A 72,089-nucleotide genomic window follows, 5' to 3' on the forward strand; every position below is an offset into this window, starting at 1 on the left:
AACGGAGCAATAAAAATAAAAGCGCGTGGATTTTTGTAGTGACGTTGGGTCACCACAAAATCCCTAATCTATTTTTTTTTGTATTTTTTGATATATATAAAGCGGTAAAGAAATAAAAGACACACACACACACACACACACTTTTCTCATTTATATTTACATTGGACCTAAATACATTCTAATTGCTGGAAAATAAATGACAATAATTAAAATGCTAAATAGAAATAAAATAAAATGCTAAAAAGAATAAAATGCAAGAAAATAAAAGAAAGGGACAACCGGAGGGACAAAAATTACCGAAGGGACAAAATTCCGAAGGGACAGAAAAAAGAGGGAGAAGAAAAGAATAGCTCGTCAACACAAGCTAAATGAGGGAGAAGACAGAAAAGTTCTTTGACAACTCAAGAGAACTTTTGGTGTGTGAAATTGTGAAGGATGAGAGCTCTATTTATAGGTTCTAAGGTTGATGAAAAATGGAAAATTGGTTTAATGCACTTTGATGGGGATTTGAATGAGATTGATGGTTTTGGAATGTGATTTGAATGAATTTTCAAATGGGAGAGTTGACATGTAAAAATGGCATGATTGGTGGCACACTTGAGAAAGGAAGAAAAAAAAAAAATTGGACCTTGAGACTATATTTTTTGACAATTTTTGGACTCATTAAAAAAGTTAATAAAAACCTAAAGAAGTAATTAAACGAAAAAATAAAAATAAAATGGCAAAATGGAAAATAAAAAAAAATATATAAAAATCAAGACTGAATAAAAATGAAAGATAAAAATAAAAACTAAAAGTTTAAAAAAATAAGACTAATAAATAAAAAAAGTGAGAAGAGGTATTGATGATGAAACGCGTTCCTGATGAAAAATGGGAAGAAAGTTTTGACTATGCACTGATTATGGCATGACTTGGAGGAAAACATATTTTGGACCCCTGGACACTTAATTCTGGACTCATTGACACTTTGGTTTTTTTTTACTTGGACAATAAAATAAAAGTGACTAAAATAAAATATGAAAAAATGACTAATTAAAAGATAAAATAAAAATTGAAAATAAAAATAAAAATTATAAAATTAAATAAAAGATAGAAATAATAAAAAAACTAATAATAAAAATAAAGTGAGAAAAGGGCCCGAATCGGAACAAAAATGAGGTATTTTAAAATACCTTTCTGCCAAAATTTTCACTGAAAAGACAGAATATTCCGGGTCAGAGGACATGTGTCAGTGGGACCTTAGGTCAAAAATTGGGGTAAGACAAATGTAAATCGGCCACATTATGGCCTTCCTACTTAAAAAGGGTCGAAAACGAGTAATGTCCCAAATTAACGAGGATATTTTCTTAACCCCCATTTTGGCTGAATTTTTAGAGAATGCAAAAATATCCCATGGAAGTCATATTTATGTTGTTTACCTATCCAACGAATTGTCACACGCTAAGATTCAATGCAAATCGGCCACATTATGGCCTTCCTAGTAAAAAAGGGTCGAAAACGAGTAATGTCTCAAATTAACGAGGAGATTTTCTTAACCTCCATTTTGGCTGAATTTTTAAAAAATGCAAAAATATCCCATGGAAGTCGTAGCTATGTTGTTTACCTATCCAACGAATTGTCCCATGCTAAGATTCAATACAAACCGGCCACTTTATGGCCTTCCTTATAAAAAAGGGTCGAAAACGAGTAATGTCCCAAATTAACGAGGATATTTTCTTAACCCCCATTTTGGCTGAATTTTTAGAGAATGCAAAAATATCCCATGGAAGTCGTAGTTATGTTGTTTACCTATCCAACGAATTGTCACACGCTAAGATTCAATGCTGTCGCGTCATTTTTCGGAGATCAAGGCTATTTGATTAGCTTTTTGACTCACTAGTTATTTCACGACTGAACATTTAATTTTATTAAGAAAAAAGGGAAAAAAGTTCTAACACCCCATTTTGAAAAGATTTTAGGTTCGGGGGTTGGTTATATTTAGGGAAGGTATTAGCACCCTAAATATTCGTAGTACTCTACGAGAACCTCTTGATTTTATTTAACTTTTTGTACTATAAACTTGCTTGCTTTTTTTTTTAAAAAAAAAAAAAGAAACTTTGAAATGATTAAAAAAGGAAGACCTAATTGTCTACATTTTATTGATTTGGAAGGACGAGTGTCCTCTGCCTACGTACCCGTGAGGGATCAAAACCTCGTAGTTCGGGGTTAAAAAAAATGACGTTTGATTTGTTTTGTGTTTTTTATTGGTTTTGAAAAAAGGTTTTAAAATAAAAAGTCAAGTGGCAAATGAGAATTGGTTTGTATTTTTTATATTGAAAGAAAAATGGACTCAAGGTATGATTAAATTGATTGAAGTTTGCTTAAGAAATAAAATAAAAAAGAACGATCACTGGATTGAAAATCAAGGTTTATTATGAAAATATTTTTGTGATTTTTGTTATTTGAATGTTTTTGTTGTTTTGGAATATTAAATGAAAATTAAACTAACGGAGCAATAAAAATAAAAGCGCGTGGATTTTTGTAGTGACGTTGGGTCACCACAAAATCCCTAATCTATTTTGTTTTGTATTTTTTGATATATATAAAGCGGTAAAGAAATAAAAGACACACACACACACACACACACACACACACACACACACACTTTTCTCATTTATATTTACATTGGACCTAAATACATTCTAATTGCTGGAAAATAAATGACAATAATTAAAATGCTAAATAGAAATAAAATAAAATGCTAAAAAGAATAAAATGCAAGAAAATAAAAGAAAGGGACAACCGGAGGGACAAAAATTACCGAAGGGACAAAATTCCGAAGGGACAGAAAAAAGAGGGAGAAGAAAAGAATAGCTCGTCAACACAAGCTAAATGAGGGAGAAGAGAGAAAAGTTCTTTGAAAACTCAAGAGAACTTTTGGTGTGTGAAATTGTGAAGGATGAGAGCTCTATTTATAGGTTCTAAGGTTGATGAAAAATGGAAAATTGGTTTAATGCACTTTGATGGGGATTTGAATGAGATTGATGGTTTTGGAATGTGATTTGAATGCATTTTCAAATGGGAGAGTTGACATGTAAAAATGGCATGATTGGTGGCACACTTGAGAAAGGAAGAAAAAAAAAAATTGGACCTTGAGACTATATTTTTTGACAATTTTTGGACTCATTAAAAAAGTTAATAAAAACCTAAAGAAGTAATTAAACGAAAAAATAAAAATAAAATGGCAAAATGGAAAATAAAAAAAATATATAAAAATCAAGACTGAATAAAAATGAAAGATAAAAATAAAAACTAAAAGTTTAAAAAAATAAGACTAATAAATAAAAAAAGTGAGAAGAGGTATTGATGATGAAACTCGTTCCTGATGAAAAATGGGAAGAAAGTTTTGACTATGCACTGATTATGGCATGACTTGGAGGAAAAAATATTTTGGACCCCTGGACACTTAATTCTGGACTCATTGACACTTTGGTTTTTTTTTACTTGGACAATAAAATAAAACTGACTAAAATAAAATATGAAAAAATGACTAATTAAAAGATAAAATAAAAATTGAAAATAAAAATAAAAATTATAAAATTAAATAAAAGATAGAAATAATAAAAAAACTAATAATAAAAATAAAGTGAGAAAAGGGCCCGAATCGGAACAAAAATGAGGTATTTTAAAATACCTTTCTGCCAAAATTTTCACTGAAAAGACAGAATATTCCGGGTCAGAGGACATGTGTCAGTGGGACCTTAGGTCAAAAATTGGGGTAAGACAAATGAAAATCGGCCACATTATGGCCTTCCTACTTAAAAAGGGTCGAAAACGAGTAATGTCCCAAATTAACGAGGATATTTTCTTAACCCCCATTTTGGCTGAATTTTTAGAGAATGCAAAAATATCCCATGGAAGTCATATTTATGTTGTTTACCTATCCAACGAATTGTCACACGCTAAGATTCAATGCAAATCGGCCACATTATGGCCTTCCTAGTAAAAAAGGGTCGAAAACGAGTAATGTCTCAAATTAACGAGGAGATTTTCTTAACCTCCATTTTGGCTGAATTTTTAAAAAATGCAAAAATATCCCATGGAAGTCGTAGCTATGTTGTTTACCTATCCAACGAATTGTCCCATGCTAAGATTCAATACAAACCGGCCACTTTATGGCCTTCCTTATAAAAAAGGGTCGAAAACGAGTAATGTCCCAAATTAACGAGGATATTTTCTTAACCCCCATTTTGGCTGAATTTTTAGAGAATGCAAAAATATCCCATGGAAGTCGTAGTTATGTTGTTTACCTATCCAACGAATTGTCACACGCTAAGATTCAATGCTGTCGCGTCATTTTTCGGAGATCAAGGCTATTTGATTAGCTTTTTGACTCACTAGTTATTTCACGACTGAACATTTAATTTTATTAAGAAAAAAGGGAAAAAAGTTCTAACACCCCATTTTGAAAAGATTTTAGGTTCGGGGGTTGGTTATATTTAGGGAAGGTATTAGCACCCTAAATATTCGTAGTACTCTACGAGAACCTCTTGATTTTATTTAACTTTTTGTACTATAAACTTGCTTGCTTTTTTTTTAAAAAAAAAAAAAGAAACTTTGAAATGATTAAAAAAGGAAGACCTAATTGTCTACATTTTATTGATTTGGAAGGACGAGTGTCCTCTGCCTACGTACCCGTGAGGGATCAAAACCTCGTAGTTCGGGGTTAAAAAAAATGACGTTTGATTTGTTTTGTGTTTTTTATTGGTTTTGAAAAAAGGTTTTAAAATAAAAAGTCAAGTGGCAAATGAGAATTGGTTTGTATTTTTTATATTGAAAGAAAAATGGACTCAAGGTATGATTAAATTGATTGAAGTTTGCTTAAGAAATAAAATAAAAAAGAACGATCACTGGATTGAAAATCAAGGTTTATTATGAAAATATTTTTGTGATTTTTGTTATTTGAATGTTTTTGTTGTTTTGGAATATTAAATGAAAATTAAACTAACGGAGCAATAAAAATAAAAGCGCGTGGATTTTTGTAGTGACGTTGGGTCACCACAAAATCCCTAATCTATTTTGTTTTGTATTTTTTGATATATATAAAGCGGTAAAGAAATAAAAGACACACACACACACACACACACACACACACACTTTTCTCATTTATATTTACATTGGACCTAAATACATTCTAATTGCTGGAAAATAAATGACAATAATTAAAATGCTAAATAGAAATAAAATAAAATGCTAAAAAGAATAAAATGCAAGAAAATAAAAGAAAGGGACAACCGGAGGGACAAAAATTACCGAAGGGACAAAATTCCGAAGGGACAGAAAAAAGAGGGAGAAGAAAAGAATAGCTCGTCAACACAAGCTAAATGAGGGAGAAGAGAGAAAAGTTCTTTGAAAACTCAAGAGAACTTTTGGTGTGTGAAATTGTGAAGGATGAGAGCTCTATTTATAGGTTCTAAGGTTGATGAAAAATGGAAAATTGGTTTAATGCACTTTGATGGGGATTTGAATGAGATTGATGGTTTTGGAATGTGATTTGAATGCATTTTCAAATGGGAGAGTTGACATGTAAAAATGGCATGATTGGTGGCACACTTGAGAAAGGAAGAAAAAAAAAATTGGACCTTGAGACTATATTTTTTGACAATTTTTGGACTCATTAAAAAAGTTAATAAAAACCTAAAGAAGTAATTAAACGAAAAAATAAAAATAAAATGGCAAAATGGAAAATAAAAAAAATATATAAAAATCAAGACTGAATAAAAATGAAAGATAAAAATAAAAACTAAAAGTTTAAAAAAATAAGACTAATAAATAAAAAAAGTGAGAAGAGGTATTGATGATGAAACGCGTTCCTGATGAAAAATGGGAAGAAAGTTTTGACTATGCACTGATTATGGCATGACTTGGAGGAAAAAATATTTTGGACCCCTGGACACTTAATTCTGGACTCATTGACACTTTGGTTTTTTTTTACTTGGACAATAAAATAAAACTGACTAAAATAAAATATGAAAAAATGACTAATTAAAAGATAAAATAAAAATTGAAAATAAAAATAAAAATTATAAAATTAAATAAAAGATAGAAATAATAAAAAAACTAATAATAAAAATAAAGTGAGAAAAGGGCCCGAATCGGAACAAAAATGAGGTATTTTAAAATACCTTTCTGCCAAAATTTTCACTGAAAAGACAGAATATTCCGGGTCAGAGGACATGTGTCAGTGGGACCTTAGGTCAAAAATTGGGGTAAGACAAATGAAAATCGGCCACATTATGGCCTTCCTACTTAAAAAGGGTCGAAAACGAGTAATGTCCCAAATTAACGAGGATATTTTCTTAACCCCCATTTTGGCTGAATTTTTAGAGAATGCAAAAATATCCCATGGAAGTCGTAGTTATGTTGTTTACCTATCCAACGAATTGTCACACGCTAAGATTCAATGCTGTCGCGTCATTTTTCGGAGATCAAGGCTATTTGATTAGCTTTTTGACTCACTAGTTATTTCACGACTGAACATTTAATTTTATTAAGAAAAAAGGGAAAAAAGTTCTAACACCCCATTTTGAAAAGATTTTAGGTTCGGGGGTTGGTTATATTTAGGGAAGGTATTAGCACCCTAAATATTCGTAGTACTCTACGAGAACCTCTTGATTTTATTTAACTTTTTGTACTATAAACTTGCTTGCTTTTTTTTTAAAAAAAAAAAAAGAAACTTTGAAATGATTAAAAAAGGAAGACCTAATTGTCTACATTTTATTGATTTGGAAGGACGAGTGTCCTCTGCCTACGTACCCGTGAGGGATCAAAACCTCGTAGTTCGGGGTTAAAAAAAATGACGTTTGATTTGTTTTGTGTTTTTTATTGGTTTTGAAAAAAGGTTTTAAAATAAAAAGTCAAGTGGCAAATGAGAATTGGTTTGTATTTTTTATATTGAAAGAAAAATGGACTCAAGGTATGATTAAATTGATTGAAGTTTGCTTAAGAAATAAAATAAAAAAGAACGATCACTGGATTGAAAATCAAGGTTTATTATGAAAATATTTTTGTGATTTTTGTTATTTGAATGTTTTTGTTGTTTTGGAATATTAAATGAAAATTAAACTAACGGAGCAATAAAAATAAAAGCGCGTGGATTTTTGTAGTGACGTTGGGTCACCACAAAATCCCTAATCTATTTTGTTTTGTATTTTTTGATATATATAAAGCGGTAAAGAAATAAAAGACACACACACACACACACACACACACACACACACACACTTTTCTCATTTATATTTACATTGGACCTAAATACATTCTAATTGCTGGAAAATAAATGACAATAATTAAAATGCTAAATAGAAATAAAATAAAATGCTAAAAAGAATAAAATGCAAGAAAATAAAAGAAAGGGACAACCGGAGGGACAAAAATTACCGAAGGGACAAAATTCCGAAGGGACAGAAAAAAGAGGGAGAAGAAAAGAATAGCTCGTCAACACAAGCTAAATGAGGGAGAAGAGAGAAAAGTTCTTTGAAAACTCAAGAGAACTTTTGGTGTGTGAAATTGTGAAGGATGAGAGCTCTATTTATAGGTTCTAAGGTTGATGAAAAATGGAAAATTGGTTTAATGCACTTTGATGGGGATTTGAATGAGATTGATGGTTTTGGAATGTGATTTGAATGCATTTTCAAATGGGAGAGTTGACATGTAAAAATGGCATGATTGGTGGCACACTTGAGAAAGGAAGAAAAAAAAAAATTGGACCTTGAGACTATATTTTTTGACAATTTTTGGACTCATTAAAAAAGTTAATAAAAACCTAAAGAAGTAATTAAACGAAAAAATAAAAATAAAATGGCAAAATGGAAAATAAAAAAAAATATATAAAAATCAAGACTGAATAAAAATGAAAGATAAAAATAAAAACTAAAAGTTTAAAAAAATAAGACTAATAAATAAAAAAAGTGAGAAGAGGTATTGATGATGAAACGCGTTCCTGATGAAAAATGGGAAGAAAGTTTTGACTATGCACTGATTATGGCATGACTTGGAGGAAAAAATATTTTGGACCCCTGGACACTTAATTCTGGACTCATTGACACTTTGGTTTTTTTTTACTTGGACAATAAAATAAAAGTGACTAAAATAAAATATGAAAAAATGACTAATTAAAAGATAAAATAAAAATTGAAAATAAAAATAAAAATTATAAAATTAAATAAAAGATAGAAATAATAAAAAAACTAATAATAAAAATAAAGTGAGAAAAGGGCCCGAATCGGAACAAAAATGAGGTATTTTAAAATACCTTTCTGCCAAAATTTTCACTGAAAAGACAGAATATTCCGGGTCAGAGGACATGTGTCAGTGGGACCTTAGGTCAAAAATTGGGGTAAGACAAATGAAAATCGGCCACATTATGGCCTTCCTACTAAAAAAGGGTCGAAAACGAGTAATGTCCCAAATTAACGAGGATATTTTCTTAACCCCCATTTTGGCTGAATTTTTAGAGAATGCAAAAATATCCCATGGAAGTCATATTTATGTTGTTTACCTATCCAACGAATTGTCACACGCTAAGATTCAATGCAAATCGGCCACATTATGGCCTTCCTAGTAAAAAAGGGTCGAAAACGAGTAATGTCTCAAATTAACGAGGAGATTTTCTTAACCTCCATTTTGGCTGAATTTTTAAAAAATGCAAAAATATCCCATGGAAGTCGTAGCTATGTTGTTTACCTATCCAACGAATTGTCCCATGCTAAGATTCAATACAAACCGGCCACTTTATGGCCTTCCTTATAAAAAAGGGTCGAAAACGAGTAATGTCCCAAATTAACGAGGATATTTTCTTAACCCCCATTTTGGCTGAATTTTTAGAGAATGCAAAAATATCCCATGGAACTCGTAGTTATGTTGTTTACCTATCCAACGAATTGTCACACGCTAAGATTCAATGCTGTCGCGTCATTTTTCGGAGATCAAGGCTATTTGATTAGCTTTTTGACTCACTAGTTATTTCACGACTGAACATTTAATTTTATTAAGAAAAAAGGGAAAAAAGTTCTAACACCCCATTTTGAAAAGATTTTAGGTTCGGGGGTTGGTTATATTTAGGGAAGGTATTAGCACCCTAAATATTCGTAGTACTCTACGAGAACCTCTTGATTTTATTTAACTTTTTGTACTATAAACTTGCTTGCTTTTTTTTTTTAAAAAAAAAAGAAACTTTGAAATGATTAAAAAAGGAAGACCTAATTGTCTACATTTTATTGATTTGGAAGGACGAGTGTCCTCTGCGTACGTACCCGTGAGGGATCAAAACCTCGTAGTTCGGGGTTAAAAAAAATGACGTTTGATTTGTTTTGTGTTTTTTATTGGTTTTGAAAAAAGGTTTTAAAATAAAAAGTCAAGTGGCAAATGAGAATTGGTTTGTATTTTTTATATTGAAAGAAAAATGGACTCAAGGTATGATTAAATTGATTGAAGTTTGCTTAAGAAATAAAATAAAAAAGAACGATCACTGGATTGAAAATCAAGGTTTATTATGAAAATATTTCTGTGATTTTTGTTATTTGAATGTTTTTGTTGTTTTGGAATATTAAATGAAAATTAAACTAACGGAGCAATAAAAATAAAAGCGCGTGGATTTTTGTAGTGACGTTGGGTCACCACAAAATCCCTAATCTATTTTGTTTTGTATTTTTTGATATATATAAAGCGGTAAAGAAATAAAAGACACACACACACACACACACACACTTTTCTCATTTATATTTACATTGGACCTAAATACATTCTAATTGCTGGAAAATAAATGACAATAATTAAAATGCTAAATAGAAATAAAATAAAATGCTAAAAAGAATAAAATGCAAGAAAATAAAAGAAAGGGACAACCGGAGGGACAAAAATTACCGAAGGGACAAAATTCCGAAGGGACAGAAAAAAGAGGGAGAAGAAAAGAATAGCTCGTCAACACAAGCTAAATGAGGGAGAAGAGAGAAAAGTTCTTTGAAAACTCAAGAGAACTTTTGGTGTGTGAAATTGTGAAGGATGAGAGCTCTATTTATAGGTTCTAAGGTTGATGAAAAATGGAAAATTGGTTTAATGCACTTTGATGGGGATTTGAATGAGATTGATGGTTTTGGAATGTGATTTGAATGAATTTTCAAATGGGAGAGTTGACATGTAAAAATGGCATGATTGGTGGAACACTTGAGAAAGGAAGAAAAAAAAAAAATTGGACCTTGAGACTATATTTTTTGACAATTTTTGGACTCATTAAAAAAGTTAATAAAAACCTAAAGAAGTAATTAAACGAAAAAATAAAAATAAAATGGCAAAATGGAAAATAAAAAAAAATATATAAAAATCAAGACTGAATAAAAATGAAAGATAAAAATAAAAACTAAAAGTTTAAAAAAATAAGACTAATAAATAAAAAAAGTGAGAAGAGGTATTGATGATGAAACGCGTTCCTGATGAAAAATGGGAAGAAAGTTTTGACTATGCACTGATTATGGCATGACTTGGAGGAAAAAATATTTTGGACCCCTGGACACTTAATTCTGGACTCATTGACACTTTGGTTTTTTTTTACTTGGACAATAAAATAAAAGTGACTAAAATAAAATATGAAAAAATGACTAATTAAAAGATAAAATAAAAATTGAAAATAAAAATAAAAATTATAAAATTAAATAAAAGATAGAAATAATAAAAAAACTAATAATAAAAATAAAGTGAGAAAAGGGCCCGAATCGGAACAAAAATGAGGTATTTTAAAATACCTTTCTGCCAAAATTTTCACTGAAAAGACAGAATATTCCGGGTCAGAGGACATGTGTCAGTGGGACCTTAGGTCAAAAATTGGGGTAAGACAAATGCAAATCGGCCACATTATGGCCTTCCTACTAAAAAAGGGTCGAAAACGAGTAATGTCCCAAATTAACGAGGATATTTTCTTAACCCCCATTTTGGCTGAATTTTTAGAGAATGCAAAAATATCCCATGGAAGTCATAGTTATGTTGTTTACCTATCCAACGAATTGTCACACGCTAAGATTCAATGCAAATCGGCCACATTATGGCCTTCCTAGTAAAAAAGGGTCGAAAACGAGTAATGTCCCAAATTAACGAGGAGATTTTCTTAACCTCCATTTTGGCTGAATTTTTAAAAAATGCAAAAATATCCCATGGAAGTCGTAGCTATGTTGTTTACCTATCCAACGAATTGTCCCATGCTAAGATTCAATACAAACCGGCCACTTTATGGCCTTCCTTATAAAAAAGGGTCGAAAACGAGTAATGTCCTAAATTAACGAGGGGATTTTCTTAACCTCCATTTTGGCTGAATTTTTAGTGAATGCAAAAATATCCCATGGAAGTCGTAGTTATGTTGTTTACCTATCCAACGAATTGTCACACGCTAAGATTCAATGCAAATCGGCCACATTATGGCCTTCCTACTAAAAAAGGGTCGAAAACGAGTAATGTCCCAAATTAACGAGGATATTTTCTTAACCCCCATTTTGGCTGAATTTTTAGAGAATGCAAAAATATCCCATGGAAGTCATAGTTATGTTGTTTACCTATCCAACGAATTGTCACACGCTAAGATTCAATGCAAATCGGCCACATTATGGCCTTCCTAGTAAAAAAGGGTCGAAAACGAGTAATGTCCCAAATTAACGAGGAGATATTCTTAACCTCCATTTTGGCTGAATTTTTAAAAAATGCAAAAATATCCCATGGAAGTCGTAGCTATGTTGTTTACCTATCCAACGAATTGTCCCATGCTAAGATTCAATACAAACCGGCTACTTTATGGCCTTCCTTATAAAAAAGGGTCGAAAACGAGTAATGTCCTAAATTAACGAGGGGATTTTCTTAACCTCCATTTTGGCTGAATTTTTAGTGAATGCAAAAATATCCCATGGAAGTCGTAGTTATGTTGTTTACCTATCCAACGAATTGTCACACGCTAAGATTCAATGCAAATCGGCCACATTATGGCCTTCCTACTAAAAAAGGGTCGAAAACGAGTAATGTCCCAAATTAACGAGGATATTTTCTTAACCCCCATTTTGGCTGAATTTTTAGAGAATGCAAAAATATCCCATGGAAGTCATAGTTATGTTGTTTACCTATCCAACGAATTGTCACACGCTAAGATTCAATGCAAATCGGCCACATTATGGCCTTCCTAGTAAAAAAGGGTCGAAAACGAGTAATGTCCCAAATTAACGAGGAGATATTCTTAACCTCCATTTTGGCTGAATTTTTAAAAAATGCAAAAATATCCCATGGAAGTCGTAGCTATGTTGTTTACCTATCCAACGAATTGTCCCATGCTAAGATTCAATACAAACCGGCCACTTTATGGCCTTCCTTATAAAAAAGGGTCGAAAACGAGAAATGTCCTAAATTAACGAGGGGATTTTCTTAACCTCCATTTTGGCTGAATTTTTAGAGAATGCAAAAATATCCCATGGAAGTCATAGTTATGTTGTTTACCTATCCAACGAATTGTCACACGCTAAGATTCAATGCAAATCGGCCACATTATGGCCTTCCTACTAAAAAAGGGTCGAAAACGAGTAATGTCCCAAATTAACGAGGAGATTTTCTTAACCTCCATTTTGGCTGAATTTTTAAAAAATGCAAAAATATCCCATGGAAGTCGTAGCTATGTTGTTTACCTATCCAACGAATTGTCCCATGCTAAGATTCAATACAAACCGGCCACTTTATGGCCTTCCTTATAAAAAAGGGTCGAAAACGAGTAATGTCCCAAATTAACGAGGATATTTTCTTAACCCCCATTTTGGCTGAATTTTTAGAGAATGCAAAAATATCCCATGGAAGTCGTAGTTATGTTGTTTACCTATCCAACGAATTGTCACACACTAAGATTCAATGCTGTCGCGTCATTTTTCGGAGATCAAGGCTATTTGATTAGCTTTTTGACTCACTAGTTATTTCACGACCGAACATTTAATTTTATTAAGAAAAATGGGAAAAAAGTTCAAACACCCCATTTTGAAAAGATTTTAGGTTCGGGGGTTGGTTATATTTAGGGAAGGTATTAGCACCCTAAATATTCGTAGTACTCTACGAGAACCTCTTGATTTTATTTAACTTTTTGTACTATAAACTTGCTTGCTTTTTTTTAAAAAAAAAAAGAAACTTTGAAATGATTAAAAAAGGAAGACCTAATTATCTACATTTTATTGATTTGGAAGGACGAGTGTCCTCTGCCTACGTACCCGTGAGGGATCAAAACCTCGTAGTTCGGGGTTAAAAAAATGACGTTTGATTTGTTTTGTGTTTTTTATTGGTTTTGAAAAAAGGTTTTAAAATAAAAAGTCAAGTGGCAAATGAGAATTGGTTTGTATTTTTTATATTGAAAGAAAAATGGACTCAAGGTATGATTAAATTGATTGAAGTTTGCTTAAGAAATAAAATAAAAAAGAACGATCACTGGATTGAAAATCAAGGTTTATTATGAAAATATTTTTGTGATTTTTGTTATTTGAATGTTTTTGTTGTTTTGGAATATTAAATGAAAATTAAACTAACGGAGCAATAAAAATAAAAGCGCGTGGATTTTTGTAGTGACGTTGGGTCACCACAAAATCCCTAATCTATTTTTTTTTGTATTTTTTGATATATATATAAAGCTGTAAAGAAATAAAAGACACACACACACACACACACTTTTCTCATTTATATTTACATTGGACCTAAATACATTCTAATTACTGGAAAATAAATGACAATAATTAAAATGCTAAATAGAAATAAAATAAAATGCTAAAAAGAATAAAATGCAAGAAAATAAAAGAAAGGGACAACCGGAGGGACAAAAATTACCGAAGGGACAAAATTCCGAAGGGACAGAAAAAAGAGGGAGAAGAAAAGAATAGCTCGTCAACACAAGCTAAATGAGGGAGAAGAGAGAAAAGTTCTTTGACAACTCAAGAGAACTTTTGGTGTGTGAAATTGTGAAGGATGAGAGCTCTATTTATAGGTTCTAAGGTTGATGAAAAATGGAAAATTGGTTTAATGCACTTTGATGGGGATTTGAATGAGATTGATGGTTTTGGAATGTGATTTGAATGAATTTTCAAATGGGAGAGTTGACATGTAAAAATGGCATGATTGGTGGCACACTTGAGAAAGGAAGGAAAAAAAAAATTGGACCTTGAGACTATATTTTTTGACAATTTTTGGACTCATTAAAAAAGTTAATAAAAACCTAAAGAAGTAATTAAACGAAAAAATAAAAATAAAATGGCAAAATGGAAAATAAAAAAATATATAAAAATCAAGACTGAATAAAAATGAAAGATAAAAATAAAAACTAAAAGTTTAAAAAAATAAGACTAATAAATAAAAAAAGTGAGAAGAGGTATTGATGATGAAACGCGTTCCTGATGAAAAATGGGAAGAAAGTTTTGACTCTGCACTGATTATGGCATGACTTGGAGGAAAAAATATTTTGGACCCCTGGACACTTAATTCTGGACTCATTGACACTTTGGTTTTTTTTTACTTGGACAATAAAATAAAAGTGACTAAAATAAAATATGAAAAAATGACTAATTAAAAGATAAAATAAAAATTGAAAATAAAAATAAAAATTATAAAATTAAATAAAAGATAGAAATAATAAAAAAACTAATAACAAAAATAAAGTGAGAAAAGGGCCCGAATCGGAACAAAAATGAGGTATTTTAAAATACCTTTCTGCCAAAATTTTCACTGAAAAGACAGAATATTCCGGGTCAGAGGACATGTGTCAGTGGGACCTTAGGTCAAAAATTGGGGTATGACAAATGCAAATCGGCCACATTATGGCCTTCCTACTAAAAAAGGGTCGAAAACGAGTAATGTCCCAAATTAACGAGGATATTTTCTTAACCCCCATTTTGGCTGAATTTTTAGAGAATGCAAAAATATCCCATGGAAGTCATAGTTATGTTGTTTACCTATCCAACGAATTGTCACACGCTAAGATTCAATGCAAATCGGCCACATTATGGCCTTCCTAGTAAAAAAGGGTCGAAAACGAGAAATGTCCAAAATTAACGAGGAGATTTTCTTAACCTCCATTTTGGCTGAATTTTTAAAAAATGCAAAAATATCCCATGGAAGTCGTAGCTATGTTGTTTACCTATCCAACGAATTGTCCCATGCTAAGATTCAATACAAACCGGCCACTTTATGGCTTTCCTTATAAAAAAGGGTCGAAAACGAGTAATGTCCTAAATTAACGAGGGGATTTTCTTAACCTCCATTTTGGCTGAATTTATAGAGAATGCAAAAATATCCCATGGAAGTCGTAGTTATGTTGTTTACCTATCCAACGAATTGTCCCATGCTAAGATTCAATACAAACCGGCCACTTTATGGCCTTCCTTATAAAAAAGGGTCGAAAACGAGTAATGTCCCAAATTAACGAGGATATTTTCTTAACCCCCATTTTGGCTGAATTTTTAGAGAATGCAAAAATATCCCATGGAAGTCGTAGTTATGTTGTTTACCTATCCAACGAATTGTCACACGCTAAGATTCAATGCAAATCGGCCACATTATGGCCTTCCTACTAAAAAAGGGTCGAAAACGAGTAATGTCCCAAATTAACGAGGATATTTTCTTAACCCCCATTTTGGCTGAATTTTTAGAGAATGCAAAAATATCCCTTGGAAGTCATAGTTATGTTGTTTACCTATCCAACGAATTGTCACACGCTAAGATTCAATGCAAATCGGCCACATTATGGCATTCCTAGTAAAAAAGGGTCGAAAACGAGTACTGTCCCAAATTAACGAGGAGATTTTCTTAACCTCCATTTTGGCTGAATTTTTAAAAAATGCAATAATATCCCATGGAAGTCGTAGCCATGTTGTTTACCTATACAACGAATTGTCCCATGCTAAGATTCAATACAAACCGGCCACTTTATGGCCATCCTTACAAAAAAGGGTCGAAAACGAGTAATGTCCTAAATTAACGAGGGGATTTTCTTAACCTCCATTTTGGCTGAATTTTTAGAGAATGCAAAAATATCCCATGGAAGTCGTAGTTATGTTGTTTACCTATCCAACGAATTGTCCCATGCTAAGATTCAATACAAACCGGCCACTTTATGGCCTTCCTAATAAAAAAGGGTTGAAAACGAGTAATGTCCCAAATTAACGAGGATATTTTCTTAACCCCCATTTTGGCTGAATTTTTAGAGAATGCAAAAATATCCCATGGAAGTCATAGTTATGTAGTTTACCTATCCAACGAATTGTCACACGCTAAGAATCAATGCAAATCGGCCACATTATGGCCTTCCTACTAAAAAAGGGTCGAAAACGAGTAATGTCCCAAATTAACGAGGATATTTTCTTAACCCCCATTTTGGCTGAATTTTTAGAGAATGCAAAAATATCCCATGGAAGTCATAGTTATGTTGTTTACCTATCCAACGAATTGTCACACGCTAAGATTCAATGCAAATCGGCCACATTATGGCCTTCCTAGTAAAAAAGGGTCGAAAACGAGTAATGTCCCAAATTTACGAGGAGATTTTCTTAACCTCCATTTTGGCTGAATTTTTAGAGAATGCAAAAATATCCCATGGAAGTCGTAGTTATGTTGTTTACCTATCCAACGAATTGTCCCATGCTAAGATTCAATACAAACCGGCCACTTTATGGCCTTCCTTATAAAAAAGGGTCGAAAATGAGTAATGTCCTAAATTAACGAGGGGATTTTCTTAACCTCCATTTTGGCTGAATTTTTAGAGAATGCAAAAATATCCCATGGAAGTCGTAGTTATGTTGTTTACCTATCCAACGAATTGTCCCATGCTAAGATTCAATACAAACCGGCCACTTTATGGCCTTCCTTATAAAAAAGGGTCGAAAACGAGTAATGTCCCAAATTAACGAGGATATTTTCTTAACCCCCATTTTGGCTGAATTTTTAGAGAATGCAAAAATATCCCATGGAAGTCGTAGTTATGTTGTTTACCTATCCAACGAATTGTCACACGCTAAGATTCAATGCAAATCGGCCACATTATGGCCTTCCTACTAAAAAAGGGTCGAAAACGAGTAATGTCCCAAATTAACGAGGATATTTTCTTAACCCCCATTTTGGCTGAATTTTTAGAGAATGCAAAAATATCCCATGGAAGTCATAGTTATGTTGTTTACCTATCCAACGAATTGTCACACGCTAAGATTCAATGCAAATCGGCCACATTATGGCCTTCCTAGTAAAAAAGGGTCGAAAACGAGTAATGTCCCAAATTAACGAGGAGATTTTCTTAACCTCCATTTTGGCTGAATTTTTAGAGAATGCAAAAATATCCCATGGAAGTCGTAGTTATGTTGTTTACCTATCCAACGAATTAAAATGGAGGTTAAGAAAATCTCCTCGTTAATTTGGGACATTACTCGTTTTCGACCCTTTTTTACTAGGAAGGCCATAATTTGGCCGATTTGCATTGAATCTTAGCGTGTGACAATTCGTTGGATAGGTAAACAACATAACTATGACTTCCATGGGATATTTTTGCATTCTCTAAAAATTCAGCCAAAATGGGGGTTAAGAAAATATCCTCGTTAATTTGGGACATTACTCGTTTTCGACCCTTTTTTAGTAGGAAGGCCATAATGTGGCCGATTTGCATTGAATCTTAGCGTGTGACAATTCGTTGGATAGGTAAACAACATAACTACGACTTCCATGGGATATTTTTGCATTCTCTAAAAATTCAGCCAAAATGGGGGTTAAGAAAATATCCTCGTTAATTTGGGACATTACTCGTTTTCGACCCTTTTTTATAAGGAAGGCCATAATGTGGCCGGTTTGTATTGAATCTTAGCATGGGACAATTCGTTGGATATGTAAACAACATAACTACGACTTCCATGGGATATTTTTGCATTCTCTAAAAATTCAGCCAAAATGGAGGTTAAGAAAATCTCCTCGTTAATTTGGGACATTACTCGTTTTCGACCCTTTTTTACTAGGAAGGCCATAATGTGGCCGATTTGCATTGAATCTTAGCGTGTGACAATTCGTTGGATAGGTAAACAACATAACTATGACTTCCATGGGATATTTTTGCATTCTCTAAAAATTCAGCCAAAATGGGGGTTAAGAAAATATCCTCGTTAATTTGGGACATTACTCGTTTTCGACCCTTTTTTAGTAGGAAGGCCATAATGTGGCCGATTTGCATTGAATCTTAGCGTGTGACAATTCGTTGGATAGGTAAACAACATAACTACGACTTCCATGGGATATTTTTGCATTCTCTAAAAATTCAGCCAAAATGGGGGTTAAGAAAATATCCTCGTTAATTTGGGACATTACTCGTTTTCGACCCTTTTTTATAAGGAAGGCCATAAAGTGGCCGGTTTGTATTGAATCTTAGCATGGGACAATTCGTTGGATACGTAAACAACATAACTACGACTTCCATGGGATATTTTTGCATTCTCTAAAAATTCAGCCAAAATGGAGGTTAAGAAAATCTCCTCGTTAATTTGGGACATTACTCGTTTTCGACCCTTTTTTAGTAGGAAGGCCATAATGTGGCCGATTTGCATTGAATCTTAGCGTGTGACAATTCGTTGGATAGGTAAACAACATAACTACGACTTCCATGGGATATTTTTGCATTCTCTAAAAATTCAGCCAAAATGGGGGTTAAGAAAATATCCTCGTTAATTTGGGACATTACTCGTTTTCGACCCTTTTTTATAAGGAAGGCCATAAAGTGGCCGGTTTGTATTGAATCTTAGCATGGGACAATTCGTTGGATAGGTAAACAACATAACTACGACTTCCATGGGATATTTTTGCATTCTCTAAAAATTCAGCCAAAATGGAGGTTAAGAAAATCCCCTCGTTAATTTAGGACATTACTCGTTTTCGACCCTTTTTTATAAGGAAGGCCATAAAGTGGCCGGTTTGTATTGAATCTTAGCATGGGACAATTCGTTGGATAGGTAAACAACATAACTACGACTTCCATGGGATATTTTTGCATTCTCTAAAAATTCAGCCAAAATGGAGGTTAAGAAAATCTCCTCGTAAATTTGGGACATTACTCGTTTTCGACCCTTTTTTACTAGGAAGGCCATAATGTGGCCGATTTGCATTGAATCTTAGCGTGTGACAATTCGTTGGATAGGTAAACAACATAACTATGACTTCCATGGGATATTTTTGCATTCTCTAAAAATTCAGCCAAAATGGGGGTTAAGAAAATATCCTCGTTAATTTGGGACATTACTCGTTTTCGACCCTTTTTTAGTAGGAAGGCCATAATGTGGCCGATTTGCATTGATTCTTAGCGTGTGACAATTCGTTGGATAGGTAAACAACATAACTATGACTTCCATGGGATATTTTTGCATTCTCTAAAAATTCAGCCAAAATGGAGGTTAAGAAAATCCCCTCGTTAATTTAGGACATTACTCGTTTTCGACCCTTTTTTATAAGGATGGCCATAAAGTGGCCGGTTTGTATTGAATCTTAGCATGGGACAATTCGTTGTATAGGTAAACAACATGGCTACGACTTCCATGGGATATTATTGCATTTTTTAAAAATTCAGCCAAAATGGAGGTTAAGAAAATCTCCTCGTTAATTTGGGACATTACTCGTTTTCGACCCTTTTTTACTAGGAATGCCATAATGTGGCCGATTTGCATTGAATCTTAGCGTGTGACAATTCGTTGGATAGGTAAACAACATAACTATGACTTCCATGGGATATTTTTGCATTCTCTAAAAATTCAGCCAAAATGGGGGTTAAGAAAATATCCTCGTTAATTTGTGACATTACTCGTTTTCGACCCTTTTTTAGTAGGAAGGCCATAATGTGGCCGATTTGCATTGAATCTTAGCGTGTGACAATTCGTTGGATAGGTAAACAACATAACTACGACTTCCATGGGATATTTTTGCATTCTCTAAAAATTCAGCCAAAATGGGGGTTAAGAAAATATCCTCGTTAATTTGGGACATTACTCGTTTTCGACCCTTTTTTATAAGGAAGGCCATAAAGTGGCCGGTTTGTATTGAATCTTAGCATGGGACAATTCGTTGGATAGGTAAACAACATAACTACGACTTCCATGGGATATTTTTGCATTCTCTATAAATTCAGCCAAAATGGAGGTTAAGAAAATCCCCTCGTTAATTTAGGACATTACTCGTTTTCGACCCTTTTTTATAAGGAAGGCCATAAAGTGGCCGGTTTGTATTGAATCTTAGCATGGGACAATTCGTTGGATAGGTAAACAACATAGCTACGACTTCCATGGGATATTTTTGCATTTTTTAAAAATTCAGCCAAAATGGAGGTTAAGAAAATCTCCTCGTTAATTTTGGACATTTCTCGTTTTCGACCCTTTTTTACTAGGAAGGCCATAATGTGGCCGATTTGCATTGAATCTTAGCGTGTGACAATTCGTTGGATAGGTAAACAACATAACTATGACTTCCATGGGATATTTTTGCATTCTCTAAAAATTCAGCCAAAATGGGGGTTAAGAAAATATCCTCGTTAATTTGGGACATTACTCGTTTTCGACCCTTTTTTAGTAGGAAGGCCATAATGTGGCCGATTTGCATTTGTCATACCCCAATTTTTGACCTAAGGTCCCACTGACACATGTCCTCTGACCCGGAATATTCTGTCTTTTCAGTGAAAATTTTGGCAGAAAGGTATTTTAAAATACCTCATTTTTGTTCCGATTCGGGCCCTTTTCTCACTTTATTTTTGTTATTAGTTTTTTTATTATTTCTATCTTTTATTTAATTTTATAATTTTTATTTTTATTTTCAATTTTTATTTTATCTTTTAATTAGTCATTTTTTCATATTTTATTTTAGTCACTTTTATTTTATTGTCCAAGTAAAAAAAAACCAAAGTGTCAATGAGTCCAGAATTAAGTGTCCAGGGGTCCAAAATATTTTTTCCTCCAAGTCATGCCATAATCAGTGCAGAGTCAAAACTTTCTTCCCATTTTTCATCAGGAACGCGTTTCATCATCAATACCTCTTCTCACTTTTTTTATTTATTAGTCTTATTTTTTTAAACTTTTAGTTTTTATTTTTATCTTTCATTTTTATTCAGTCTTGATTTTTATATATTTTTTTTTATTTTCCATTTTGCCATTTTATTTTTATTTTTTCGTTTAATTACTTCTTTAGGTTTTTATTAACTTTTTTAATGAGTCCAAAAATTGTCAAAAAATATAGTCTCAAGGTCCAATTTTTTTTTCCTTCCTTTCTCAAGTGTGCCACCAATCATGCCATTTTTACATGTCAACTCTCCCATTTGAAAATTCATTCAAATCACATTCCAAAACCATCAATCTCATTCAAATCCCCATCAAAGTGCATTAAACCAATTTTCCATTTTTCATCAACCTTAGAACCTATAAATAGAGCTCTCATCCTTCACAATTTCACACACCAAAAGTTCTCTTGAGTTGTCAAAGAACTTTTCTCTCTTCTCCCTCATTTAGCTTGTGTTGACGAGCTATTCTTTTCTTCTCCCTCTTTTTTCTGTCCCTTCGGAATTTTGTCCCTTCGGTAATTTTTGTCCCTCCGGTTGTCCCTTTCTTTTATTTTCTTGCATTTTATTCTTTTTAGCATTTTATTTTATTTCTATTTAGCATTTTAATTATTGTCATTTATTTTCCAGTAATTAGAATGTATTTAGGTCCAATGTAAATATAAATGAGAAAAGTGTGTGTGTGTGTGTGTCTTTTATTTCTTTACAGCTTTATATATATATCAAAAAATACAAAAAAAAATAGATTAGGGATTTTGTGGTGACCCAACGTCACTACAAAAATCCACGCGCTTTTATTTTTATTGCTCCGTTAGTTTAATTTTCATTTAATATTCCAAAACAACAAAAACATTCAAATAACAAAAATCACAAAAATATTTTCATAATAAACCTTGATTTTCAATCCAGTGATCGTTCTTTTTTATTTTATTTCTTAAGCAAACTTCAATCAATTTAATCATACCTTGAGTCCATTTTTCTTTCAATATAAAAAATACAAACCAATTCTCATTTGCCACTTGACTTTTTATTTTAAAACCTTTTTTCAAAACCAATAAAAAACACAAAACAAATCAAACGTCATTTTTTTAACCCCGAACTACGAGGTTTTGATCCCTCACGGGTACGTAGGCAGAGGACACTCGTCCTTCCAAATCAATAAAATGTAGATAATTAGGTCTTCCTTTTTTAATCATTTCAAAGTTTCTTTTTTTTTTTAAAAAAAAGCAAGCAAGTTTATAGTACAAAAAGTTAAATAAAATCAAGAGGTTCTCGTAGAGTACTACGAATATTTAGGGTGCTAATACCTTCCCTAAATATAACCAACCCCCGAACCTAAAATCTTTTCAAAATGGGGTGTTTGAACTTTTTTCCCTTTTTTCTTAATAAAATTAAATGTTCAGTCGTGAAATAACTAGTGAGTCAAAAAGCTAATCAAATAGCCTTGATCTCCGAAAAATGACGCGACAGCATTGAATCTTAGTGTGTGACAATTCGTTGGATAGGTAAACAACATAACTACGACTTCCATGGGATATTTTTGCATTCTCTAAAAATTCAGCCAAAATGGGGGTTAAGAAAATATCCTCGTTAATTTGGGACATTACTCGTTTTCGACCCTTTTTTATAAGGAAGGCCATAATGTGGCCGATTTGCATTGAATCTTAGCGTGTGACAATTCGTTGGATAGGTAAACAACATAACTATGACTTCCATGGGATATTTTTGCATTCTCTAAAAATTCAGCCAAAATGGGGGTTAAGAAAATATCCTCGTTAATTTGGGACATTACTCGTTTTCGACCCTTTTTTAGTAGGAAGGCCATAATGTGGCCGATTTGCATTGAATCTTAGCGTGTGACAATTCGTTGGATAGGTAAACAACATAACTACGACTTCCATGGGATATTTTTGCATTCACTAAAAATTCAGCCAAAATGGAGGTTAAGAAAATCCCCTCGTTAATTTAGGACATTACTCGTTTTCGACCCTTTTTTATAAGGAAGGCCATAAAGTGGCCGGTTTGTATTGAATCTTAGCATGGGACAATTCGTTGGATAGGTAAACAACATAGCTACGACTTCCATGGGATATTTTTGCATTTTTTAAAAATTCAGCCAAAATGGAGGTTAAGAATATCTCCTCGTTAATTTGGGACATTACTCGTTTTCGACCCTTTTTTACTAGGAAGGCCATAATGTGGCCGATTTGCATTGAATCTTAGCGTGTGACAATTCGTTGGATAGGTAAACAACATAACTATGACTTCTATGGGATATTTTTGCATTCTCTAAAAATTCAGCCAAAATGGGGGTTAAGAAAATATCCTCGTTAATTTGGGACATTACTCGTTTTCGACCCTTTTTTAGTAGGAAGGCCATAATGTGGCCGATTTGCATTGAATCTTAGCGTGTGACAATTCGTTGGATAGGTAAACAACATAACTACGACTTCCATGGGATATTTTTGCATTCACTAAAAATTCAGCCAAAATGGAGGTTAAGAAAATCCCCTCGTTAATTTAGGACATTACTCGTTTTCGACCCTTTTTTATAAGGAAGGCCATAAAGTGGCCGGTTTGTATTGAATCTTAGCATGGGACAATTCGTTGGATAGGTAAACAACATAGCTACGACTTCCATGGGATATTTTTGCATTTTTTAAAAATTCAGCCAAAATGGAGGTTAAGAAAATCTCCTCGTTAATTTGGGACATTACTCGTTTTCGACCCTTTTTTACTAGGAAGGCCATAATGTGGCCGATTTGCATTGAATCTTAGCGTGTGACAATTTGTTGGATAGGTAAACAACATAACTATGACTTCCATGGGATATTTTTGCATTCTCTAAAAATTCAGCCAAAATGGGGGTTAAGAAAATATCCTCGTTAATTTGGGACATTACTCGTTTTCGACCCTTTTTTAGTAGGAAGGCCATAATGTGGCCGATTTGCATTTGTCTTACCCCAATTTTTGACCTAAGGTCCCACTGACACATGTCCTCTGACCCGGAATATTCTGTCTTTTCAGTGAAAATTTTGGCAGAAAGGTATTTTAAAATACCTCATTTTTGTTCCGATTCGGGCCCTTTTCTCACTTTACTTTTATTATTAGTTTTTTTATTATTTCTATCTTTTATTTAATTTTATAATTTTTATTTTTATTTTCAATTTTTATTTTATCTTTTAATTAGTCATTTTTTCATATTTTATTTTAGTCACTTTTATTTTATTGTCCAAGTAAAAAAAAACCAAAGTGTCAATGAGTCCAGAATTAAGTGTCCAGGGGTCCAAAATATTTTTTCCTCCAAGTCATGCCATAATCAGTGCATAGTCAAAACTTTCTTCCCATTTTTCATCAGGAACGCGTTTCATCATCAATACCTCTTCTCACTTTTTTTATTTATTAGTCTTATTTTTTTAAACTTTTAGTTTTTATTTTTATCTTTCATTTTTATTCAGTCTTGATTTTTATATATTTTTTTTTATTTTCCATTTTGCCATTTTATTTTTATTTTTTCGTTTAATTACTTCTTTAGGTTTTTATTAACTTTTTTAATGAGTCCAAAAATTGTCAAAAAATATAGTCTCAAGGTCCAATTTTTTTTTTTTTTCTTCCTTTCTCAAGTGTGCCACCAATCATGCCATTTTTACATGTCAACTCTCCCATTTGAAAATTCGTTCAAATCACATTCCAAAACCATCAATCTCATTCAAATCCCCATCAAAGTGCATTAAACCAATTTTCCATTTTTCATCAACCTTAGAACCTATAAATAGAGCTCTCATCCTTCACAATTTCACACACCAAAAGTTCTCTTGAGTTTTCAAAGAACTTTTCTCTCTTCTCCCTCATTTAGCTTGTGTTGACGAGCTATTCTTTTCTTCTCCCTCTTTTTTCTGTCCCTTCGGAATTTTGTCCCTTCGGTAATTTTTGTCCCTCCGGTTGTCCCTTTCTTTTATTTTCTTGCATTTTATTCTTTTTAGCATTTTATTTTATTTCTATTTAGCATTTTAATTATTGTCATTTATTTTCCAGCAATTAGAATGTATTTAGGTCCAATGTAAATATAAAAGAGAAAAGTGTGTGTGTGTGTGTGTGTGTCTTTTATTTCTTTACCGCTTTATATATATCAAAAAATACAAAACAAAATAGATTAGGGATTTTGTGGTGACCCAACGTCACTACAAAAATCCACGCGCTTTTATTTTTATTGCTCCGTTAGTTTAATTTTCATTTAATATTCCAAAACAACAAAAACATTCAAATAACAAAAATCACAAAAATATTTTCATAATAAACCTTGATTTTCAATCCAGTGATCGTTCTTTTTTATTTTATTTCTTAAGCAAACTTCAATCAATTTAATCATACCTTGAGTCCATTTTTCTTTCAATATAAAAAATACAAACCAATTCTCATTTGCCACTTGACTTTTTATTTTAAAACCTTTTTTCAAAACCAATAAAAAACACAAAACAAATCAAACGTCATTTTTTTTAACCCCGAACTACGAGGTTTTGATCCCTCACGGGTACGTACGCAGAGGACACTCGTCCTTCCAAATCAATAAAATGTAGACAATTAGGTCTTCCTTTTTTAATCATTTCAAAGTTTCTTTTTTTTTTTAAAAAAAAAGCAAGCAAGTTTATAGTACAAAAAGTTAAATAAAATCAAGAGGTTCTCGTAGAGTACTACGAATATTTAGGGTGCTAATACCTTCCCTAAATATAACCAACCCCCGAACCTAAAATCTTTTCAAAATGGGGTGTTAGAACTTTTTTCCCTTTTTTCTTAATAAAATTAAATGTTCAGTCGTGAAATAACTAGTGAGTCAAAAAGCTAATCAAATAGCCTTGATCTCCGAAAAATGACGCGACAGCATTGAATCTTAGCGTGTGACAATTCGTTGGATAGGTAAACAACATAACTACGACTTCCATGGGATATTTTTGCATTCTCTAAAAATTCAGCCAAAATGGGGGTTAAGAAAATATCCTCGTTAATTTGGGACATTACTCGTTTTCGACCCTTTTTTATAAGGAAGGCCATAAAGTGGCCGGTTTGTATTGAATCTTAGCATGGGACAATTCGTTGGATAGGTAAACAACATAGCTACGACTTCCATGGGATATTTTTGCATTTTTTAAAAATTCAGCCAAAATGGAGGTTAAGAAAATCTCCTCGTTAATTTGAGACATTACTCGTTTTCGACCCTTTTTTACTAGGAAGGCCATAATGTGGCCGATTTGCATTGAATCTTAGCGTGTGACAATTCGTTGGATAGGTAAACAACATAAATATGACTTCCATGGGATATTTTTGCATTCTCTAAAAATTCAGCCAAAATGGGGGTTAAGAAAATATCCTCGTTAATTTGGGACATTACTCGTTTTCGACCCTTTTTTAGTAGGAAGGCCATAATGTGGCCGATTTTCATTTGTCTTACCCCAATTTTTGACCTAAGGTCCCACTGACACATGTCCTCTGACCCGGAATATTCTGTCTTTTCAGTGAAAATTTTGGCAGAAAGGTATTTTAAAATACCTCATTTTTGTTCCGATTCGGGCCCTTTTCTCACTTTATTTTTATTATTAGTTTTTTTATTATTTCTATCTTTTATTTAATTTTATAATTTTTATTTTTATTTTCAATTTTTATTTTATCTTTTAATTAGTCATTTTTTCATATTTTATTTTAGTCACTTTTATTTTATTGTCCAAGTAAAAAAAAACCAAAGTGTCAATGAGTCCAGAATTAAGTGTCCAGGGGTCCAAAATATTTTTTGCTCCAAGTCATGCCATAATCAGTGCATAGTCAAAACTTTCTTCCCATTTTTCATCAGGAACGCGTTTCATCATCAATACCTCTTCTCACTTTTTTTATTTATTAGTCTTATTTTTTTAAACTTTTAATTTTTATTTTTATCTTTCATTTTTATTCAGTCTTGATTTTTATATATTTTTTTTTATTTTCCATTTTGCCATTTTATTTTTATTTTTTCGTTTAATTACTTCTTTAGGTTTTTATTAACTTTTTTAATGAGTCCAAAAATTGTCAAAAAATATAGTCTCAAGGTCCAATTTTTTTTTTTTCTTCCTTTCTCAAGTGTGCCACCAATCATGCCATTTTTACATGTCAACTCTCCCATTTGAAAATGCATTCAAATCACATTCCAAAACCATCAATCTCATTCAAATCCCCATCAAAGTGCATTAAACCAATTTTCCATTTTTCATCAACCTTAGAACCTATAAATAGAGCTCTCATCCTTCACAATTTCACACACCAAAAGTTCTCTTGAGTTTTCAAAGAACTTTTCTCTCTTCTCCCTCATTTAGCTTGTGTTGACGAGCTATTCTTTTCTTCTCCCTCTTTTTTCTGTCCCTTCGGAATTTTGTCCCTTCGGTAATTTTTGTCCCTCCGGTTGTCCCTTTCTTTTATTTTCTTGCATTTTATTCTTTTTAGCATTTTATTTTATTTCTATTTAGCATTTTAATTATTGTCATTTATTTTCCAGCAATTAGAATGTATTTAGGTCCAATGTAAATATAAATGAGAAAAGTGTGTGTGTGTGTGTGTGTGTGTGTGTCTTTTATTTCTTTACCGCTTTATATATATCAAAAAATACAAAACAAAATAGATTAGGGATTTTGTGGTGACCCAACGTCACTACAAAAATCCACGCGCTTTTATTTTTATTGCTCCGTTAGTTTAATTTTCATTTAATATTCCAAAACAACAAAAACATTCAAATAACAAAAATCACAAAAATATTTTCATAATAAACCTTGATTTTCAATCCAGTGATCGTTCTTTTTTATTTTATTTCTTAAGCAAACTTCAATCAATTTAATCATACCTTGAGTCCATTTTTCTTTCAATATAAAAAATACAAACCAATTCTCATTTGCCACTTGACTTTTTATTTTAAAACCTTTTTTCAAAACCAATAAAAAACACAAAACAAATCAAACGTCATTTTTTTAACCCCGAACTACGAGGTTTTGATCCCTCACGGGTACGTAGGCAGAGGACACTCGTCCTTCCAAATCAATAAAATGTAGACAATTAGGTCTTCCTTTTTTAATCATTTCAAAGTTTCTTTTTTTTTTAAAAAAAAAAAGCAAGCAAGTTTATAGTACAAAAAGTTAAATAAAATCAAGAGGTTCTCGTAGAGTACTACGAATATTTAGGGTGCTAATACCTTCCCTAAATATAACCAACCCCCGAACCTAAAATCTTTTCAAAATGGGGTGTTAGAACTTTTTTCCCTTTTTTCTTAATAAAATTAAATGTTCAGTCGTGAAATAACTAGTGAGTCAAAAAGCTAATCAAATAGCCTTGATCTCCGAAAAATGACGCGACAGCATTGAATCTTAGCGTTTGACAATTCGTTGGATAGGTAAACAACATAACTACGACTTCCATGGGATATTTTTGCATTCTCTAAAAATTCAGCCAAAATGGGGGTTAAGAAAATATCCTCGTTAATTTGGGACATTACTCGTTTTCGACCCTTTTTTATAAGGAAGGCCATAAAGTGGCCGGTTTGTATTGAATCTTAGCATGGGACAATTCGTTGGATAGGTAAACAACATAGCTACGACTTCCATGGGATATTTTTGCATTTTTTAAAAATTCAGCCAAAATGGAGGTTAAGAAAATCTCCTCGTTAATTTGAGACATTACTCGTTTTCGACCCTTTTTTACTAGGAAGGCCATAATGTGGCCGATTTGCATTGAATCTTAGCGTGTGACAATTCGTTGGATAGGTAAACAACATAAATATGACTTCCATGGGATATTTTTGCATTCTCTAAAAATTCAGCCAAAATGGGGGTTAAGAAAATATCCTCGTTAATTTGGGACATTACTCGTTTTCGACCCTTTTTTAGTAGGAAGGCCATAATGTGGCCGATTTTCATTTGTCTTACCCCAATTTTTGACCTAAGGTCCCACTGACACATGTCCTCTGACCCGGAATATTCTGTCTTTTCAGTGAAAATTTTGGCAGAAAGGTATTTTAAAATACCTCATTTTTGTTCCGATTCGGGCCCTTTTCTCACTTTATTTTTATTATTAGTTTTTTTATTATTTCTATCTTTTATTTAATTTTATAATTTTTATTTTTATTTTCAATTTTTATTTTATCTTTTAATTAGTCATTTTTTCATATTTTATTTTAGTCACTTTTATTTTATTGTCCAAGTAAAAAAAAACCAAAGTGTCAATGAGTCCAGAATTAAGTGTCCAGGGGTCCAAAATATTTTTTCCTCCAAGTCATGCCATAATCAGTGCATAGTCAAAACTTTCTTCCCATTTTTCATCAGGAACGCGTTTCATCATCAATACCTCTTCTCACTTTTTTTATTTATTAGTCTTATTTTTTTAAACTTTTAGTTTTTATTTTTATCTTTCATTTTTATTCAGTCTTGATTTTTATATATTTTTTTTTATTTTCCATTTTGCCATTTTATTTTTATTTTTTCGTTTAATTACTTCTTTAGGTTTTTATTAACTTTTTTAATGAGTCCAAAAATTGTCAAAAAATATAGTCTCAAGGTCCAATTTTTTTTTTTTTCTTCCTTTCTCAAGTGTGCCACCAATCATGCCATTTTTACATGTCAACTCTCCCATTTGAAAATTCATTCAAATCACATTCCAAAACCATCAATCTCATTCAAATCCCCATCAAAGTGCATTAAACCAATTTTCCATTTTTCATCAACCGTAGAACCTATAAATAGAGCTCTCATCCTTCACAATTTCACACACCAAAAGTTCTCTTGAGTTGTCAAAGAACTTTTCTCTCTTCTCCCTCATTTAGCTTGTGTTGACGAGCTATTCTTTTCTTCTCCCTCTTTTTTCTGTCCCTTCGGAATTTTGTCCCTTCGGTAATTTTTGTCCCTCCGGTTGTCCCTTTCTTTTATTTTCTTGCATTTTATTCTTTTTAGCATTTTATTTTATTTCTATTTAGCATTTTAATTATTGTCATTTATTTTCCAGCAATTAGAATGTATTTAGGTCCAATGTAAATATAAATGAGAAAAGTGTGTGTGTGTGTGTGTGTGTGTGTCTTTTATTTCTTTACCGCTTTATATATATCAAAAAATACAAAAAAAAATAGATTAGGGATTTTGTGGTGACCCAACGTCACTACAAAAATCCACGCGCTTTTATTTTTATTGCTCCGTTAGTTTAATTTTCATTTAATATTCCAAAACAACAAAAACATTCAAATAACAAAAATCACAAAAATATTTTCATAATAAACCTTGATTTTCAATCCAGTGATCGTTCTTTTTTATTTTATTTCTTAAGCAAACTTCAATCAATTTAATCATACCTTGAGTCCATTTGTAACACCCATACCAGACGTATCTAGAAAGTCTGGCACGTGCGTTAATATTAGTACTGGATACATTAAAATATACAACATAAAATTTCTTCGAATGAATAATATTTACATCAAGTCACGTTCGTATAAAGCATAATACAATACAACTCAATCCATACATAAAAATACATCCTTGATGTCCATAACGTCCTGCAGCTTTACGAACGAACCCTTGACGTAATATCCATCCGGCTCCGAACATGCATAACATCCTGCTTATCTGAAACAAATAAGGATTGGGATGAGACATAATGTCTCAGTGAGTTCCCCTAAATCCTAGGCTATAGGCAACCTCAAGGGGAAACCTACGGTCACCTCGTGTCTACATTACAACCTGACGGTTGATTATACGTGTGTGGGGATTTGCATACTTAGACGGTAGTGCATACTAGAGCCGTCATAGTTTTATCTCACTTGTTATAGGCTTCTCATCCTATACGTGTCATGGCGGTTGAGGGGAACCTAGAACCGCGTTGCCAAGAATACACTTTATGTATCGAGGCCTAAACATAACATAATCATGACACGACTCTTAACCGGACGATTAGGGGAAACCTAAGATCGTCGTCGGTATCATGCTCTTCACTTGCTCTATTCCATGCCTTATACTTGTCATATAGCATCTAATGCTCTTGTTCTTAAACATAAACGTGCATGGATTCATTCTTGCTTGACCGTGAACATATCATAATCATAATCATAATCATAAGTAACATAATCATATTCATATCGTACATAAACGTATCTAAGTTCATTCATTAGGTTAGCGTTGAACAAACAATTATTATCTTGATTCATTTTACGGATAGTCCCGGGTGGAGTAACCCCGAGATCAATCCCATACATGACCGATGTACGTACATCGGACTCCCTCGGTGTCGTGCGGGTCCCTTGCGGCTTAAACTGTTCCCCTTAGGTCAAGAACCTCCCGTATCCCCCTAGCGTGGATAACAAGAGACACGAACACCTACATCTTGCTTACTCGGTGACATGCGGGTCCCTTACGGCTTGAATCGTTCTCATCATGAGAACCCCTTGTATCCCCCTGATGTGGATAGCAAGAGACATGCCACCTACACTTATTAGTCATGGTCTTGTCGTACATATAACTTAAACATATTCATACTTGCTTGCTTAATACCTCAGACCCTTGAGTCGATCCGATTATCGGTAAATACATACTTGTTCATGCTTGTAAGTTCTTAATCATGTGCGAAGATAGTATACTTCGCGTCTTAACATTCTAGGGATCTTGCTAACTAGCTAGTTCTCGACAACTATGTCGAGGCTCTAGTTTTCCCTTGCTTAATGAATATTTTGCTACCCAATTCATGACTTGTTCCTCTCGTATGCCATGCCTTACTAACATGCTTGATACTTGCCTCATCTCATAAAAATCATGCTTTCTTTGATCATCATTTAGGACCTTGGTTTGAGGGTTTTACATTCATAAAAAGACACCACAGAGAAAACTGCGTCGCGAATCCCCACGCCTGCCTGAAGCGAGCAAAACAATGGGATTTCTCCCTGTCTTACTCGCCTAGGCGAGTAGATTTGCTGGGGAGGCGAGTGGTAGCTCGCCATGGCGAGTTGGGAGCGAGCAGGACCCCCCATTCGCAGTTCTAGCTCGCCATAGCGAGTAATTACTCGCCGTGGCGAGTTAGGACAGCCCAGAACACTTAAAATTGGTATTTTTGCCCCAAAAACCTCAAACCAAGTGTCTCTATGTGTTTTGGAACATATTTGATCATTGGAAACTTATAAAACATGCATATGGCAAGTATTAACATGTATAGCATGCATGACATAAAAAGGGGCAACTAGACTAATACATAAACCCTAGAATTTCATGTTATTCATACTAAACATACATGGCATAATCATAATCCCAAAGGGGTAGGAAAAACTAGCTATGGAACTCACCTAATCATAATCTTGAAGCAACTCCAAGCTCCAAGTTCAAACATACCCAAAACCTTAGCTTTGAACACTTACTTCCTTGACTTAGACCAATCCATTTTATTGCTCTTTCTTGCAACCTTAGCACCATGATTTCTTGATCTTGAAGAAAACCTAACTTGAAACCTCTTTCATCATACCATGAGCCAAAACATAACTCTTGACTTCAATACAAAATCAACTTCAAGGTTGTTTTCATGCTTCACTCTCCAACTCCATGAAATAGGATCCTTATAAGCCCTAAATTAACAAAACAAAAGCCTTAGCTTCTTGATCAAACCAAACCCTAAGTTTTCTTAAACTTCCCTTGAGAAGGAAAAATAGTGAAATCATCTCACTACAACTTCATATTACTTCCTTGAACAAGGGAAAACCATAACATAAGCAAGCTCTAGCTTCCTCTTTCCCAAACAACAAAACCCTAACCTTGAATTTCTTATAAAGAGGAGAAGAAGTGGAAAGAAGCTTACCTCAAGGTACCAATCTCTTGTAGGATGATAGAAGAACCAAACTTGAACATGATTCTTGATGAAGAAGACTTGATGAATTGGTGAGGTAGGGAGAGAAGAAGGAGAGATCGATGGAGTAGAGAGAAGGAGGAGAAAAAGTTTGCCAACATTTGAAGAGAGAGAAAGAGAATAGGAAATGAGATATTTTTGGGTTAAAACCAATTAAATATCTTTTCCACGTGAAATTACCATTATGCCCTTGCCTTTAAACGGGTTAAATCCGACACAGATAATTTTCCCGTAAATAGCTGGCATGTCATAAAATATTTCCAATAACTTACTTTCCATGAATTAAATTCATCTGACACGGTCAACGGGTAATATACCGATACTGACAGGCGGGATATTACATTCTACCCCCCTTAAAAAAATTGCGTCCTCGAAATTTAGAGACTGACTACCAATCATCATGACAAAAACTTACCATCTATGGTCTGAGCCATACATTTCTTATTCATACATATCCAAGAAGTTCATCATTGTTTGTTTTTCGTCCTGTTTCTCGATTCACATACATAAGCATATAGCTTTCTTGTTATTAATACCACTCATACATAGGGTTATCTTAGTACATCATGATTCAGAACTTACCTTGCTACACATAGACGTATTATTATCTCGGACTCGTATCTTATCCGATTAGCATGAACCATTCATAAAGATATCTTATCATAAACATGAACACTCAGGATTTGCTTTTTAACTAGAATCCTACCGAAAACCAGGTTTGCCCTGCAGTGCTTACTTGTAACTTTAAAACATCTTTTCATGCATACATAATCTTTCTTACCGCATTTTGCGACTTATGCCTCTTACATTCTTTACTCGTATAGACGATTCCACGAATCTCTTATTTCTTTCCAGAGCCTTGAGAAATCTTCCAATTTCATTGCAATCTCATTGCATCTTATCGCACCCGAACTCATGGGTATCTCATATAGCTTTACACAAGAAGTGAAATCAAATTGTTACTTTATCTGACAATCTAACATCCAACATTGTGGTTAACATGTTCTTGAAACTTCCTAGCAAATTTACTTGCACATACATCATACATTCTTAACATATCTCCGTGTATCCCGTAGGATATTAACTTTATACGAACATTGTCGTTTCCATAATATGTGCATACTTTCAAGTGCCACCTCTTGTTAAATGATAACGATACGTGTTCTAAAATCTTTCTTAAGGAAACTTTTTCTTAAACTTTGGTATTCAGGTTCTTGGAACGAATATACACATGACTAAAAAGATTTTATCATTCCCAAAACTGAATTTGTAATGGTACTACAGAACCACCGGACGAGTTTCTATATTTGAAAAAGATTTTACAACTCGCCCAAAACTTGCCCACGACAAGTTGGTCCTGAAGTTTGTACGCCTTAAGTAAGTTTGCTTACGACGTATCTCATCAGTTTCGAAAATGTATAATTCCACGAGTTTTAAAATAAACATCGTTCCCAAGTTCCTTCATACCAATCTTAACTTTTAAAAATTATAAAATCATGACTTAACATGTCTTAACAAGTATCGTTTTCACCCAACAAGTATTGCATACGAGAGTATGATTCTCATTGCACAATCTCGAGAGTCGCATCTCCCTACACAATAACATACTTAAACTTCAAAGGTGAATTTTTACCTTCTTAACTGATATACATACATCATACACATTTTAATACATGATATAAACCAAGAAGATCCTTGACCCACTTGACATTAACTTGTGTTACCAATCGAACATTCTTTCATACTAAACTTCCATATTTCATGATTAATTGATTAGCTTCCATGGCGCTACTCTGATTCCCACCGGTTGGCTTAAACTAATACCCTATTCCGTTAGAGCAATTGAGACTTCAATTCATGCTTATCAGCTTGAATACTCACTTCTTGAATTATCCTCAAAATCTTTCATGTTACAACCAACATCACAACCTTACACTTGTCTTGTACATTCAAAACTTGTGATAACTTATCTTATGCTCATAATACTTGACTTGGGGGTAAACCTTACGTTCTTGCTGGTTACATTTACCATACATATCATAATTGAACCTGTTTCCAAGCAACTCAAATTCCTTTGACAAACTCATATAACACTTGAACATATTCTTCTTGAACATCTAATCCTTGTACCTTCGCATCCTCGCATACTATATTTTGCTTAATCATAACAATGCTTGCTCGTTGATTTTTCTTTTAAAAGAAAACTTTGTAAGCTAGCGCACAGGTCATTGACGTTGATGATTTTCTACTGTATACAAATACTGAGTTTAGGCCCCCGGTCGTTACTCTAAAATCATAGAACGAGTTGATAACACATACGTGCCACCAATCCTAGACTCTAATAAGTCTAGCCCGCTCTACGAGTGTCGTAGCAAACCGGTTCCTAGAAATCTCTTGTGAATTTCCAAAATGTCAACTTCAATCACCCATACGCGTAATTCTTTTTTAAAATCCCTTTAAACCTGATAGTTCAATTTCATAATGAGCCTTAGCAAGTTAATTAAGCAAAACATAGGTTCGAGCGATACGTCATAATTCCACATAATCAGTGAACCTTGTGATTCCTCATAACTTAGCACCACTTTAACTTCTTACTTCATACCTCATGCATAAACATCTGTGACTTTCCTTCTAATTGCCGGCACTTCTATACTCCTGATCTTAGCTCGTTCTTGACTCTTGACATATTAACCTCCAAAGCTACCTTAAACCGTATCGATTTCGTTGATGGTTGCCCATGTCCTTTTCCTTAAAAATCTTAGGATATGATATGCTTTCATCACTTGATGTCACAAAAGATTTTTCATCACATAAAATACTATTGTGAAGACATCTCCCCAATAGTCATTGCAAACCTCTGGAACGAACGGTTAAATTTCATAAAAACAGAAAATTTCGTTCCAAGTTCGCTATTGGTGAGTTTCTCCAACTATCTATTTTTTTTTTCAAGTAACCAATGCACATCATTCATTCCTAGCATCATAAAACATTCTATAACGTAGGCATGGCAACTTCAACCTTTTCGATACAATTCTTGGCACGTCGGAAATCAATGCCTTAATCCTGATAACATATAACTTTCTCCGCTACGAATAGCTTACCTCATACATCCCACTTAACGCAACTTGATAACTTACATGTCCTGAACTTCACTTTCGGGTACCTGAAAGATCACTAACATCTTACCCGACATTGTCGGAACGTCCCTTCTTAACATGCCTTACATTCCCGGAGGATTCACACTTGTACCTGATTAGTTCACCGGCCACCTTTTGGCACGATAAAACTTCTTCATCACATACTTCGTTCCTCCTGGGTCCTATTCAGCTCTCAGGCATCCGTTCTAACTGTTGAAGGCTAAATTGAGTTGATCAGGCTCAACTAACAATAACAACTAGAACATTTACCCGGAACCCAATGGTCCCACTTCCTTAGTTGTAATTTAATGACCCAAGGCACGGTCTGAATCGACCTGCTCTGATACCAATTGTAACACCCATACCAGACGTATCTAGAAAGTCTGGCACGTGCGTTAATATTAGTACTGGATACATTAAAATATACAACATAAAATTTCTTCGAATGAATAATATTTACATCAAGTCACGTTCGTATAAAGCATAATACAATACAACTCAATCCATACATAAAAATACATCCTTGATGTCCATAACGTCCTGCAGCTTTACGAACGAACCCTTGACGTAATATCCATCCGGCTCCGAACATGCATAACATCCTGCTTATCTGAAACAAATAAGGATTGGGATGAGACATAATGTCTCAGTGAGTTCCCCTAAATCCTAGGCTATAGGCAACCTCAAGGGGAAACCTACGGTCACCTCGTGTCTACATTACAACCTGACGGTTGATTATACGTGTGTGGGGATTTGCATACTTAGACGGTAGTGCATACTAGAGCCGTCATAGTTTTATCTCACTTGTTATAGGCTTCTCATCCTATACGTGTCATGGCGGTTGAGGGGAACCTAGAACCGCGTTGCCAAGAATACACTTTATGTATCGAGGCCTAAACATAACATAATCATGACACGACTCTTAACCGGACGATTAGGGGAAACCTAAGATCGTCGTCGGTATCATGCTCTTCACTTGCTCTATTCCATGCCTTATACTTGTCATATAGCATCTAATGCTCTTGTTCTTAAACATAAATGTGCATGGATTCATTCTTGCTTGACCGTGAACATATCATAATCATAATCATAATCATAAGTAACATAATCATATTCATATCGTACATAAACGTATCTAAGTTCATTCATTAGGTTAGCGTTGAACAAACAATTATTATCTTGATTCATTTTACGGATAGTCCCGGGTGAAGTAACCCCGAGATCAATCCCATACATGACCGATGTACGTACATCGGACTCCCTCGGTGTCGTGCGGGTCCCTTGCGGCTTAAACCGTTCCCCTTAGGTCAAGAACCTCCCGTATCCCCCTAGCGTGGATAACAAGAGACACGAACACCTACATCTTGCTTACTCGGTGACATGCGGGTCCCTTACGGCTTGAATCGTTCTCATCATGAGAACCCCTTGTATCCCCCTGATGTGGATAGCAAGAGACATGCCACCTACACTTATTAGTCATGGTCTTGTCGTACATATAACTTAAACATATTCATACTTGCTTGCTTAATACCTCGGACCCTTGAGTCGATCCGATTATCGGTAAATACATACTTGTTCATGCTTGTAAGTTCTTAATCATGTGCGAAGATAGTATACTTCGCGTCTTAACATTCTAGGGATCTTGCTAACTAGCTAGTTCTCGACAACTATGTCGAGGCTCTAGTTTTCCCTTGCTTAATGAATATTTTGCTACCCAATTCATGACTTGTTCCTCTCGTATGCCATGCCTTACTAACATGCTTGATACTTGCCTCATCTCATAAAAATCATGCTTTCTTTGATCATCATTTAGGACCTTGGTTTGAGGGTTTTACATTCATAAAAAGACACCACAGAGAAAACTGCGTCGCGAATCCCCACGCCTGCCTGAAGCGAGCAAAACAATGGGATTTCTCCCTGTCTTACTCGCCTAGGCGAGTAGATTTGCTGGGGAGGCGAGTGGTAGCTCGCCATGGCGAGTTGGGGGCGAGCAGGACCCCCCATTCGCAGTTCTAGCTCGCCATAGCGAGTAATTACTCGCCGTGGCGAGTTAGGACAGCCCAGAACACTTAAAATTGGTATTTTTGCCCCAAAAACCTCAAACCAAGTGTCTCTATGTGTTTTGGAACATATTTGATCATTGGAAACTTATAAAACATGCATATGGCAAGTATTAACATGTATAGCATGCATGACATAAAAAGGGGCAACTAGACTAATACATAAACCCTAGAATTTCATGTTATTCATACTAAACATACATGGCATAATCATAATCCCAAAGGGGTAGGAAAAACTAGCTATGGAACTCACCTAATCATAATCTTGAAGCAACTCCAAGCTCCAAGTTCAAACATACCCAAAACCTTAGCTTTGAACACTTACTTCCTTGACTTAGACCAATCCATTTTATTGCTCTTTCTTGCAACCTTAGCACCATGATTTCTTGATCTTGAAGAAAACCTAACTTGAAACCTCTTTCATCATACCATGAGCCAAAACATAACTCTTGACTTCAATACAAAATCAACTTCAAGGTTGTTTTCATGCTTCACTCTCCAACTCCATGAAATAGGATCCTTATAAGCCCTAAATTAACAAAACAAAAGCCTTAGCTTCTTGATCAAACCAAACCCTAAGTTTTCTTAAACTTCCCTTGAGAAGGAAAAATAGTGAAATCATCTCACTACAACTTCATATTACTTCCTTGAACAAGGGAAAACCATAACATAAGCAAGCTCTAGCTTCCTCTTTCCCAAACAACAAAACCCTAACCTTGAATTTCTTATAAAGAGGAGAAGAAGTGGAAAGAAGCTTACCTCAAGGTACCAATCTCTTGTAGGATGATAGAAGAACCAAACTTGAACATGATTCTTGATGAAGAAGACTTGATGAATTGGTGAGGTAGGGAGAGAAGAAGGAGAGATCGATGGAGTAGAGAGAAGGAGGAGAAAAAGTTTGCCAACATTTGAAGAGAGAGAAAGAGAATAGGAAATGAGATATTTTTGGGTTAAAACCAATTAAATATCTTTTCCACGTGAAATTACCATTATGCCCTTGCCTTTAAACGGGTTAAATCCGACACAGATAATTTTCCCGTAAATAGCTGGCATGTCATAAAATATTTCCAATAACTTACTTTCCATGAATTAAATTCATCTGACACGGTCAACGGGTAATATACCGATACTGACAGGCGGGATATTACACCATTTTTCTTTCAATATAAAAAATACAAACCAATTCTCATTTGCCACTTGACTTTTTATTTTAAAACCTTTTTTCAAAACCAATAAAAAACACAAAACAAATCAAACGTCATTTTTTTTAACCCCGAACTACGAGGTTTTGATCCCTCACGGGTACGTAGGCAGAGGACACTCGTCCTTCCAAATCAATAAAATGTAGATAATTAGGTCTTCCTTTTTTAATCATTTCAAAGTTTCTTTTTTTTTTTAAAAAAAAAAGCAAGCAAGTTTATAGTACAAAAAGTTAAATAAAATCAAGAGGTTCTCGTAGAGTACTACGAATATTTAGGGTGCTAATACCTTCCCTAAATATAACCAACCCCCGAACCTAAAATCTTTTCAAAATGGGGTGTTTGAACTTTTTTCCCTTTTTTCTTAATAAAATTAAATGTTCAGTCGTGAAATAACTAGTGAGTCAAAAAGCTAATCAAATAGCCTTGATCTCCGAAAAATGACGCGACAGCATTGAATCTTAGCGTGTGACAATTCGTTGGATAGGTAAACAACATAACTACGACTTCCATGGGATATTTTTGCATTCTCTAAAAATTCAGCCAAAATGGGGGTTAAGAAAATATCCTCGTTAATTTGGGACATTACTGGTTTTCGACCCTTTTTTATAAGGAAGTCCATAAAGTGGCCGGTTTGTATTGAATCTTAGCATGGGACAATTCGTTGGATAGGTAAACAACATAGCTACGACTTCCATGGGATATTTTTGCATTTTTTAAAAATTCAGCCAAAATGGAGGTTAAGAAAATCTCCTCGTTAATTTGGGACATTACTCGTTTTCGACCCTTTTTTACTAGGAAGGCCATAATGTGGCCGATTTGCATTGAATCTTAGCGTGTGACAATTCGTTGGATAGGTAAACAACATAACTATGACTTCCATGGGATATTTTTGCATTCTCTAAAAATTCAGCCAAAATGGGGGTTAAGAAAATATCCTCGTTAATTTGGGACATTACTCGTTTTCGACCCTTTTTTAGTAGGAAGGCCATAATGTGGCCGATTTGCATTTGTCTTACTCCAATTTTTGACCTAAGGTCCCACTGACACATGTCCTCTGACCCGGAATATTCTGTCTTTTCAGTGAAAATTTTGGCAGAAAGGTATTTTAAAATACCTCATTTTTGTTCCGATTCGGGCCCTTTTCTCACTTTATTTTTATTATTAGTTTTTTTATTATTTCTATCTTTTATTTAATTTTATAATTTTTATTTTTATTTTCAATTTTTATTTTATCTTTTAATTAGTCATTTTTTCATATTTTATTTTAGTCACTTTTATTTTATTGTCCAAGTAAAAAAAAACCAAAGTGTCAATGAGTCCAGAATTAAGTGTACAGGGGTCCAAAATATTTTTTCCTCCAAGTCATGCCATAATCAGTGCAGAGTCAAAACCTCTTCTCACTTTTTTTATTTATTAGTCTTATTTTATTAAACTTTTAGTTTTTATTTTTATCTTTCATTTTTATTCAGTCTTGATTTTTATATATTTTTTTTATTTTCCATTTTGCCATTTTATTTTTATTTTTTCGTTTAATTACTTCTTTAGGTTTTTATTAACTTTTTTAATGAGTCCAAAAATTGTCAAAAAATATAGTCTCAAGGTCCAATTTTTTTTTTTTCTTCCTTTCTCAAGTGTGCCACCAATCATGCCATTTTTACATGTCAACTCTCCCATTTGAAAATTCATTCAAATCACATTCCAAAACCATCAATCTCATTCAAATCCCCATCAAAGTGCATTAAACCAATTTTCCATTTTTCATCAACCTTAGAACCTATAAATAGAGCTCTCATCCTTCACAATTTCACACACCAAAAGTTCTCTTGAGTTGTCAAAGAACTTTTCTCTCTTCTCCCTCATTTAGCTTGTGTTGACGAGCTATTCTTTTCTTCTCCCTCTTTTTTTTGTCCCTTCGGAATTTTGTCCCTTCGGTAATTTTTGTCCCTCCGGTTGTCCCTTTCTTTTATTTTCTTGCATTTTATTCTTTTTAGCATTTTATTTTATTTCTATTTAGCATTTTAATTATTGTCATTTATTATCCAGCAATTAGAATGTATTTAGGTCCAATGTAAATATAAATGAGAAAAGTGTGTGTGTGTGTGTGTGTGTCTTTTATTTCTTTACCGCTTTATATATATCAAAAAATACAAAAAAAAATAGATTAGGGATTTTGTGGTGACCCAACGTCACTACAAAAATCCACGCGCTTTTATTTTTATTGCTCCGTTAGTTTAATTTTCATTTAATATTCCAAAACAACAAAAACATTCAAATAACAAAAATCACAAAAATATTTTCATAATAAACCTTGATTTTCAATCCAGTGATCGTTCTTTTTTATTTTATTTCTTAAGCAAACTTCAATCAATTTAATCATACCTTGAGTCCATTTTTCTTTCAATATAAAAAATACAAACCAATTCTCATTTGCCACTTGACTTTTTATTTTAAAACTTTTTTTCAAAACCAATAAAAAACACAAAACAAATCAAACGTCATTTTTTTAACCCCGAACTACGAGGTTTTGATCCCTCACGGGTACGTAGGCAGAGGACACTCGTCCTTCCAAATCAATAAAATGTAGATAATTAGGTCTTCCTTTTTTAATCATTTCAAAGTTTCTTTTTTTTTTAAAAAAAAGCAAGCAAGTTTATAGTACAAAAAGTTAAATAAAATCAAGAGGTTCTCGTAGAGTACTAGGAATATTTAGGGTGCTAATACCTTCCCTAAATATAACCAACCCCCGAACCTAAAATCTTTTCAAAATGGGGTGTTTGAACTTTTTTCCCTTTTTTCTTAATAAAATTAAATGTTCAGTCGTGAAATAACTAGTGAGTCAAAAAGCTAATCAAATAGCCTTGATCTCCGAAAAATGACGCGACAGCATTGAATCTTAGCGTGTGACAATTCGTTGGATAGGTAAACAACATAACTACGACTTCCATGGGATATTTTTGCATTCTCTAAAAATTCAGCCAAAATGGAGGTTAAGAAAATCTCCTCGTTAATTTAGGACATTACTCGTTTTCGACCCTTTTTTAGTAGGAAGGCCATAATGTGGCCGATTTGCATTTGTCTTACTCCAATTTTTGACCTAAGGTCCCACTGACACATGTCCTCTGACCCGGAATATTCTGTCTTTTCAGTGAAAATTTTGGCAGAAAGGTATTTTAAAATACCTCATTTTTGTTCCGATTCGGGCCCTTTTCTCACTTTATTTTTATTATTAGTTTTTTTATTATTTCTATCTTTTATTTAATTTTATAATTTTTATTTTTATTTTCAATTTTTATTTTATCTTTTAATTAGTCATTTTTTCATATTTTATTTTAGTCACTTTTATTTTATTGTCCAAGTAAAAAAAAACCAAAGTGTCAATGAGTCCAGAATTAAGTGTCCAGGGGTCCAAAATATTTTTTCCTCCAAGTCATGCCATAATCAGTGCAGAGTCAAAACTTTCTTCCCATTTTTCATCAGGAACGCGTTTCATCATCAATACCTCTTCTCACTTTTTTTATTTATTAGTCTTATTTTATTAAACTTTTAGTTTTTATTTTTATCTTTCATTTTTATTCAGTCTTGATTTTTATATATTTTTTTTTATTTTCCATTTTGCCATTTTATTTTTATTTTTTCGTTTAATTACTTCTTTAGGTTTTTATTAACTTTTTTAATGAGTCCAAAAATTGTCAAAAAATATAGTCTCAAGGTCCAATTTTTTTTTTCTTCCTTTCTCAAGTGTGCCACCAATCATGCCATTTTTACATGTCAACTCTCCCATTTGAAAATTCATTCAAATCACATTCCAAAACCATCAATCTCATTCAAATCCCCATCAAAGTGCATTAAACCAATTTTCCATTTTTCATCAACCTTAGAACCTATAAATAGAGCTCTCATCCTTCACAATTTCACACACCAAAAGTTCTCTTGAGTTGTCAAAGAACTTTTCTCTCTTCTCCCTCATTTAGCTTGTGTTGACGAGCTATTCTTTTCTTCTCCCTCTTTTTTTTGTCCCTTCGGAATTTTGTCCCTTCGGTAATTTTTGTCCCTCCGGTTGTCCCTTTCTTTTATTTTCTTGCATTTTATTCTTTTTAGCATTTTATTTTATTTCTATTTAGCATTTTAATTATTGTCATTTATTATCCAGCAATTAGAATGTATTTAGGTCCAATGTAAATATAAATGAGAAAAGTGTGTGTGTGTGTGTGTGTGTCTTTTATTTCTTTACCGCTTTATATATATCAAAAAATACAAAAAAAAATAGATTAGGGATTTTGTGGTGACCCAACGTCACTACAAAAATCCACGCGCTTTTATTTTTATTGCTCCGTTAGTTTAATTTTCATTTAATATTCCAAAACAACAAAAACATTCAAATAACAAAAATCACAAAAATATTTTCATAATAAACCTTGATTTTCAATCCAGTGATCGTTCTTTTTTATTTTATTTCTTAAGCAAACTTCAATCAATTTAATCATACCTTGAGTCCATTTTTCTTTCAATATAAAAAATACAAACCAATTCTCATTTGCCACTTGACTTTTTATTTTAAAACTTTTTTTCAAAACCAATAAAAAACACAAAACAAATCAAACGTCATTTTTTTAACCCCGAACTACGAGGTTTTGATCCCTCACGGGTACGTAGGCAGAGGACACTCGTCCTTCCAAATCAATAAAATGTAGATAATTAGGTCTTCCTTTTTTAATCATTTCAAAGTTTCTTTTTTTTTTAAAAAAAAGCAAGCAAGTTTATAGTACAAAAAGTTAAATAAAATCAAGAGGTTCTCGTAGAGTACTAGGAATATTTAGGGTGCTAATACCTTCCCTAAATATAACCAACCCCCGAACCTAAAATCTTTTCAAAATGGGGTGTTTGAACTTTTTTCCCTTTTTTCTTAATAAAATTAAATGTTCAGTCGTGAAATAACTAGTGAGTCAAAAAGCTAATCAAATAGCCTTGATCTCCGAAAAATGACGCGACAGCATTGAATCTTAGCGTGTGACAATTCGTTGGATAGGTAAACAACATAACTACGACTTCCATGGGATATTTTTGCATTCTCTAAAAATTCAGCCAAAATGGAGGTTAAGAAAATCTCCTCGTTAATTTAGGACATTACTCGTTTTCGACCCTTTTTTAGTAGGAAGGCCATAATGTGGCCGATTTGCATTTGTCTTACTCCAATTTTTGACCTAAGGTCCCACTGACACATGTCCTCTGACCCGGAATATTCTGTCTTTTCAGTGAAAATTTTGGCAGAAAGGTATTTTAAAATACCTCATTTTTGTTCCGATTCGGGCCCTTTTCTCACTTTATTTTTATTATTAGTTTTTTTATTATTTCTATCTTTTATTTAATTTTATAATTTTTATTTTTATTTTCAATTTTTATTTTATCTTTTAATTAGTCATTTTTTCATATTTTATTTTAGTCACTTTTATTTTATTGTCCAAGTAAAAAAAAACCAAAGTGTCAATGAGTCCAGAATTAAGTGTCCAGGGGTCCAAAATATTTTTTCCTCCAAGTCATGCCATAATCAGTGCAGAGTCAAAACTTTCTTCCCATTTTTCATCAGGAACGCGTTTCATCATCAATACCTCTTCTCACTTTTTTTATTTATTAGTCTTATTTTATTAAACTTTTAGTTTTTATTTTTATCTTTCATTTTTATTCAGTCTTGATTTTTATATATTTTTTTTTATTTTCCATTTTGCCATTTTATTTTTATTTTTTCGTTTAATTACTTCTTTAGGTTTTTATTAACTTTTTTAATGAGTCCAAAAATTGTCAAAAAATATAGTCTCAAGGTCCAATTTTTTTTTTCTTCCTTTCTCAAGTGTGCCACCAATCATGCCATTTTTACATGTCAACTCTCCCATTTGAAAATTCATTCAAATCACATTCCAAAACCATCAATCTCATTCAAATCCCCATCAAAGTGCATTAAACCAATTTTCCATTTTTCATCAACCTTAGAACCTATAAATAGAGCTCTCATCCTTCACAATTTCACACACCAAAAGTTCTCTTGAGTTGTCAAAGAACTTTTCTCTCTTCTCCCTCATTTAGCTTGTGTTGACGAGCTATTCTTTTCTTCTCCCTCTTTTTTTTGTCCCTTCGGAATTTTGTCCCTTCGGTAATTTTTGTCCCTCCGGTTGTCCCTTTCTTTTATTTTCTTGCATTTTATTCTTTTTAGCATTTTATTTTATTTCTATTTAGCATTTTAATTATTGTCATTTATTATCCAGCAATTAGAATGTATTTAGGTCCAATGTAAATATAAATGAGAAAAGTGTGTGTGTGTGTGTGTGTGTCTTTTATTTCTTTACCGCTTTATATATATCAAAAAATACAAAAAAAAATAGATTAGGGATTTTGTGGTGACCCAACGTCACTACAAAAATCCACGCGCTTTTATTTTTATTGCTCCGTTAGTTTAATTTTCATTTAATATTCCAAAACAACAAAAACATTCAAATAACAAAAATCACAAAAATATTTTCATAATAAACCTTGATTTTCAATCCAGTGATCGTTCTTTTTTATTTTATTTCTTAAGCAAACTTCAATCAATTTAATCATACCTTGAGTCCATTTTTCTTTCAATATAAAAAATACAAACCAATTCTCATTTGCCACTTGACTTTTTATTTTAAAACTTTTTTTCAAAACCAATAAAAAACACAAAACAAATCAAACGTCATTTTTTTAACCCCGAACTACGAGGTTTTGATCCCTCACGGGTACGTAGGCAGAGGACACTCGTCCTTCCAAATCAATAAAATGTAGATAATTAGGTCTTCCTTTTTTAATCATTTCAAAGTTTCTTTTTTTTTTTAAAAAAAGCAAGCAAGTTTATAGTACAAAAAGTTAAATAAAATCAAGAGGTTCTCGTAGAGTACTAGGAATATTTAGGGTGCTAATACCTTCCCTAAATATAACCAACCCCCGAACCTAAAATCTTTTCAAAATGGGGTGTTTGAACTTTTTTCCCTTTTTTCTTAATAAAATTAAATGTTCAGTCGTGAAATAACTAGTGAGTCAAAAAGCTAATCAAATAGCCTTGATCTCCGAAAAATGACGCGACAGCATTGAATCTTAGCGTGTGACAATTCGTTGGATAGGTAAACAACATAACTACGACTTCCATGGGATATTTTTGCATTCTCTAAAAATTCAGCCAAAATGGAGGTTAAGAAAATCTCCTCGTTAATTTAGGACATTACTCGTTTTCGACCCTTTTTTAGTAGGAAGGCCATAATGTGGCCGATTTGCATTTGTCTTACTCCAATTTTTGACCTAAGGTCCCACTGACACATGTCCTCTGACCCGGAATATTCTGTCTTTTCAGTGAAAATTTTGGCAGAAAGGTATTTTAAAATACCTCATTTTTGTTCCGATTCGGGCCCTTTTCTCACTTTATTTTTATTATTAGTTTTTTTTATTATTTCTATCTTTTATTTAATTTTATAATTTTTATTTTTATTTTCAATTTTTATTTTATCTTTTAATTAGTCATTTTTTCATATTTTATTTTAGTCACTTTTATTTTATTGTCCAAGTAAAAAAAAACCAAAGTGTCAATGAGTCCAGAATTAAGTGTCCAGGGGTCCAAAATATTTTTTCCTCCAAGTCATGCCATAATCAGTGCAGAGTCAAAACTTTCTTCCCATTTTTCATCAGGAACGCGTTTCATCATCAATACCTCTTCTCACTTTTTTTATTTATTAGTCTTATTTTATTAAACTTTTAGTTTTTATTTTTATCTTTCATTTTTATTCAGTCTTGATTTTTATATATTTTTTTTTATTTTCCATTTTGCCATTTTATTTTTATTTTTTCGTTTAATTACTTCTTTAGGTTTTTATTAACTTTTTTAATGAGTCCAAAAATTGTCAAAAAATATAGTCTCAAGGTCCAATTTTTTTTTTCTTCCTTTCTCAAGTGTGCCACCAATCATGCCATTTTTACATGTCAACTCTCCCATTTGAAAATTCATTCAAATCACATTCCAAAACCATCAATCTCATTCAAATCCCCATCAAAGTGCATTAAACCAATTTTCCATTTTTCATCAACCTTAGAACCTATAAATAGAGCTCTCATCCTTCACAATTTCACACACCAAAAGTTCTCTTGAGTTGTCAAAGAACTTTTCTCTCTTCTCCCTCATTTAGCTTGTGTTGACGAGCTATTCTTTTCTTCTCCCTCTTTTTTAGTAGGAAGGCCATAATGTGGCCGATTTGCATTGAATCTTAGCGTGTGACAATTCGTTGGATAGGTAAACAACATAACTATGACTTCCATGGGATATTTTTGCATTCTCTAAAAATTCAGCCAAAATGGGGGTTAAGAAAATATCCTCGTTAATTTGGGACATTACTCGTTTTCGACCCTTTTTTAGTAGGAAGGCCATAATGTGGCCGATTTGCATTGAATCTTAGCGTGTGACAATTCGTTGGATAGGTAAACAACATAACTACGACTTCCATGGGATATTTTTGCATTCTCTAAAAATTCAGCCAAAATGGGGGTTAAGAAAATATACTCGTTAATTTGGGACATTACTCGTTTTCGACCCTTTTTTAGTACGAAGGCCATAATGTGGCCGATTTGCATTGAATCTTAGCGTGTGACAATTCGTTTGATAGGTAAACAACATAACTACGACTTCCATGGGATATTTTTGCATTCTCTAAAAATTCAGCCAAAATGGAGGTTAAGAAAATCCCCTCGTTAATTTAGGACATTACCCGTTTTTGACCCTTTTTTATAAGGAAGGCCATAAAGTGGCCGGTTTGTATTGAATCTTAGCATGGGACAATTCGTTGGATAGGTAAACAACAAAGCTACGACTTAAATGGGATATTTTTGCATTTTTTAAAAATTCAGCCAAAATGGAGGTTAAGAAAATCTCCTCGTTAATTTGGGACATTACTCGTTTTCGACCCTTTTTTACTAGGAAGGCCATAATGTGGCCGATTTGCATTGAATCTTAGCGTGTGACAATTCGTTGGATAGGTAAACAACATAACTATGACTTCCATGGGATATTTTTGCATTCTCTAAAAATTCAGCCAAAATGGGGGTTAAGAAAATATCCTCGTTAATTTGGGACATTACTCGTTTTCGACCCTTTTATAGTAGGAAGGCCATAATGTGGCCGATTTGCATTGAATTTTAGCGTGTGACAATTCGTTGGATAGGTAAACAACATAACTACGACTTCCATGGGATATTTTTGCATTCTCTAAAAATTCAGCCAAAATGGGGGTTAAGAAAATATCCTCGTTAATTTGGGACATTACTCGTTTTCGACCCTTTTTTAGTAGGAAGGCCATAATGTAGCCGATTTGCATTGAATCTTAGCGTGTGACAATTCGTTGGATAGGTAAACAACATAACTACGACTTCCATGGGATATTTTTGCATTCTCTAAAAATTCAGCCAAAATGGAGGTTAAGAAAATCCCCTCGTTAATTTAGGACATTACTCGTTTTCGACCCTTTTTTATAAGGAAGGCCATAAAGTGGCCGGTTTGTATTGAATCTTAGCATGGGACAATTTGTTGGATAGGTAAACAACATAGCTACGACTTCCATGGGATTTTTTTGCATTCTCTAAAAATTCAGCCAAAATGGAGGTTAAGAAAATCCCCTCGTTAATTTAGGACATTACTCGTTTTCGACCCTTTTTTATAAGGAAGGCCATAAAGTGGCCGGTTTGTATTGAATCTTAGCATGGGACAATTCGTTGGATAGGTAAACAACATAGCTACGACTTCCATGGGATATTTTTGCATTTTTTAAAAATTCAGCCAAAATGGAGGTTAAGAAAATCTCCGCGTTAATTTGGGACATTACTCGTTTTCGACCCATTTTTACTAGGAAGGCCATAATGTGGCCGATTTGCGTTGAATCTTAGCGTGTGACAATTCGTTGGATAAGTAAACAACATAACTATGACTTCCATGGGATATTTTTGCATTCTCTAAATATTCAGCCAAAATGGGGGTTAAGAAAATCCCCTCGTTAATTTAGGACATTACTCGTTTTCGACCCTTTTTTATAAGGAAGGCCATAAAGTGGCCGGTTTGTATTGAATCTTAGCATGGGACAATTCGTTGGATAGGTAAACAACATAGCTACGACTTCCATGGGATATTTTTGCATTTTTTAAAAATTCAGCCAAAATGGAGGTTAAGAAAATCTCCGCGTTAATTTGGGACATTACTCGTTTTCGACCCTTTTTTACTAGGAAGGCCATAATGTGGCCGATTTGCGTTGAATCTTAGCGTGTGACAATTCGTTGGATAAGTAAACAACATAACTATGACTTCCATGGGATATTTTTGCATTCTCTAAATATTCAGCCAAAATGGGGGTTAAGAAAATATCCTCGTTAATTTGGGACATTACTCGTTTTCGACCCTTTTTTAGTAGGAAGGCCATAATGTGGCCGATTTGCATTGAATCTTAGCGTGTGACAATTCGTTGGATAGGTAAACAACATAACTACGACTTCCATGGGATATTTTTGCATTCTCTAAAAATTCAGCCAAAATGGGGATTAAGAAAATATCGTCGTTAATTTGGGACATTACTCGTTTTCGACCCTTTTTTATAAGGAAGGCCATAAAGTGGCCGGTTTGTATTGAATCTTAGCATGGGACAATTCGTTGGATAGGTAAACAACATAGCTACGACTTCCATGGGATATTTTTGCATTTTTTAAAAATTCAGCCAAAATGGAGGTTAAGAAAATCTCCTCGTTAATTTGGGACATTACTCGTTTTCGACCCTTTTTTACTAGGAAGGCCATAATGTGGCCGATTTGCATTGAATCTTAGCGTGTGACAATTCGTTGGATTGGTAAACAACATAACTATGACTTCCATGGGATATTTTTGCATTCTCTAAAAATTCAGCCAAAATGGGGGTTAAGAAAATATCCTCGTTAATTTGGGACATTACTCGTTTTCGACCCTTTTTTAGTAGGAAGGCCATAATGTGGCCGATTTGCATTGAATCTTAGCATGGGACAATTCGTTGGATAAGTAAACAACATAGCTACGACTCCCATGGGATATTTTTGCATTTTTTAAAAATTCAGCCAAAATGGAGGTTAAGATAATCTCCTCGTTAATTTGGGACATTACTCGTTTTCGACCCTTTTTTACTAGGAAGGCCATAATGTGGCCGATTTGCATTGAATCTTAGCGTGTGACAATTCGTTGGATAGGTAAACAACATAACTATGACTTCCATGGGATATTTTTGCATTCTCTAAAAATTCAGCCAAAATGGGGGTTAAGAAAATATCCTCGTTAATTTGGGACATTACTCGTTTTCGACCCTTTTTTAGTAGGAAGGCCATAATGTGGCCGATTTGCATTGAATCTTAGCGTGTGACAATTCGTTGGATAGGTAAACAACATAACTACGACTTCCATGGGATATTTTTGCATTCTCTAAAAATTCAGCCAAAATGGGGGTTAAGAAAATATCCTCGTTAATTTGGGACATTACTCGTTTTCGACCCTTTTTTAGTAGGAAGGCCATAATGTAGCCGATTTGCATTGAATCTTAGCGTGTGACAATTCGTTGGATAGGTAAACAACATAACTACGACTTCCATGGGATATTTTTGCATTCTCTAAAAATTCAGCCAAAATGGAGGTTAAGAAAATCCCCTCGTTAATTTAGGACATTACTCGTTTTCGACCCTTTTTTATAAGGAAGGCCATAAAGTGGCCGGTTTGTATTGAATCTTAGCATGGGACAATTTGTTGGATAGGTAAACAACATAGCTACGACTTCCATGGGATTTTTTTGCATTCTCTAAAAATTCAGCCAAAATGGAGGTTAAGAAAATCTCCTCGTTAATTTGGGACATTACTCGTTTTCGACCCTTCTTTACTAGGAAGGCCATAATGTGGCATATTTGCATTGAATCTTAGCGTGTGACAATTCGTTGGATAGGTAAACAACATAACTACGACTTCCATGGGATATTTTTGCATTCTCTAAAAATTCAGCCAAAATGGAGGTTAAGAAAATCCCCTCGTTAATTTAGGACATTACTCGTTTTCGACCCTTTTTTATAAGGAAGGCCATAAAGTGGCCGGTTTGTATTGAATCTTAGCATGGGACAATTCGTTGGATAGGTAAACAACATAGCTACGACTTCCATGGGATATTTTTGCATTTTTTAAAAATTCAGCCAAAATGGAGGTTAAGAAAATCTCCGCGTTAATTTGGGACATTACTCGTTTTCGACCCTTTTTTACTAGGAAGGCCATAATGTGGCCGATTTGCGTTGAATCTTAGCGTGTGACAATTCGTTGGATAAGTAAACAACATAACTATGACTTCCATGGGATATTTTTGCATTCTCTAAAAATTCAGCCAAAATGGGGGTTAAGAAAATATCCTCGTTAATTTGGGACATTACTCGTTTTCGACCCTTTTTTAGTAGGAAGGCCATAATGTGGCCGATTTGCATTGAATCTTAGCGTGTGACAATTCGTTGGATAGGTAAACAACATAACTACGACTTCCATGGGATATTTTTGCATTCTCTAAAAATTCAGCCAAAATGGGGGTTAAGAAAATATCCTCGTTAATTTGGGACATTACTCGTTTTCGACCCTTTTTTATAAGGAAGGCCATAAAGTGGCCGGTTTGTATTGAATCTTAGCATGGGACAATTCGTTGGATAGGTAAACAACATAGCTACGACTTCCATGGGATATTTTTGCATTTTTTAAAAATTCAGCCAAAATGGAGGTTAAGAAAATCTCCTCGTTAATTTGGGACATTACTCGTTTTCGACCCTTTTTTACTAGGAAGGCCATAATGTGGCCGATTTGCATTGAATCTTAGCGTGTGACAATTCGTTGGATTGGTAAACAACATAACTATGACTTCCATGGGATATTTTTGCATTCTCTAAAAATTCAGCCAAAATGGGGGTTAAGAAAATATCCTCGTTAATTTGGGACATTACTCGTTTTCGACCCTTTTTTAGTAGGAAGGCCATAATGTGGCCGATTTGCATTGAATCTAAGCGTGTGACAATTCGTTGGATAGGTAAACAACATAACTACGACTTCCATGGGATATTTTTGCATTCTCTAAAAATTCAGCCAAAATGGAGGTTAAGAAAATCCCCTCGTTAATTTAGGACATTACTCGTTTTCGACCCTTTTTTATAAGGAAGGCCATAAAGTGGCCGGTTTGTATTGAATCTTAGCATGGGACAATTCGTTGGATAGGTAAACAACATAGCTACGACTTCCATGGGATATTTTTGCATTTTTTAAAAATTCAGCCAAAATGGAGGTTAAGAAAATCTCCTCGTTAATTTGGGACATTACTCGTTTTCGACCCTTTTTTACTAGGAAGGCCATAATGTGGCCGATTTGCATTGAATCTTAGCGTGTGACAATTCGTTGGATAGGTAAACAACATAACTATGACTTCCATGGGATATTTTTGCATTCTCTAAAAATTCAGCCAAAATGGGGGTTAAGAAAATATCCTCGTTAATTTGGGACATTACTCGTTTTCGACCCTTTTTTAGTAGGAAGGCCATAATGTGGCCGATTTGCATTGAATCTTAGCGTGTGACAATTCGTTGGATAGGTAAACAACATAACTACGACTTCCATGGGATATTTTTGCATTCTCTAAAAATTCAGCCAAAATGGGGGTTAAGAAAATATCCTCGTTAATTTGGGACATTACTCGTTTTCGACCCTTTTTTAGTAGGAAGGCCATAATGTAGCCGATTTGCATTGAATCTTAGCGTGTGACAATTCGTTGGATAGGTAAACAACATAACTACGACTTCCATGGGATATTTTTGCATTCTCTAAAAATTCAGCCAAAATGGAGGTTAAGAAAATCCCCTCGTTAATTTAGGACATTACTCGTTTTCGACCCTTTTTTATAAGGAAGGCCATAAAGTGGCCGGTTTGTATTGAATCTTAGCATGGGACAATTTGTTGGATAGGTAAACAACATAGCTACGACTTCCATGGGATTTTTTTGCATTCTCTAAAAATTCAGCCAAAATGGAGGTTAAGAAAATCTCCTCGTTAATTTGGGACATTACTCGTTTTCGACCCTTCTTTACTAGGAAGGCCATAATGTGGCATATTTGCATTGAATCTTAGCGTGTGACAATTCGTTGGATAGGTAAACAACATAACTACGACTTCCATGGGATATTTTTGCATTCTCTAAAAATTCAGCCAAAATGGAGGTTAAGAAAATCCCCTCGTTAATTTAGGACATTACTCGTTTTCGACCCTTTTTTATAAGGAAGGCCATAAAGTGGCCGGTTTGTATTGAATCTTAGCATGGGACAATTCGTTGGATAGGTAAACAACATAGCTACGACTTCCATGGGATATTTTTGCATTTTTTAAAAATTCAGCCAAAATGGAGGTTAAGAAAATCTCCTCGTTAATTTGGGACATTACTCGTTTTCGACCCTTTTTTACTAGGAAGGCCATAATGTGGCCGATTTGCATTGAATCTTAGCGTGTGACAATTCGTTGGATAGGTAAACAACATAACTATGACTTCCATGGGATATTTTTGCATTCTCTAAAAATTCAGCCAAAATGGGGGTTAAGAAAATATCCTCGTTAATTTGGGACATTACTCGTTTTCGACCCTTTTTTAGTAGGAAGGCCATAATGTGGCCGATTTGCATTGAATCTTAGCGTGTGACAATTCGTTGGATAGGTAAACAACATAACTACGACTTCCATGGGATATTTTTTCATTCTCTAAAAATTCAGCCAAAATGGGGGTTAAGAAAATATCCTCGTTAATTTGGGACATTACTCGTTTTCGACCCTTTTTTAGTAGGAAGGCCATAATGTGGCCGATTTGCATTGAATCTTAGCGTGTGACAATTCGTTGGATAGGTAAACAACATAACTACGACTTCCATGGGATATTTTTTCATTCTCTAAAAATTCAGCCAAAATGGGGGTTAAGAAAATATCCTCGTTAATTTGGGACATTACTCGTTTTCGACCCTTTTTTAGTAGGAAGGCCATAATGTAGCCGATTTGCATTGAATCTTAGCGTGTGACAATTCGTTGGATAGGTAAACAACATAACTACGACTTCCATGGGATATTTTTGCATTCTCTAAAAATTCAGCCAAAATGGAGGTTAAGAAAATCCCCTCGTTAATTTAGGACATTACTCGTTTTCGACCCTTTTTTATAAGGAAGGCCATAAAATGGCCGGTTTGTATTGAATCTTAGCATGGGACAATTTGTTGGATAGGTAAACAACATAGCTACGACTTCCATGGGATTTTTTTGCATTCTCTAAAAATTCAGCCAAAATGGAGGTTAAGAAAATCTCCTCGTTAATTTGGGACATTACTCGTTTTCGACCCTTCTTTACTAGGAAGGCCATAATGTGGCATATTTGCATTGAATCTTAGCGTGTGACAATTCGTTGGATAGGTAAACAACATAACTACGACTTCCATGGGATATTTTTGCATTCTCTAAAAATTCAGCCAAAATGGAGGTTAAGAAAATCCCCTCGTTAATTTAGGACATTACTCGTTTTCGACCCTTTTTTATAAGGAAGGCCATAAAGTGGCCGGTTTGTATTGAATCTTAGCATGGGACAATTCGTTGGATAGGTAAACAACATAGCTACGACTTCCATGGGATATTTTTGCATTTTTTAAAAATTCAGCCAAAATGGAGGTTAAGAAAATCTCCTCGTTAATTTGGGACATTACTCGTTTTCGACCCTTTTTTACTAGGAAGGCCATAATGTGGCCGATTTGCATTGAATCTTAGCGTGTGACAATTCGTTGGATAGGTAAACAACATAACTATGACTTCCATGGGATATTTTTGCATTCTCTAAAAATTCAGCCAAAATGGGGGTTAAGAAAATATCCTCGTTAATTTGGGACATTACTCGTTTTCGACCCTTTTTTAGTAGGAAGGCCATAATGTGGCCGATTTGCATTGAATCTTAGCGTGTGACAATTCGTTGGATAGGTAAACAACATAACTACGACTTCCATGGGATATTTTTTCATTCTCTAAAAATTCAGCCAAAATGGGGGTTAAGAAAATATCCTCGTTAATTTGGGACATTACTCGTTTTCGACCCTTTTTTAGTAGGAAGGCCATAATGTGGCCGATTTGCATTGAATCTTAGCGTGTGACAATTCGTTGGATAGGTAAACAACATAACTACGACTTCCATGGGATATTTTTTCATTCTCTAAAAATTCAGCCAAAATGGGGGTTAAGAAAATATCCTCGTTAATTTGGGACATTACTCGTTTTCGACCCTTTTTTAGTAGGAAGGCCATAATGTAGCCGATTTGCATTGAATCTTAGCGTGTGACAATTCGTTGGATAGGTAAACAACATAACTACGACTTCCATGGGATATTTTTGCATTCTCTAAAAATTCAGCCAAAATGGAGGTTAAGAAAATCCCCTCGTTAATTTAGGACATTACTCGTTTTCGACCCTTTTTTATAAGGAAGGCCATAAAATGGCCGGTTTGTATTGAATCTTAGCATGGGACAATTTGTTGGATAGGTAAACAACATAGCTACGACTTCCATGGGATTTTTTTGCATTCTCTAAAAATTCAGCCAAAATGGAGGTTAAGAAAATCTCCTCGTTAATTTGGGACATTACTCGTTTTCGACCCTTCTTTACTAGGAAGGCCATAATGTGGCATATTTGCATTGAATCTTAGCGTGTGACAATTCGTTGGATAGGTAAACAACATAACTACGACTTCCATGGGATATTTTTGCATTCTCTAAAAATTCAGCCAAAATGGAGGTTAAGAAAATCCCCTCGTTAATTTAGGACATTACTCGTTTTCGACCCTTTTTTATAAGGAAGGCCATAAAGTGGCCGGTTTGTATTGAATCTTAGCATGGGACAATTCGTTGGATAGGTAAACAACATAGCTACGACTTCCATGGGATATTTTTGAATTTTTTAAAAATTCAGCCAAAATGGAGGTTAAGAAAATCTCCTCGTTAATTTGGGACATTACTCGTTTTCGACCCTTTTTTACTAGGAAGGCCATAATGTGGCCGATTTGCATTGAATCTTAGCGTGTGACAATTCGTTGGATAGGTAAACAACATAACTATGACTTCCATGGGATATTTTTGCATTCTCTAAAAATTCAGCCAAAATGGGGGTTAAGAAAATATCCTCGTTAATTTGGGACATTACTCGTTTTCGACCCTTTTTTAGTAGGAAGGCCATAATGTGGCCGATTTGCATTGAATCTTAGCGTGTGACAATTCATTGGATAGGTAAACAACATAACTACGACTTCCATGGGATATTTTTTCATTCTCTAAAAATTCAGCCAAAATGGGGGTTAAGAAAATATCCTCGTTAATTTGGGACATTACTCGTTTTCGACCCTTTTTTAGTAGGAAGGCCATAATGTAGCCGATTTGCATTGAATCTTAGCGTGTGACAACTCGTTGGATAGGTAAACAACATAACTACGACTTCCATGGGATATTTTTGCATTCTCTAAAAATTCAGCCAAAATGGAGGTTAAGAAAATCCCCTCGTTAATTTAGGACATTACTCGTTTTCGACCCTTTTTTATAAGGAAGGCCATAAAATGGCCGGTTTGTATTGAATCTTAGCATGGGACAATTTGTTGGATAGGTAAACAACATAGCTACGACTTCCATGGGATTTTTTTGCATTCTCTAAAAATTCAGCCAAAATGGAGGTTAAGAAAATCTCCTCGTTAATTTGGGACATTACTCGTTTTCGACCCTTCTTTACTAGGAAGGCCATAATGTGGCATATTTGCATTGAATCTTAGCGTGTGACAATTCGTTGGATAGGTAAACAACATAACTACGACTTCCATGGGATATTTTTGCATTCTCTAAAAATTCAGCCAAAATGGAGGTTAAGAAAATCCCCTCGTTAATTTAGGACATTACTCGTTTTCGACCCTTTTTTATAAGGAAGGCCATAAAGTGGCCGGTTTGTATTGAATCTTAGCATGGGACAATTCGTTGGATAGGTAAACAACATAGCTACGACTTCCATGGGATATTTTTGCATTTTTTAAAAATTCAGCCAAAATGGAGGTTAAGAAAATCTCCGCGTTAATTTGGGACGTTACTCGTTTTCGACCCTTTTTTACTAGGAAGGCCATAATGTGGCCGATTTGCGTTGAATCTTAGCGTGTGACAATTCGTTGGATAAGTAAACAACATAACTATGACTTCCATGGGATATTTTTGCATTCTCTAAAAATTCAGCCAAAATGGGGGTTAAGAAAATATCCTCGTTAATTTGGGACATTACTCGTTTTCGACCCTTTTTTAGTAGGAAGGCCATAATGTGGCCGATTTGCATTGAATCTTAGCGTGTGACAATTCGTTGGATAGGTAAACAACATAACTACGACTTCCATGGGATATTTTTGCATTCTCTAAAAATTCAGCCAAAATGGGGGTTAAGAAAATATCCTCGTTAATTTGGGACATTACTCGTTTTCGACCCTTTTTTAGTAGGAAGGCCATAATGTAGCCAATTTGCATTGAATCTTAGCGTGTGACAATTCGTTGGATAGGTAAACAACATAACTACGACTTCCATGGGATATTTTTGCATTCTCTAAAAATTCAGCCAAAATGGAGGTTAAGAAAATCCCCTCGTTAATTTAGGACATTACTCGTTTTCGACCCTTTTTTATAAGGAAGGCCATAAAATGGCCGGTTTGTATTGAATCTTAGCATGGGACAATTTGTTGGATAGGTAAACAACATAGCTACGACTTCCATGGGATTTTTTTGCATTCTCTAAAAATTCAGCCAAAATGGAGGTTAAGAAAATCTCCTCGTTAATTTGGGACATTACTCGTTTTCGACCCTTCTTTACTAGGAAGGCCATAATGTGGCATATTTGCATTGAATCTTAGCGTGTGACAATTCGTTGGATAGGTAAACAACATAACTACGACTTCCATGGGATATTTTTGCATTCTCTAAAAATTCAGCCAAAATGGAGGTTAAGAAAATCCCCTCGTTAATTTAGGACATTACTCGTTTTCGACCCTTTTTTATAAGGAAGGCCATAAAGTGGCCGGTTTGTATTGAATCTTAGCATGGGACAATTCGTTGGATAGGTAAACAACATAGCTACGACTTCCATGGGATATTTTTGCATTTTTTAAAAATTCAGCCAAAATGGAGGTTAAGAAAATCTCCGCGTTAATTTGGGACATTACTCGTTTTCGACCCTTTTTTACTAGGAAGGCCATAATGTGGCCGATTTGCGTTGAATCTTAGCGTGTGACAATTCGTTGGATAAGTAAACAACATAACTATGACTTCCATGGGATATTTTTGCATTCTCTAAAAATTCAGCCAAAATGGGGGTTAAGAAAATATCCTCGTTAATTTGGGACATTACTCGTTTTCGACCCTTTTTTAGTAGGAAGGCCATAATGTGGCCGATTTGCATTGAATCTTAGCGTGTGACAATTCGTTGGATAGGTAAACAACATAACTACGACTTCCATGGGATATTTTTGCATTCTCTAAAAATTCAGCCAAAATGGGGGTTAAGAAAATATCCTCGTTAATTTGGGACATTACTCGTTTTCGACCCTTTTTTATAAGGAAGGCCATAAAGTGGCCGGTTTGTATTGAATCTTAGCATGGGACAATTCGTTGGATAGGTAAACAACATAGCTACGACTTCCATGGGATATTTTTGCATTTTTTTAAAAATTCAGCCAAAATGGAGGTTAAGAAAATCTCCTCGTTAATTTGGGACATTACTCGTTTTCGACCCTTTTTTAGTAGGAAGGCCATAATGTGGCCGATTTGCATTGAATCTAAGCGTGTGACAATTCGTTGGATAGGTAAACAACATAACTACGACTTCCATGGGATATTTTTGCATTCTCTAAAAATTCAGCCAAAATGGGGGTTAAGAAAATATCCTCGTTAATTTGGGACATTACTCGTTTTCGACCCTTTTTTATAAGGAAGGCCATAAAGTGGCCGGTTTGTATTGAATCTTAGCATGGGACAATTCGTTGGATAGGTAAACAACATAGCTACGACTTCCATGGGATATTTTTGCATTTTTTAAAAATTCAGCCAAAATGGAGGTTAAGAAAATCTCCTCGTTAATTTGGGACATTACTCGTTTTCGACCCTTTTTTACTAGGAAGGCCATAATGTGGCCGATTTGCATTGAATCTTAGCGTGTGACAATTCGTTGGATTGGTAAACAACATAACTATGACTTCCATGGGATATTTTTGCATTCTCTAAAAATTCAGCCAAAATGGGGGTTAAGAAAATATCCTCGTTAATTTGGGACATTACTCGTTTTCGACCCTTTTTTAGTAGGAAGGCCATAATGTGGCCGATTTGCATTGAATCTAAGCGTGTGACAATTCGTTGGATAGGTAAACAACATAACTACGACTTCCATGGGATATTTTTGCATTCTCTAAAAATTCAGCCAAAATGGAGGTTAAGAAAATCCCCTCGTTAATTTAGGACATTACTCGTTTTCGACCCTTTTTTATAAGGAAGGCCATAAAGTGGCCGGTTTGTATTGAATCTTAGCATGGGACAATTCGTTGGATAGGTAAACAACATAGCTACGACTTCCATGGGATATTTTTGCATTTTTTAAAAATTCAGCCAAAATGGAGGTTAAGAAAATCTCCTCGTTAATTTGGGACATTACTCGTTTTCGACCCTTTTTTACTAGGAAGGCCATAATGTGGCCGATTTGCATTGAATCTTAGCGTGTGACAATTCGTTGGATAGGTAAACAACATGACTATGACTTCCATGGGATATTTTTGCATTCTCTAAAAATTCAGCCAAAATGGGGGTTAAGAAAATATCCTCGTTAATTTGGGACATTACTCGTTTTCGACCCTTTTTTAGTAGGGAGGCCATAATGTGGCCGATTTGCATTGAATCTTAGCGTGTGACAATTCGTTGGATAGGTAAACAACATAACTACGACTTCCATGGGATATTTTTGCATTCTCTAAAAATTCAGCCAAAATGGGGGTTAAGAAAATATCCTCGTTAATTTGGGACATTACTCGTTTTCGACCCTTTTTTAGTAGGAAGGCCATAATGTAGCCGATTTGCATTGAATCTTAGCGTGTGACAATTCGTTGGATAGGTAAACAACATAACTACGACTTCCATGGGATATTTTTGCATTCTCTAAAAATTAAGCCAAAATGGAGGTTAAGAAAATCCCCTCGTTAATTTAGGACATTACTCGTTTTCGACCCTTTTTTATAAGGAAGGCCATAAAGTGGCCGGTTTGTATTGAATCTTAGCATGGGACAATTTGTTGGATAGGTAAACAACATAGCTACGACTTCCATGTGATTTTTTTGCATTCTCTAAAAATTCAGCCAAAATGGAGGTTAAGAAAATCTCCTCGTTAATTTGGGACATTACTCATTTTCGACCCTTCTTTACTAGGAAGGCCATAATGTGGCATATTTGCATTGAATCTTAGCGTGTGACAATTCGTTGGATAGGTAAACAACATAACTACGACTTCCATGGAATATTTTTGCATTCTCTAAAAATTTGGCCAAAATGGAGGTTAAGAAAATCTCCTCGTTAATTTGGGACATTACTCGTTTTCGACCCTTCTTTACTAGGAAGGCCATAATGTGGCATATTTGCATTGAATCTTAGCGTGTGACAATTCGTTGGATAGGTAAACAACATAACTACGACTTCCATGGGATATTTTTGCATTCTCTAAAAATTCAGCCAAAATGGAGGTTAAGAAAATCCCCTCGTTAATTTAGGACATTACTCGTTTTCAACCCTTTTTTATAAGGAAGGCCATAAAGTGGCCGGTTTGTATTGAATCTTAGCATGGGACAATTCGTTGGATAGGTAAACAACATAGCTACGACTTCCATGGGATATTTTTGCATTTTTTAAAAATTCAGCCAAAATGGAGGTTAAGAAAATCTCCGCGTTAATTTGGGACATTACTCGTTTTCGACCCTTTTTTACTAGGAAGGCCATAATGTGGCCGATTTGCGTTGAATCTTAGCGTGTGACAATTCGTTGGATAAGTAAACAACATAACTATGACTTCCATGGGATATTTTTGCATTCTCTAAAAATTCAGCCAAAATGGGGGTTAAGAAAATATCCTCGTTAATTTGGGACATTACTCGTTTTCGACCCTTTTTTAGTAGGAAGGCCATAATGTGGCCGATTTGCATTGAATCTTAGCGTGTGACAATTCGTTGGATAGGTAAACAACATAACTACGACTTCCATGGGATATTTTTGCATTCTCTAAAAATTCAGCCAAAATGGGGGTTAAGAAAATATCCTCGTTAATTTGGGACATTACTCGTTTTCGACCCTTTTTTATAAGGAAGGCCATAAAGTGGCCGGTTTGTATTGAATCTTAGCATGGGACAATTCGTTGGATAGGTAAACAACATAGCTACGACTTCCATGGGATATTTTTGCATTTTTTAAAAATTCAGCCAAAATGGAGGTTAAGAAAATCTCCTCGTTAATTTGGGACATTACTCGTTTTCGACCCTTTTTTACTAGGAAGGCCATAATGTGGCCGATTTGCATTGAATCTTAGCGTGTGACAATTCGTTGGATTGGTAAACAACATAACTATGACTTCCATGGGATATTTTTGCATTCTCTAAAAATTCAGCCAAAATGGGGGTTAAGAAAATATCCTCGTTAATTTGGGACATTACTCGTTTTCGACCCTTTTTTATAAGGAAGGCCATAAAGTGGCCGGTTTGTATTGAATCTTAGCATGGGACAATTCGTTGGATAGGTAAACAACATAGCTACGACTTCCATGGGATATTTTTGCATTTTTTAAAAATTCAGCCAAAATGGAGGTTAAGAAAATCTCCTCGTTAATTTGGGACATTACTCGTTTTCGACCCTTTTTTACTAGGAAGGCCATAATGTGGCCGATTTGCATTGAATCTTAGCGTGTGACAATTCGTTGGATTGGTAAACAACATAACTATGACTTCCATGGGATATTTTTGCATTCTCTAAAAATTCAGCCAAAATGGGGGTTAAGAAAATATCCTCGTTAATTTGGGACATTACTCGTTTTCGACCCTTTTTTAGTAGGAAGGCCATAATGTGGCCGATTTGCATTGAATCTAAGCGTGTGACAATTCGTTGGATAGGTAAACAACATAACTACGACTTCCATGGGATATTTTTGCATTCTCTAAAAATTCAGCCAAAATGGGGGTTAAGAAAATATCCTCGTTAATTTGGGACATTACTCGTTTTCGACCCTTTTTTATAAGGAAGGCCATAAAGTGGCCGGTTTGTATTGAATCTTAGCATGGGACAATTCGTTGGATAGGTAAACAACATAGCTACGACTTCCATGGGATATTTTTGCATTTTTTAAAAATTCAGCCAAAATGGAGGTTAAGAAAATCTCCTCGTTAATTTCGGACATTACTCGTTTTCGACCCTTTTTTACTAGGAAGGCCATAATGTGGCCGATTTGCATTGAATCTTAGCGTGTGACAATTCGTTGGATTGGTAAACAACATAACTATGACTTCCATGGGATATTTTTGCATTCTCTAAAAATTCAGCCAAAATGGGGGTTAAGAAAATATCCTCGTTAATTTGGGACATTACTCGTTTTCGACCCTTTTTTAGTAGGAAGGCCATAATGTGGCCGATTTGCATTGAATCTAAGCGTGTGACAATTCGTTGGATAGGTAAACAACATAACTACGACTTCCATGGGATATTTTTGCATTCTCTAAAAATTCAGCCAAAATGGTGGTTAAGAAAATATCCTCGTTAATTTGGGACATTACTCGTTTTCGACCCTTTTTTATAAGGAAGGCCATAAAGTGGCCGGTTTGTATTGAATCTTAGCATGGGACAATTCGTTGGATAGGTAAACAACATAGCTACGACTTCCATGGGATATTTTTGCATTTTTTAAAAATTCAGCCAAAATGGAGGTTAAGAAAATCTCCTCGTTAATTTGGGACATTACTCGTTTTCGACCCTTTTTTACTAGGAAGGCCATAATGTGGCCGATTTGCATTGAATCTTAGCGTGTGACAATTCGTTGGATTGGTAAACAACATAACTATGACTTCCATGGGATATTTTTGCATTCTCTAAAAATTCAGCCAAAATGGGGGTTAAGAAAATATCCTCGTTAATTTGGGACATTACTCGTTTTCGACCCTTTTTTAGTAGGAAGGCCATAATGTGGCCGATTTGCATTGAATCTAAGCGTGTGACAATTCGTTGGATAGGTAAACAACATAACTACGACTTCCATGGGATATTTTTGCATTCTCTAAAAATTCAGCCAAAATGGAGGTTAAGAAAATCCCCTCGTTAATTTAGGACATTACTCGTTTTCGACCCTTTTTTATAAGGAAGGCCATAAAGTGGCCGGTTTGTATTGAATCTTAGCATGGGACAATTCGTTGGATAGGTAAACAACATAGCTACGACTTCCATGGGATATTTTTGCATTTTTTAAAAATTCAGCCAAAATGGAGGTTAAGAAAATCTCCTCGTTAATTTGGGACATTACTCGTTTTCGACCCTTTTTTACTAGGAAGGCCATAATGTGGCCGATTTGCATTGAATCTTAGCGTGTGACAATTCGTTGGATAGGTAAACAACATAACTATGACTTCCATGGGATATTTTTGCATTCTCTAAAAATTCAGCCAAAATGGGGGTTAAGAAAATATCCTAGTTAATTTGGGACATTACTCGTTTTCGACCCTTTTTTAGAAGGAAGGCCATAATGTGGCCGATTTGCATTGAATCTTAGCGTGTGACAATTCGTTGGATAGGTAAACAACATAACTACGACTTCCATGGGATATTTTTGCATTCTCTAAAAATTCAGCCAAAATGGGGGTTAAGAAAATATCCTCGTTAATTTGGGACATTACTCGTTTTCGACCCTTTTTTAGTAGGAAGGCCATAATGTAGCCGATTTGCATTGAATCTTAGCGTGTGACAATTCGTTGGATAGGTAAACAACATAACTACGACTTCCATGGGATATTTTTGCATTCTCTAAAAATTCAGCCAAAATGGAGGTTAAGAAAATCCCCTCGTTAATTTAGGACATTACTCGTTTTCGACCCTTTTTTATAAGGAAGGCCATAATGTGGCATATTTGCATTGAATCTTAGCGTGTGACAATTCTTTGGATAGGTAAACAACATAACTACGACTTCCATGGAATATTTTTGCATTCTCTAAAAATTTGGCCAAAATGGAGGTTAAGAAAATCTCCTCGTTAATTTAGGACATTACTCGTTTGCGACCTATTTTTACTAGGAAGGCCATAAAGTGGCCGATTTGTATTGAATCTTAGCATGTGACAATTCGTTGGATAGGTAAACAACATAACTACGACTTCCATGGGATATTTTTGCATTCTCTAAAAATTCAGCCAAAATGGAGGTTAAGAAAATCCCCTCGTTAATTTAGGACATTACTCGTTTTCGACCCTTTTTTATAAGGAAGGCCATAAAGTGGCCGGTTTGTATTGAATCTTAGCATGGGACAATTCGTTGGATAGGTAAACAACATAGCTACGACTTCCATGGGATATTTTTGCATTTTTTAAAAATTCAGCCAAAATGGAGGTTAAGAAAATCTCCTCGTTAATTTGGGACATTACTCGTTTTCGACGCTTTTTTACTAGGAAGGCCATAATGTGGCCGATTTGCATTGAATCTTAGCGTGTGACAATTCGTTGGATAGGTAAACAACATAACTATGACTTCCATGGGATATTTTTGCATTCTCTAAAAATTCAGCCAAAATGGGGGTTAAGAAAATATCCTCGTTAATTTGGGACATTACTCGTTTTCGACCCTTTTTTAGTAGGAAGGCCATAATGTGGCCGATTTGCATTGAATCTTAGCGTGTGACAATTCGTTGGATAGGTAAACAACATAACTACGACTTCCATGGGATATTTTTGCATTCTCTAAAAATTCAGCCAAAATGGGGGTTAAGAAAATATCCTCGTTAATTTGGGACATTACTCGTTTTCGACCCTTTTTTATAAGGAAGGCCATAAAGTGGCCGGTTTGTTTTGAATCTTAGCATGGGACAATTCGTTGGATAGGTAAACAACATAGCTACGACTTCCATGGGATATTTTTGCATTTTTTAAAAATTCAGCCAAAATGGAGGTTAAGAAAATCTCCTCGTTAATTTGGGACATTACTCGTTTTCGACGCTTTTTTACTAGGAAGGCCATAATGTGGCCGATTTGCATTGAATCTTAGCGTGTGACAATTCGTTGGATAGGTAAACAACATAACTACGACTTCCATGGAATATTTTTGCATTCTCTAAAAATTTGGCCAAAATGGAGGTTAAGAAAATCTCCTCGTTAATTTGGGACATTACTCGTTTTCGACCCTTCTTTACTAGGAAGGCCATAATGTGGCATATTTGCATTGAATCTTAGCGTGTGACAATTCGTTGGATAGGTAAACAACATAACTACGACTTCCATGGGATATTTTTGCATTCTCTAAAAATTCAGCCAAAATGGAGGTTAAGAAAATCCCCTCGTTAATTTAGGACATTACTCGTTTTCAACCCTTTTTTATAAGGAAGGCCATAAAGTGGCCGGTTTGTATTGAATCTTAGCATGGGACAATTCGTTGGATAGGTAAACAACATAGCTACGACTTCCATGGGATATTTTTGCATTTTTTAAAAATTCAGCCAAAATGGAGGTTAAGAAAATCTCCGCGTTAATTTGGGACATTACTCGTTTTCGACCCTTTTTTACTAGGAAGGCCATAATGTGGCCGATTTGCGTTGAATCTTAGCGTGTGACAATTCGTTGGATAAGTAAACAACATAACTATGACTTCCATGGGATATTTTTGCATTCTCTAAAAATTCAGCCAAAATGGGGGTTAAGAAAATATCCTCGTTAATTTGGGACATTACTCGTTTTCGACCCTTTTTTAGTAGGAAGGCCATAATGTGGCCGATTTGCATTGAATCTTAGCGTGTGACAATTCGTTGGATAGGTAAACAACATAACTACGACTTCCATGGGATATTTTTGCATTCTCTAAAAATTCAGCCAAAATGGGGGTTAAGAAAATATCCTCGTTAATTTGGGACATTACTCGTTTTCGACCCTTTTTTATAAGGAAGGCCATAAAGTGGCCGGTTTGTATTGAATCTTAGCATGGGACAATTCGTTGGATAGGTAAACAACATAGCTACGACTTCCATGGGATATTTTTGCATTTTTTAAAAATTTAGCCAAAATGGAGGTTAAGAAAATCTCCTCGTTAATTTGGGACATTACTCGTTTTCGACCCTTTTTTACTAGGAAGGCCATAATGTGGCCGATTTGCATTGAATCTTAGCGTGTGACAATTCGTTGGATTGGTAAACAACATAACTATGACTTCCATGGGATATTTTTGCATTCTCTAAAAATTCAGCCAAAATGGGGGTTAAGAAAATATCCTCGTTAATTTGGGACATTACTCGTTTTCGACCCTTTTTTATAAGGAAGGCCATAAAGTGGCCGGTTTGTATTGAATCTTAGCATGGGACAATTCGTTGGATAGGTAAACAACATAGCTACGACTTCCATGGGATATTTTTGCATTTTTTAAAAATTCAGCCAAAATGGAGGTTAAGAAAATCTCCCCGTTAATTTGGGACATTACTCGTTTTCGACCCTTTTTTACTAGGAAGGCCATAATGTGGCCGATTTGCATTGAATCTTAGCGTGTGACAATTCGTTGGATTGGTAAACAACATAACTATGACTTCCATGGGATATTTTTGCATTCTCTAAAAATTCAGCCAAAATGGGGGTTAAGAAAATATCCTCGTTAATTTGGGACATTACTCGTTTTCGACCCTTTTTTAGTAGGAAGGCCATAATGTGGCCGATTTGCATTGAATCTAAGCGTGTGACAATTCGTTGGATAGGTAAACAACATAACTACGACTTCCATGGGATATTTTTGCATTCTCTAAAAATTCAGCCAAAATGGGGGTTAAGAAAATATCCTCGTTAATTTGGGACATTACTCGTTTTCGACCCTTTTTTATAAGGAAGGCCATAAAGTGGCCGGTTTGTATTGAATCTTAGCATGGGACAATTCGTTGGATAGGTAAACAACATAGCTACGACTTCCATGGGATATTTTTGCATTTTTTAAAAATTCAGCCAAAATGGAGGTTAAGAAAATCTCCTCGTTAATTTGGGACATTACTCGTTTTCGACCCTTTTTTACTAGGAAGGCCATAATGTGGCCGATTTGCATTGAATCTTAGCGTGTGACAATTCGTTGGATTGGTAAACAACATAACTATGACTTCCATGGGATATTTTTGCATTCTCTAAAAATTCAGCCAAAATGGGGGTTAAGAAAATATCCTCGTTAATTTGGGACATTACTCGTTTTCGACCCTTTTTTAGTAGGAAGGCCATAATGTGGCCGATTTGCATTGAATCTAAGCGTGTGACAATTCGTTGGATAGGTAAACAACATAACTACGACTTCCATGGGATATTTTTGCATTCTCTAAAAATTCAGCCAAAATGGAGGTTAAGAAAATCCCCTCGTTAATTTAGGACATTACTCGTTTTCGACCCTTTTTTATAAGGAAGGCCATAAAGTGGCCGGTTTGTATTGAATCTTAGCATGGGACAATTCGTTGGATAGGTAAACAACATAGCTACGACTTCCATGGGATATTTTTGCATTTTTTAAAAATTCAGCCAAAATGGAGGTTAAGAAAATCTCCTCGTTAATTTGGGACATTACTCGTTTTCGACCCTTTTTTACTAGGAAGGCCATAATGTGGCCGATTTGCATTGAATCTTAGCGTGTGACAATTCGTTGGATAGGTAAACAACATAACTATGACTTCCATGGGATATTTTTGCATTCTCTAAAAATTCAGCCAAAATGGGGGTTAAGAAAATATCCTCGTTAATTTGGGACATTACTCGTTTTCGACCCTTTTTTAGTAGGAAGGCCATAATGTGGCCGATTTGCATTGAATCTTAGCGTGTGACAATTCGTTGGATAGGTAAACAACATAACTACGACTTCCATGGGATATTTTTGCATTCTCTAAAAATTCAGCCAAAATGGGGGTTAAGAAAATATCCTCGTTAATTTGGGACATTACTCGTTTTCGACCCTTTTTTAGTAGGAAGGCCATAATGTAGCCGATTTGCATTGAATCTTAGCGTGTGACAATTCGTTGGATAGGTAAACAACATAACTACGACTTCCATGGGATATTTTTGCATTCTCTAAAAATTCAGCCAAAATGGAGGTTAAGAAAATCCCCTCGTTAATTTAGGACATTACTCGTTTTCGACCCTTTTTTATAAGGAAGGCCATAAAGTGGCCGGTTTGTATTGAATCTTAGCATGGGACAATTTGTTGGATAGGTAAACAACATAGCTACGACTTCCATGGGATTTTTTTGCATTCTCTAAAAATTCAGCCAAAATGGAGGTTAAGAAAATCTCCTCGTTAATTTGGGACATTACTCATTTTCGACCCTTCTTTACTAGGAAGGCCATAATGTGGCATATTTGCATTGAATCTTAGCGTGTGACAATTCGTTGGATAGGTAAACAACATAACTACGACTTCCATGGAATATTTTTGCATTCTCTAAAAATTCAGCCAAAATGGAGGTTAAGAAAATCCCCTCGTTAATTTAGGACATTACTCGTTTTCGACCCTTTTTTATAAGGAAGGCCATAAAGTGGCCGGTTTGTATTGAATCTTAGCATGGGACAATTCGTTGGATAGGTAAACAACATAGCTACGACTTCCATGGGATATTTTTGCATTTTTTAAAAATTCAGCCAAAATGGAGGTTAAGAAAATCTCCTCGTTAATTTAGGACATTACTCGTTTGCGACCTATTTTTACTAGGAAGGCCATAAAGTGGCCGATTTGTATTGAATCTTAGCATGTGACAATTCGTTGGATAGGTAAACAACATAACTACGACTTCCATGGGATATTTTTGCATTCTCTAAAAATTCAGCCAAAATGGAGGTTAAGAAAATCCCCTCGTTAATTTAGGACATTACTCGTTTTCGACCCTTTTTTATAAGGAAGGCCATAAAGTGGCCGGTTTGTATTGAATCTTAGCATGGGACAATTCGTTGGATAGGTAAACAACATAGCTACGACTTCCATGGGATATTTTTGCATTTTTTAAAAATTCAGCCAAAATGGAGGTTAAGAAAATCTCCTCGTTAATTTGGGACATTACTCGTTTTCGACGCTGTTTTACTAGGAAGGCCATAATGTGGCCGATTTGCATTGAATCTTAGCGTGTGACAATTCGTTGGATAGGTAAACAACATAACTATGACTTCCATGGGATATTTTTGCATTCTCTAAAAATTCAGCCAAAATGGGGGTTAAGAAAATATCCTCGTTAATTTGGGACATTACTCGTTTTCGACCCTTTTTTAGTAGGAAGGCCATAATGTGGCCGATTTGCATTGAATCTTAGCGTGTGACAATTCGTTGGATAGGTAAACAACATAACTACGACTTCCATGGGATATTTTTGCATTCTCTAAAAATTCAGCCAAAATGGGGGTTAAGAAAATATCCTCGTTAATTTGGGACATTACTCGTTTTCGACCCTTTTTTATAAGGAAGGCCATAAAGTGGCCGGTTTGTATTGAATCTTAGCATGGGACAATTCGTTGGATAGGTAAACAACATAGCTACGACTTCCATGGGATATTTTTGCATTTTTTAAAAATTCAGCCAAAATGGAGGTTAAGAAAATCTCCTCGTTAATTTGGGACATTACTCGTTTTCGACGCTTTTTTACTAGGAAGGCCATAATGTGGCCGATTTGCATTGAATCTTAGCGTGTGACAATTCGTTGGATAGGTAAACAACATAACTATGACTTCCATGGGATATTTTTGCATTCTCTAAAAATTCAGCCAAAATGGGGGTTAAGAAAATATCCTCGTTAATTTGCGACATTACTCGTTTTCGACCCTTTTTTAGTAGGAAGGCCATAATGTGGCCGATTTGCATTGAATCTTAGCGTGTGACAATTCGTTGGATAGGTAAACAACATAACTACGACTTCCATGGGATATTTTTGCATTTTTTAAAAATTCAGCCAAAATGGAGGTTAAGAAAATCTCCTCGTTAATTTGGGACATTACTCGTTTTCGACCCTTTTTTACTAGGAAGGCCATAATGTGGCCGATTTGCATTGAATCTTAGCGTGTGACAATTCGTTGGATTGGTAAACAACATAACTATGACTTCCATGGGATATTTTTGCATTCTCTAAAAATTCAGCCAAAATGGGGGTTAAGAAAATATCCTCGTTAATTTGGGACATTACTCGTTTTCGACCCTTTTTTAGTAGGAAGGCCATAATGTGGCCGATTTGCATTGAATCTAAGCGTGTGACAATTCGTTGGATAGGTAAACAACATAACTACGACTTCCATGGGATATTTTTGCATTCTCTAAAAATTCAGCCAAAATGGAGGTTAAGAAAATCCCCTCGTTAATTTAGGACATTACTCGTTTTCGACCCTTTTTTATAAGGAAGGCCATAAAGTGGCCGGTTTGTATTGAATCTTAGCATGGGACAATTCGTTGGATAGGTAAACAACATAGCTACGACTTCCATGGGATATTTTTGCATTTTTTAAAAATTCAGCCAAAATGGAGGTTAAGAAAATCTCCTCGTTAATTTGGGACATTACTCGTTTTCGACCCTTTTTTACTAGGAAGGCCATAATGTGGCCGATTTGCATTGAATCTTAGCGTGTGACAATTCGTTGGATAGGTAAACAACATAACTATGACTTCCATGGGATATTTTTGCATTCTCTAAAAATTCAGCCAAAATGGGGGTTAAGAAAATATCCTCGTTAATTTGGGACATTACTCGTTTTCGACCCTTTTTTAGTAGGAAGGCCATAATGTGGCCGATTTGCATTGAATCTTAGCGTGTGACAATTCGTTGGATAGGTAAACAACATAACTACGACTTCCATGGGATATTTTTGCATTCTCTAAAAATTCAGCCAAAATGGGGGTTAAGAAAATATCCTCGTTAATTTGGGACATTACTCGTTTTCGACCCTTTTTTAGTAGGAAGGCCATAATGTAGCCGATTTGCATTGAATCTTAGCGTGTGACAATTCGTTGGATAGGTAAACAACATAACTACGACTTCCATGGGATATTTTTGCATTCTCTAAAAATTCAGCCAAAATGGAGGTTAAGAAAATCCCCTCGTTAATTTAGGACATTACTCGTTTTCGACCCTTTTTTATAAGGAAGGCCATAAAGTGGCCGGTTTGTATTGAATCTTAGCATGGGACAATTTGTTGGATAGGTAAACAACATAGCTACGACTTCCATGGGATTTTTTTGCATTCTCTAAAAATTCAGCCAAAATGGAGGTTAAGAAAATCTCCTCGTTAATTTGGGACATTACTCATTTTCGACCCTTCTTTACTAGGAAGGCCATAATGTGGCATATTTGCATTGAATCTTAGCGTGTGACAATTCGTTGGATAGGTAAACAACATAACTAC

Source organism: Medicago sativa, chromosome 6 (assembly GCF_051527215.1).
Source record: "Medicago sativa cultivar Bolivia chromosome 6, Bolivia_mono, whole genome shotgun sequence".
In the NCBI taxonomy this organism is placed as follows: Eukaryota; Viridiplantae; Streptophyta; class Magnoliopsida; order Fabales; family Fabaceae; genus Medicago; species Medicago sativa.